Source organism: Scyliorhinus canicula, chromosome 1, assembly GCF_902713615.1.
Source record: "Scyliorhinus canicula chromosome 1, sScyCan1.1, whole genome shotgun sequence".
Lineage (NCBI taxonomy): Eukaryota > Metazoa > Chordata > Chondrichthyes > Carcharhiniformes > Scyliorhinidae > Scyliorhinus > Scyliorhinus canicula.
This window is the reverse complement of record NC_052146.1, coordinates 184,554,044-184,624,303: the sequence shown is the minus strand read 5'-3', so window position 1 is coordinate 184,624,303 and position 70,260 is coordinate 184,554,044. Positions and strand designations below refer to the sequence as shown.

General features: G+C 47.7%; 16 non-coding genes and 2 pseudogenes across 16 annotated transcripts; all 18 read right to left on the bottom strand.

The window, feature by feature from the left end:
* Nucleotides 1–17,630: 17,630 nt before the first annotated feature.
* Nucleotides 17,631–17,698, bottom strand: LOC119978573 (annotated as a pseudogene).
* Nucleotides 17,699–18,731: 1,033 nt separating this feature from the next.
* LOC119978513 lies at nt 18,732–18,846 on the bottom strand. Its single transcript, XR_005463473.1, has one exon. It is a non-coding gene; the product is annotated as a U5 spliceosomal RNA (small nuclear RNA).
* Nucleotides 18,847–20,090: 1,244 nt separating this feature from the next.
* On the bottom strand, nt 20,091–20,204 carry LOC119978545. Its single transcript, XR_005463482.1, has one exon. It is a non-coding gene; the product is annotated as a U5 spliceosomal RNA (small nuclear RNA).
* Nucleotides 20,205–21,665: 1,461 nt separating this feature from the next.
* LOC119978505 lies at nt 21,666–21,778 on the bottom strand. The gene has a single exon (XR_005463470.1). It is a non-coding gene; the product is annotated as a U5 spliceosomal RNA (small nuclear RNA).
* Nucleotides 21,779–23,741: 1,963 nt separating this feature from the next.
* LOC119978425 lies at nt 23,742–23,855 on the bottom strand. The gene has a single exon (XR_005463449.1). It is a non-coding gene; the product is annotated as a U5 spliceosomal RNA (small nuclear RNA).
* A 1,954-nt stretch (nt 23,856–25,809) lies between these two features.
* LOC119978490 lies at nt 25,810–25,923 on the bottom strand. The gene has a single exon (XR_005463466.1). It is a non-coding gene; the product is annotated as a U5 spliceosomal RNA (small nuclear RNA).
* Nucleotides 25,924–27,852: 1,929 nt separating this feature from the next.
* On the bottom strand, nt 27,853–27,965 carry LOC119978497. The gene has a single exon (XR_005463468.1). It is a non-coding gene; the product is annotated as a U5 spliceosomal RNA (small nuclear RNA).
* Nucleotides 27,966–29,879: 1,914 nt separating this feature from the next.
* On the bottom strand, nt 29,880–29,992 carry LOC119978524. The gene has a single exon (XR_005463476.1). It is a non-coding gene; the product is annotated as a U5 spliceosomal RNA (small nuclear RNA).
* A 1,916-nt stretch (nt 29,993–31,908) lies between these two features.
* On the bottom strand, nt 31,909–32,017 carry LOC119978563 (annotated as a pseudogene).
* Nucleotides 32,018–33,961: 1,944 nt separating this feature from the next.
* LOC119978469 lies at nt 33,962–34,075 on the bottom strand. The gene has a single exon (XR_005463461.1). It is a non-coding gene; the product is annotated as a U5 spliceosomal RNA (small nuclear RNA).
* Nucleotides 34,076–36,031: 1,956 nt separating this feature from the next.
* LOC119978480 lies at nt 36,032–36,145 on the bottom strand. The gene has a single exon (XR_005463463.1). It is a non-coding gene; the product is annotated as a U5 spliceosomal RNA (small nuclear RNA).
* A 3,822-nt stretch (nt 36,146–39,967) lies between these two features.
* Nucleotides 39,968–40,080, bottom strand: LOC119978535. Its single transcript, XR_005463480.1, has one exon. It is a non-coding gene; the product is annotated as a U5 spliceosomal RNA (small nuclear RNA).
* Nucleotides 40,081–42,037: 1,957 nt separating this feature from the next.
* LOC119978475 lies at nt 42,038–42,151 on the bottom strand. Its single transcript, XR_005463462.1, has one exon. It is a non-coding gene; the product is annotated as a U5 spliceosomal RNA (small nuclear RNA).
* A 1,889-nt stretch (nt 42,152–44,040) lies between these two features.
* Nucleotides 44,041–44,154, bottom strand: LOC119978555. Its single transcript, XR_005463486.1, has one exon. It is a non-coding gene; the product is annotated as a U5 spliceosomal RNA (small nuclear RNA).
* A 1,872-nt stretch (nt 44,155–46,026) lies between these two features.
* On the bottom strand, nt 46,027–46,140 carry LOC119978559. The gene has a single exon (XR_005463488.1). It is a non-coding gene; the product is annotated as a U5 spliceosomal RNA (small nuclear RNA).
* A 3,021-nt stretch (nt 46,141–49,161) lies between these two features.
* On the bottom strand, nt 49,162–49,275 carry LOC119978500. Its single transcript, XR_005463469.1, has one exon. It is a non-coding gene; the product is annotated as a U5 spliceosomal RNA (small nuclear RNA).
* Nucleotides 49,276–51,519: 2,244 nt separating this feature from the next.
* Nucleotides 51,520–51,632, bottom strand: LOC119978508. Its single transcript, XR_005463472.1, has one exon. It is a non-coding gene; the product is annotated as a U5 spliceosomal RNA (small nuclear RNA).
* A 1,594-nt stretch (nt 51,633–53,226) lies between these two features.
* On the bottom strand, nt 53,227–53,339 carry LOC119978566. Its single transcript, XR_005463491.1, has one exon. It is a non-coding gene; the product is annotated as a U5 spliceosomal RNA (small nuclear RNA).
* Between the last annotated feature and the right edge of the window lie 16,921 nt (nt 53,340–70,260).

Sequence of the window (70,260 nt, the reverse complement as noted above, 5' to 3'; positions counted from 1 at the left end):
TTCAAGGTTATTCAAAGAAGTTATGGATTGCTTAGGAATAAAACAATTTAAATCAACTGCGTACCATCCAGAATTGCAGGGAGCGTTAGAAAGGTGTCATCAGACATTAAAGACAATGTTGAGGGCTTATTGTCACGATTATCCCGAGGATTGAGGTAAAGGAATTCCATTCGTACTGTTTGCAATTAGAAATGCACCTAATAAGTCAACCAAATTTAGTCCTTTTGAACTAATTTTTGGTCATGAGGTAATTGATTAAGGAAAAATTGGTGAGTGAGAAATCGGAAATTACATTGTTTGATTACATGTCAAATTTTAGGGAACGATTAAATAGAGCAGGTGAATTGGCGAGACAACATTTAAAAGTTGCACAAAGTGTGATGAAACAGGTAGCGGACAAGAAATCCAAAGTTCGTAGTTTGGCCATTGGAGATACAGTTTTAGTGTTGTTACCAGTGGGAGGTGAGCCTTTAAAAGCAAGGTTTTGTGGATCTTATCAGATTGAAAGGAAATTAAGTGAGGTGAATTGTGTGGTAAAACACCAGATAGAAGGAAGACTCACCGAGTGTGTTATGTGAATATGCTGAAAAGGTACTTTGAAAGGGAAGGAGAGGAAAAGGAGGAGGTTTTAATGATTCTAACTCAAAGTGACGAACCAAATCCAGATGACTGTGAATTCGACATACCTCAAATTAAATTGGAAAATGAGGATGTTCTTAAAAATTGGGATAAATTGCTGAGTTACCTTCCAGAGGAAAAACGGACTGACCTGAAGGAGTTATTGATATCACATGGGCAAGTTTGTGGAGATAAATTGGGAAGTACTAAAATGGCTGTACATGATGTAGATGTGGGAAATGTTGTTCCAATCAAACAACATCCATACAGACCCTTTAAAATTGGCACAGGTTAACAAAGAAATTGAGAGTATGCTTGAAAATGACATAATTGAAGTGGGTTGCAGCCAGTGGAGCTTACCCATAGTGATGGTACCTAAACCAGATGGTACCCAATGGTTGTGTGTAAACTATAGAAAGGTTAATGCAGTTACAAGAACAGACTCTTATCCTGTCCGAAGTTTGGAGGATTGCATTGAGAAAGTGGGACAATCAGCTTTTATTTCCAAACTGGATTTACTTAAAGCTTACTGGCAGATAACATAAATGTAAGGGCGAAGGGGATTTCAGCTTTTGTGACTGCAGATGGTACATACCAATTCAAAGTTATGCCATTTGGCATGAAAAACGCCCCAGCCACATTTCAACGGTTAACTAACAAAGTTGTTTCAGGATTACCAATTGTGCGGTCTACATCGATGATCTGGTAATTTTCAGGCAGACATGGACAGAACATTTGAAACATCTGATGGAGTTATTCTATCGACTTATGAGTATGAGTGGATTTTACCATAAATTTATACCCAATTGTAGCAGTGTGGTCGCTCCACTGATGGACTTGCTGAAGAAGCGTAACAAATTCCAGTGGACAGCAGAGTGTCAACAGGCATTTGACGGCCTGAAGGCTGTGTTAACCACTGCTCCTGTGTTAGCCATCCCAAATTATACAAAACCATTCAAAGTGGCGGTTGATGCGAGTGATGTGGGTGTAGGTGCGGTGCTTCTACAAGATGACGACGAAGGGCTAGAGTGGCCTATTGATTATTTTTCAAAGAAATTGAATTCTCACCAGAAAAAGTATTCCACGATTGAGAAGTGTAGCCACCTGGGGTGGCCACGTCACAATTCCAAAATGGATACTCGCAAAGAGTGCAGGGAAAAATGGACAGCACTAGAAAAACAAGCAGGTGCAAGGTTTCCTGTGGATTGGAACTTGCAGAACCCAGACAGAACTGAAACTACAAGCCATTAGCATAGTAATGACTATCTCCGGGAACAAAAAGAAACATTGAAACAATCGGTACCAGGGCAGACTCCCCGCCGCCAGTGGAGGCTAAAACAAAGGCAGGCCAACGGTTACCTAGAGCCCACCCAACGATCAAGGAATGACCCCATTATTGGAGAGAATCGATACAAACGATTGGGACATGGTCCAATTAATTGGGACCAAGTCCACATTCTGCCCAGAAGGGTGCAAAACCCTGGGGGCTATAAAGCAAAGTCCCCAAGGTCAGTTCGCTCTTACTCTTACTTTCTCCATCTTCACCTTGGCCATTGGCTCTCAGCGACGTGAGTAAATAAATGTGCATTGATTATAAACTTACTAACTGGTGTATCGAGTCATTGATCAGTATTCGGTTTGAACCTTGCGGTGGTATCAGAAAGATACCTGGTGACTCTTCAGCAAAGGTAAATAAAACAGAGCAAATTAAGGGAAAGCATAACGAGCAACAGAAGGAGACTTTGAGTTTGGTGCTGGCTTTGTAACATTTTTACATTTATGTGACCAGCAATCCACCTGACACCTTTATATATACTGATCATAATCCATTGATGTTTTTGGAGCGATTCCGGAATAACAACGCAAGGCTGTTTCACTGGAGTTTATTGTTACACATAGTACATGTGGCGGGATGGGAAAACATGATAGCCAATGCTTTGTCACGAATGTGATGAACGGAAGCAGTTTCAGTTGGAGGAAGAAGAACGAAAAAACAAATGGACTTTATTATTATACCTGTTTGCGTTTGTTTTTTGAAATGAAAAAGTGTATTTACTGTGTACATTTCTTAAAGAATGGTGAAAAGGTGAAAAATGAAACCATCTGGAAGTTGATGGGTTTTTTTTCTTGGGGGAGGTGTCATGTGAGAATACTTAGATAAGTAGTCTGTATTTGAATTAATGGTTGCTAAGATGTTCACTGTATGTTTTAAGACGGTTAACTTGAATTCATAGAATAAACATTGTTTTGCTTTAAAAAATACCTTTTCCATTTCTGCTGTACCACACCTGTAGAGTGGGCCGTGAGCTTCCAATACCACAATCTATTCAAAGTTGTGGGTCAGGTGAACTCCATGATACACTTTGGGGTTCTCTAAACCCTGGCCCATAACACAGGGCTCGATCACCCTGATTGATCAAGTCCAATCGGGGCTGCCACATCTATTTACGGGTGGGCACTCAGTGGCCATGCCTGCAAGTGTTGGGGGCAGGTAGGCCGTTCTAAATAGAAGCCCTGATCGGTTCTTTGGTTTCACATAATCAGAGGGGACTGTGCTTCGAGAATGGGTCCCATATTTTGTTGCTGCGTGATCTTTGCTTTCCATTGGCCGAATTGGACTGTGAGGATGATGAGATATATTAAGGTGAACAGGATCAGGAGTACAGCCAGGTGTGATATCAGGCGAATGAATGAGTGTATTTGAGCCCCAGTTCCAAAATTCATCCCTCCAGGTGGTGGCCTTAATTTCTTTAATTTGTCTTTTGACTTCTTGAGTCTGTTGTATTATTTTAGTGAAAGTTCTGTGGGTGGTCACCAATTTCATCCGAATCTGGTGTCATTCCTCCGGGAGGGATTTTAGGTCTGTGTCATATTCATAATGTGGAGATGCCGGCGTTGGACTGGGGTGAGCACAGTAAGAAGTCTTACAACACCAGGTTAAAGTCCAGCAGGTTTGTTTCAAACACAAGCTTTCTGAGCGCAGCTCCTTCCTCAGGTGAATGGAGAGGTATGTTACTATATTCCTCATAGTACTCCCCCAGATTCTGCCGGAGCTCATCAGTGGCATTTACATCCACCCTTTCCCTCTTATGAATGTCTATCAGCTGGATGAGGCCGACCCTGGTCGATATGTCAGGTTTGATGCAGAATGTGTGTTTGTAATGTTGCAATGTGTTGTGCCATACTGATACTGTTTCAGGAAAGTGGTCAGGCAGTATTCCCCTGCTCCCCTGGGATGTCTGTGTCCAGGCTGCGAGCTTCTACAGTGAAATTTAAATGATTGTTAGTTCTGAAGCCACATAGTGCATGCTCATTCAAGTAAACTGGATATGGGCATGTGATTAATTTGTTAGTTTGCTGACATCTGCCCAGAGTAGTGTCTATGAGCCTCCCTTCCTTCGCCATTGCCTACAGTAGGGTGTACCGTGCCCTATCCAAATGTCTTCCTGAATGGTCCCTATATTGTCTACTTCAAAAACCCTCAGTGAAACCTGTCAATGATTATGGGGAGCCCTAATATCATCCCCAGAGCTTTCCCTGGAGTCCCTCTACAGTCGTCATTGAACCTCACTTTGGTCAACCGCCACATCTAGCAAGCAAATAATTTTGGGTGTTCGTTACCCGTGAATAAATGTTCCATCTGTTCGTCACTAATCCAAGACGGAGGCTGTCGCCTGTGTATCTGATCTAAATTTTCCCTTAGCTGCTCTATCATCCACTGTCCTTATGCAGTACAGAGAGTCCGGTTCTGTTGCTGGTCATTGTATTCCATTTCCCCCCGGATAATTTGATTGATGATCCTAGCATGTCCCTCTAATAAAGCAACCGTGTGGGTTCTGGTTGCATTCCCAGTCAGTTCCTCTTCAGCATCTTGTTGATTGTACTCATTAATGGAATTTAGTCTTTTAACCTGTCGGGTCAGGAGTCTAAGTTTATATTCCAGATTGGCCAAATCAAGGGAGTTGATAGTGGATACTCCTGCCCTGTATGCTGTGGCTGCGTCATTTATTAATCCTCTCTTGACTCTTTCCTGCCTCTCGTCCATTCCTACCTTTCATCCTAACAGCCTGCGGGTCAAATGGAGGTACAGTCTATTGAGTTGGGGATAGCACCACTCTGGCATTTGGGTCCCAGTTATATCCACCACCATAGGTACCAATTTGTGGTGAATGTTGCCGTACAGGATTTTCCCTGTGTGTTTTAGTACTAACCTGTTTTGTGGTCCGGGCTGGCTTCAGGACAAATGGAGTGGGGTGACTTTGGGGTTGGCTTTGGCCTTGTCCTGATCTCATATTGGGCAAAATTCCCTTCTATGAGTGTCCCAGGGCATCTTTACCCAAGTTCCAATTCTTTTTCAGGGCTGTTAGCGAGACATTCAATTTTGGAACACACATTATTTGAAAATCCCCGCCAATCCCCTGCTATGGTGACACTCAGATAGCATTCAGCTGAGCTACCATTTGGCTTTTTGTAAATAAGCCTCTGATTATTGTACCCAAACATGATACTTTTATTGGGGTGTATCTACAATACACCATCCTCACATTCCCCTGCGTCAGGTGGAGCAAATCAGAGGTATCCTGGGTATAAAAAGTTCATATTGTTTAGAGTGTTTTGAGTGTTTATCCCGATGATGAATATGATGAGGTAGATTCCAGGATGCATATTTGTTGTTGTCCAGTGTTGTCCTGAGGAGGTAAACGCATAATTCCTAATGTTATTGTTGTTTAATATTTGATTCATCCATGTTTGACTGTCTTTAAACTATGTGACCCCCTTTTTTGAAAATCAATTCAAAGGCTTGGAGTGGTTGGAAAGCAACCTTATTTAAACTGGCCTGTAAAATCAGGGCACCATGTTTAATTTTTACAGCAATCACATTTGGCCTGGGGTGTAAACACCATCTTGAGTTAGTGTAGTACAACTGAAGAAGAGAGGAAGAAAAAGTGAAAAAAAATGGTGGCATTGCTGAGATGTCTCTGCCATGAGGAGTGCTGGGTAAGTGCTCACATGGGGCGGTGGGACCTTCTAGCTGCTGTGGGTGGTGTTCTCTTACATATCTGGGGGCTGGTCTAGGTGGTGGGCCGGTGGTCCTGGTTGTCTCGGGGGCCGTGTATATGGTGGTGGGGGTCTCCTGCAATCTCAGGTGAAGTGTCCTGACTGCCCACAGTTGTAACATATCCCTCTATCTCTTCCAGGGAGGGGTGTACGGTGGCACTGGATCACGGGTATTGGTGTTCCCCATTGTGGAAGGGAAATTAATGAGTTGCCAACTTAGAAGCATGCTGGGAAATGCTTGACTATAAATCAATATTGCTTTTGAATGAAAATAAGTAGGTCAGGTAACATAAACAAAATACTGCTTAATATTTTGGCATCGGCCTTATTATAACACATTGTCCTCCGAAAGATAACAAAATGTGTACTCGAGTTGTTTTTAGCCAAGGCCAAGAACAGACGTCCTACGTATTTCAGCGTAAGTACTTTCCAAGGTCTATTTAATATAAACATGGCTGTTTATTTCAAGCTGTTATTGCAGACTATAAAAATATGCTGTCTTCATTCAAATCTCAGAGTTCAGTGCACTGGCTTTGCAGCTGGAAGACTCTCTGCAAATAATTTGTGTAAATAAATTTCCTTAAATCAAACGTCGAGGAATTTGGCTTTATTATAATTTCCACGGCACCCATTACTCTCATTTCTTTATACCGGACCCCTGTTATCCCTCACCAGAAGCATTGTGGCCTCCCTATCCGAAAGTGGTGGGTGTTCCTAAACTGCCTTCCCCCAGACTCCAGCTAATCATTGCAGGACCCATGCTTCATTGTGTACGGGCTTCGCGGGTTCGAAGTCTACACAAGCTCATTTGCTTTGCTCTGTGGCATGGGAGACTAAAGTCCAGCCCATTTGGAAGAATAAGCTTCATCCAATCTGGCGTATTCTAAATCTCCGGAAACCCCCCTGAAATGAAACCACAATAGACCGGCAAAGGCTGTCGGGTATTCCCCTTTTCTTTGTCTGCATCTATTTAAGCCGTCTACGGGATCCGTTTATTATATCCAACTGCAGTTAATATTGCCTCTGTTGCACGTTTTGCTATGGGCGCAAAACGCGTTTATTGGGGTGTATTAACTTGCCTGTGTTAAAGGCCGTGTGCTTAACACCACTAGGCTCTGTCTTATGTATTTTTCAGCTCAGGAGTCGCCAGTTGCCATATAGACAACTCACATATATTCCAAGGTCAAGTTCAAAGTAATAAAACGATACACCGATTAGTAAGTTCCAAACGATCAATATTATTATACACTTTAATAAATATGCATGCACACACTAAGGGACTAAGCTATGACTAAACTAAGCAAACAGAATACTTAACTACACAGGAACAGGCAAGGTCAGGGAGCGAGGCCTTCGTCCCGGTCTTGGGCTGCAACCTTCAGAAAGCGTGCTGGTCACTGGGGGTCTAGCGGGCTTGGTTCGCGTAGCGAGCGTCGTATTGGCACTTACGGTTCGGCGGCTGGTGCTCAACGGCTGGAGTCAGGATACGAGTCGGAGGTCTTGGTCAAAGCCGGAGCACGAAACAACAGACAGGACCATGTGTGGGGGTCTATATTTATAGGGGTCCCCAATGTCCTTCCCTCTTCTTGGGCGGGCTTTACCTTTGGTCATCTATTGGGTCAATTCCTCATCGATACTGTTTGAATTCCCCAATGCGAGGGGGTCTCCGTGATGGGGGGGGGCGTTTCTTATGCCCTTTTGTTTGGAGGTTTCTGGTGCCTCGATGTCTGGGCCTTGGTTCGAATGTGTCCATTCAGAGTCAAATGTTTCTATTGTGTGGGTGTTCAGGTCTGATTGCCTTATTAGTATGCAAAGCGTTTTGCCATTTGCACCTAACTAAGGTCTTCTCACCTGAGCCCAAACTGGTTTCTGCTACTTGCAGAATGCAAAATGCTCTCTTTGCAGACTGCTGTTTTGGCTAAACTGCCTTTTTCCCTGCAGTCTTAGCGCTTGGCTTACTTTGCAGCTCAGCGTCCATTTTAGGTGGCTACATTCCCTCCTTGTGATCCTCACAATCAAAATATTGTGAAGGATCACCTATGTACGTTGCCTTGAGTGCATCTGGGTTGCCTTCTTTGTGTTCCCTGACCTCGGCAAGCTCCTGAGCGTCTACTCTGTCCTTAATTATGGGAAGAATTTTTTTTTACCTTACATCTCTACTTGGCGCTATGTCAAAGGGGACATGCATTACCAAAAACGGGAACCTCTACCTATCACAATTATCCTTAACTTAACTTAAACATTTCCTTACAGACTAAACCTCATCCATTCATACCACATCACATAACATTTCCTGACTCGGCAGTCGAGTTCAGGACAATATAATACATGGGTACATTTCTTTATTCATTACACAGTGCTTTATTCATCATGGGGCAAAGGGGATTGATGAAAGCGAAAAATAGGAGATCGAACTCCATAGACGGAGGGGCAGGAACGGGAGGCTCTCCTCTTCCACTTCCTCAACCTGAGGGTCTGTACAAGTATGGCGAGGATCGCAATCACTAGCAGTGATTCAATCACGTATGACATGGAGTACCATGTCATAAATTTTGTGCACCAGGTCTGAACCTCACTGATCAGAGCTGAGCACGGGGGGGGGGGGGTTGCTGTAAGGGAAACATTTACGGTGGGGGTTGTGGGGGAAACGTGTCTTGCTTCCACACAAACAAATATAACATTTAAAAGCAATAGGTGAGCTTCCATCATCTTCAACTTGTTCTTCCTTCTTTCTTCCTCCTGTATGGACAATCCTTGCTTCGATCCCTGTCTCGTCCTTCGAAAGCTATGGGATCAAGCACAGTATCTGTCAATACAGCTTAATATCCGTACTTGTTAGTGTATCTGTCTTTCAATTCCAATTGACCCATTAAAAATGACTGGCCAAGTCACACCCTGTGACTCCCCTCATTTTTTTTTTCAAAAGCGAATTTAATGAACACAATACACCTAACAACTCTCCTCCTGCGAGCCGTCTCGCAGGCTTTGCTCATTTACCATCCGAATGTTCCTGGATGTAAATAGCATGTGGGATGGCAGCCTAAGGGCTACCTAACGAAAATGGAAACAAATTTGAAATGAAAGGTCGAATGGGTTGCGTATGGGCCGCTACGGGTACGAGTTGGATGGGATCCCCGGGTAGGGCGTGCTGTGCCATACCCGAGCTTGGCTGACCAAAGTGGGTTCTCAGACAGGGCGGGTCCTCAGTGCCGTTTGTCCACTGCCTGAGTAACCTGGAGTAAACGGGTAAGAATGTTTATCGTGACTTGCAGCCTCTATTCGCCGAATAGAGGGGCACCTAAAAACAATGGAGGAGCCAAGATGCTCCTTCATCTGAAAAAATGAGCTGGGCTTCAGATATTTTAGACGATACGGTGAGCTGCTCACCATAGAAGTTCTCAGACGTATCTGCAGATAAACTATTGTGTGTGTAAGGCGGTCACAAGCCGTACAACTTGAAAAGATCTCCAATCAAACCGGTGTGGGAACTGAAGTTCTCAAAGGTATCGGCGGACAAGCTAACGTGTGTGTGAGGTGGTCACAATCTTTTCAGCTGAAAAGATCTGCAATCAATCCCTTAACATATTAACAAACAAACATAAAATGACAAACAAACATAAAACGGTAGACAAACATACGTGCAGGTTCCATCAGAAAGGACATTGTTTCCCTCAAACGATTCCTATTTTACATCATCTGGACACCTCACTTTTCCTCTGTCTCTGTGAACAGGGTCACAAAGGGGTTGCCGTATCGGGATTCAGACACCGTGTCGTCCTGCTCTCCCGGATCCCACACCCTTGTGTGGATCAGGCATGATATCTTTGAATTGTGTGACTGGGGGTCACGTTCGTCATTGCGGACAAGTCGGTACGAATTGTCCCTGTGCCAGAGTGTTGGTTCCAAAAGTGAATGGGTATTGTCGGGGTCGGGGTCGGGTGGTGGGTCTGGGTTTTTAATGTAAGTGACTTCCATGGGGTCACTGTAGTCGGGGTCATAGTCGCTGCTATGTGGGCTGTAGTGTGGTGTGCTGTGGCTGTCCTCAGAGTCAGTGTCTGTATCGCTGTCTCTGCCGCGGCAGCTTGTGGGCGTTTCGGGGCGTGGTCTGTCGTGGTCAGTGGGCGGAGTCGTGGGCGAGTCCGATGAGGAACTGGTCTGTGAGGGGGATGGTGGAAACGTGTCTCTAGTGGGTGGGGTGAGGTGTTCTGCTGCGTCTAGCAGGACATGGTGTGCATGGTTGGCCTGTGTTCCATATGCCTTTAACTGGTTGATATGGAACCACGCGGTCTTACCATTAGGATATTTTATCCTATAAACTGAGGGGCTAATTTTATCCGAAATTGAGTATGGTCCGGAATATTTTGGTGCCAAAAAACTGCTGGGGTTGTATACAGATAGCATTACCTGTTGCCCAACCTGGAATTCTGTGGGGTGTACGGTCTTGTTAAAACAAGCTGTGCGTTGTTTACGGCGTTTCCCTAGCTGAACTGCGGCTGCAATCTGTGCAGACCTCACAGTCTCAACCAAGTCTTTAACTGCCTTTTCGTGTGTGAGGGCCGTCACTTCGGGGCTAGTCATGTCCAGTCCTAAAAGGAATTCTGTACCTTTCATAGGGCGTCCGGTCATGAGTGTGTGTGGTGTGTATCCTGTGGAAGTGGAAACTGTATTTCTGATGAACATTAATGCAAATGGGAGCACTGAATCCCATGTGGAGTTGTTCTCTTGAACCTTTTTCTAAGCGTTGATTTTAGGGTCCGATTCATGCGCTCTACAATCCCGCTGGACTGTGGGTGATACGCAATATGAAAATTTTGTTTTATTCCAAATATTGTCAGGACGTTCTTCATGACCCGTCCTGTAAAGTGAGATCCCTGGTCCGAATCAATGCTACGGGGTAAACCCCATCTCGTGAAGATGTGGTGGGTCAGGATCTTTGCAGCTGTCTTAGCTGTATTCGTTCTAGAGGGGAATGCCTCTACCCATTTGGTAAAGGTATCGATGACCACCAGAACGTATTTATAGCCATTCCTACAAGGGGGCAATGGTCCTATAAAGTCGATCTGGAGGTTTGTCCAGGGGCCATTAACTGGTCGTATGCCGAAGTTGTGCCTTTTTAGAATACCTCTCCGGGTTATTCTGGGCGCAAATAAGGCAATTCTCGATGTAGTGACCTACATCTGTCCTTAGGTTAGGCCACCAACAGAGCTGCCTGAGGTGCCTCGTGGTTGCGTCGGTCCCTTGGTGCCCGTGTCCATCATGGAACAAAGCAATCATTTCATTCCTGTCCTGCTGCGGGACCACATAAAGCTGATCCTTTATGATCACACCCTCATGTGTGGTCAGTGCGTGTCTGAATTTATCATACTGTGGCACAAAGTTGCCTTTGAAAATCTCCCTGAGATCCTCATCCTGCTTTTGTGCGTCTACTAAATCTTTAATACTGGTCTGTGAGATTTGGACTGCGCTCACAGGGGCGCTAGCTGGTGCGCTAGCTGGGGGTGTCCATAAGTGTCCTCGCCTGGAACCTGCCTTAGCCAGTGCGTCGGCTTTTACATTCCCAGGGGGGGATGACCTATGGTGGCTTCTTACTTTGATAATGCCGAAGGTCCTGTCCTTCGCTTTCTCCAAAATGTGCTTGAGTAAAGGGGCTGATGGAAGGGGTTTCCCATCTGCGGAGACAAAACCTCGTGTCCTCCACAGGGGCAGAAAATCGGTTAAACTATTGCAGACATATAAACTGTCTGAATATATGTCCGCTGGGCTGGGGAAAGAATCGGGGTGGTCCACTATATAAGCTATGGCCGCGAGCTCTGCTGCCTGCGCGCCTAAGTGTCCCGGTAATTTTAAAGCTATCTCTTCGAGAGCGCGACCCTGCGCGTCCTCTACATAGATGCCGCATCCTGTGATACGCTCACCTTCTAAAACTGTGGATGAACCGTCTACGTAAATCCTCAGTGGTCCACACGTGTCTGTGGGTTGGGGACTTTGTTTTGGGTTCCCTATCTTCCTGGGGGGTGTCTTCGCTATAAAGGGTCCTGTGTTATGTAGGGGGCTACAATTTCACATTCATGGGGCTGTCCTGGGTATTGGAGGTTGTCGGCTAAAAATGTGTGTGTGCGGGTCCGTTTTACTGTAATGTCCCGTCCTTGTAAAAGTAGTGTCCACCTAGCTGCCCTAATCTGGCTAACTGAACCGTCCTTCAGTCGACCGTCTAGGAGTAACTGTGTGGGGGTGTGCTCGGTCAAAATGGTGGTGGGGTTGAGTCCGGTAATGTAAGAGAAATATTGCACTGCCCAGAAGACAGCAAGGAGGTGCCTCTCGCAGGCTGAAAATCCTTGTTCAACTGGGTCTAACAGTCGGGAGGCATAAGCCACTGGTCTTAGCTGCTCGTGCCGTTCCTGAAGTAACACGGCCGAGAGGGTCAGATCTGTGCTCGCTACCTCTATTGCATAGGGGGAAAGTTGGTCTGGGACTTGTAGCGCGGGTGCTGCGCTAAGGGCTTTCTTTAACTCTTCCACAGCCTCTGTATGCTGCGGAAGCCATTCCCAGGGGGCTCCTTTCTTAAGGAGGTCTGAGAGTGGGGCGGCTTTTGTCGTGAATCCGTCGATGTGGTTCCGACAATAACCAACCAGTCCTAAAAACGACCGGAGGGCTGAAACATTCTGGGGAAGGGGCAATTTGACAATCGAATCAATTCTTTTGAATTCGATCTCGCGTTTGCCGTGTGTGATGACTGTTCCCAAATACATCACTTTACTTTCCAAAATCTGGGCCTTTCTTGGGTTAACTTTACATCCAATCTCGGTTAAAAGTTCCAGGAGTTCGCCAGAAGCGTAATGTGCTCTGCCTTTGTGTCTGTCTGCAGTAGTAGGTCGTCTACATACTGTACCAGACATTCGGGGCGGGAAAATTTTTCTAAGCCATTCGCCAACTGTCGGTGGAAAATGGAGGGGGAATTGTGGAATCCTTGTGGAAGGCATGTCCACGTATACTGTTGTGTTTTAAAAGTGAAGGCAAATTTGTACTGGCACGCCTTTGCCAATGGGATTGACCAGAAGCCATTGCTAATGTCCAAAACCGTGAAATATTTGGAGTTGAGTCCCTGTTTGAGCATGGTCTCGGGACTTGTTGCTACCGTGGGGGCTACTGCTGGGGTTACTTTATTGAGTTCCCGATAATCAATGGTCAGACGCCATGATCCGTCGGGCTTTCTCACTGGCCAAATAGGGGCATTATTGGTCGAGGCTACTGTTCTAAGCACACCTTGCTCCAATAAGCTACCTATCACTTTCTCTATTTCTACCTCTGCTTCTAGGGGAAATCTATATTTTTTTGTGGCTGGGGTCAGGTCCGGTAACGTGAATTTGTCCAGCCATTCTGCCACAGTCATGCCGGTGACTGGCAAATGCTGTCCTGTGTTTATTCAGTACTGCTTTAACTTGTCTGTCCGTGTTTAGTGTAGTCGGGTCAAATGAGTATTCTCCCACTGCACTAATCTGTTAGCGTACTCTCCTACTGTGAGAGTAGCGGGTGCTCTGTCCGATCTTGCCATTCGCCAGACACATTGGTTCACTGGGTGAACGACAGGCTATGGGCGTTCATAAAATCTATCCCTAGGATGTGTTCTGCTGTCCGGGGAAGATTTACTAAAACAATGGGGTGTTTGGTGGAAATGTTCCCTAGCTGGATTGCTACGGGTGCTGTAATGTGTCCCTGCTGCGAGTGTCCGGTGAACCCGCTAAGTGTGATGGTGGAGGTGGTCGGCCACGTGTCTGTGTGTGCCGTGGTGGTGGAGTAATGTGGTTCGGGAGCCTCCTGTGTCCCAAAGTAACTCTATGGGCTTCCTCTTAACTTTGCCGTGACTACCGGTCTTCCTGATGGATCCCATAGTGTGTCACAGACCCAAGTGGGGGAGCCCGAACACCGTCAGTCCGTTCCGTCCACATTGGTCTGTCCTGACTGTATCCCTATACTATGGATCGGTTTTGTTTTATTCCGATTCAGAGTGCCTGTCTGCTGGCCTCTCTGTGATCTCTGGGGTCCATTACATTCTTTTGCCCAATGCCCTAACTGTCCACAGTTGTAGCATTCCTGCGACTTCTGTGGAGGGCTGCTCTTTCCCTCATTCACCCATGCGGGTTTTTGGTGCTCTCTCACTGCCTGTATGTCTGCTGCAGCCTGAGCTTCTTCTGGGGATTGAACTCTACTCTTGCCCTGAACTGATTGCTCCCAAGCGCGGGACAATCTTTTCAGGACCCACTTCTCATTATGGGCTTCCTCTGAGGGGTCATAGCTGTTGCAAGCGCTCTGTCCTGCTTCTGTTGCATGTGAAATTATGGTGCGCGTCCATTTAACCATGTTTTCACGGTTCAAATGGGCTCTATTTAAATCGCCAAATACTGCATTAAAATGGATCCACAGCCTTCCGGCGAATGCTGTGGGGTGCTCGGATTTCTTCTGCCGGCACTTATTAAGTCCTTCTACGGGGTCACCTCGATTATACCCTATGGCATCTAAAATGGAGGTGTGCATTTCCTCTAGGGTTCCTCCGCCAACGTTCTGTGGGTCGGGGAGGGCTGCTACAACCGATTGGTCCAAACTCAGAACTGTGAGTTTGACCTGCTCTCTCGTCCAGGCCGTACATGGTAGCCTGCTGTTTTACCTTAGCGAAAAACTGGTGGGGGTCTGCGGTGGGGAGAAACGGAGTGATCTTCTCACAGCGTCCCTGAGTTGGGTTACAGTTAAGGGGGTGGTGTAAGTTATATCGGGTGCGCCTTCTGTGGTCGCTTTTCTCTGGGTGGTGACTGGATTCATTGGAATGGTAAGGAGCTGATCTGTGGGTTGGGGTGCTTGCCTTTTCTGCTGTGCTGCTGGCGCACATGTTCCCTGAACATAACGCTGCGCTGTCTCACTTAACTCTTTCCAGTCTGGGGCATTTCCTCATCTAACTGGGTTCCAAAGGTGCTTTGAAACCCATTTTGCACCGAAAGCAGCGATTGCAGCTCTGCAATCTGTTTCCTGCATTTCGCGTGGTCTACTGTACTTTGCCTTTGTTCTGTGGTTGCAGCATGGAGTGCTCTCAAAGCTGCTTTAAGGTCAGAGCATTGCCTCTGCAAAGCCTCTATCTGCTTGTCTGATTCTTCTCTTATCAGGACGGCACGTTGCACGTCCTGATAGGCCTTTTCGTACTGGGTCTGGGAACTGCTGAGATGGGCTAGACAAGACTGATGTGCCCTCTTGGCATCATCCACCTCTCTACCTTTCTCTGCCAACTTCCCTCTTAGATCCATATTTTCCTTCTCGATGTCCCTGACATCCACTTTACTCATTCTATTCCGTTCCTCTAATTCTGCCCGGAGCGTCTGAACGACCTCCTCTGTGCCTCGCAATTGTGCCAAACAGGACACAATCGCCATCGGTTTACGTGCTTTACTCATGTTCTTTTTGTGAATTTGAGAGAGGTTCTCCCACCAAGTATGTCCTATACTTCCGGGACCTGTCTCCTCATTCAGACAAAACTCTTTCCAAAGGCGCCATCCCTTTCCTTGCAGATATTTGCGGAGTTCCAGCTCCCACATGGGACACTGACCTACCCTGCTACTGCTGCTGGTCGCTGCGACCACAAACCGTTCTGGGTTCATGAGGCGTTCCATTGCCTGCATGGCCATTTTCTCTGACTCACTTTTAAATTTAGGAACAGGGGGTGTTGAGGTTATGTCTCACGAAACGGGTACGGCTTATGCTATGTTCCGTTCACAAAACTACCGAAAGTTTGTCGCAACAAAAATGCTTTCAGGTTTTCCTTACAACCCTGTTAGTACGCATGCACTAAACACACTTCCGAATTACGCTTATTGCTTTGAACACCTTGAATATTTGTGATTTCTTTCCGTTTTCTTTACCAGATTTCCAATTCAAATTTCAGGGTCCTCGACGAAGTGGGGGTACCACTTATAACCGTGTCCGTCAGGAAGTCGCCACTAAATGTTGCACGTTTGCTATGGGCGCAAAACGCGTTTATTGGGGTGTATTAACTTGCCTGTGTTAAAGGCCGTGTGCTTAACACCACTAGGCTCTGTCTTATGTATTTTTCAGCTCAGGAGTCGCCAGTTGCCATATAGACAACTCACATATATTCCAAGGTCAAGTTCAAAGTAATAAAACGATACACCGATTAGTAAGTTCCAAACGATCAATATTTATTACACTTATAATAAATACGCATGCACACACTAAGGGACTAAGCTATGACTAAACTAAGCAAACAGAATACTTAACTACACAGGAACAGGCAAGGTCAGGGAGCGAGGCCTTCGTCCCGGTCTTGGGCTGCAACCTTCAGAAAGCGTGCTGGTCACTGGGGGTCTAGCGGGCTTGGTTCGCGTAGCGAGCGTCGTATTGGCACTTACGGTTCGGCGGCTGGTGCTCAACGGCTGGAGTCAGGATACGAGTCGGAGGTCTTGGTCAAAGCCGGAGCACGAAACAACAGACAGGACCATGTGTGGGGGTCTATATTTATAGGGGTCCCCAATGTCCTTCCCTCTTCTTGGGCGGGCTTTACCTTTGGTCATCTATTGGGTCAATTCCTCATCGATACTGTTTGAATTCCCCAATGCGAGGGGGTCTCCGTGATGGGGGGGGCGTTTCTTATGCCCTTTTGTTTGGAGGTTTCTGGTGCCTCGATGTCTGGGCCTTGGTTCGAATGTGTCCATTCAGAGTCAAATGTTTCTATTGTGTGGGTGTTCAGGTCTGATTGCCTTATTAATATGCAAAGCGTTTTGCCATTTGCACCTAACTAAGGTCTTCTCACCTGAGCCCAAACTGGTTTCTGCTACTTGCAGAATGCAAAATGCTCTCTTTGCAGACTGCTGTTTTGGCTAAACTGCCTTTTTCCCTGCAGTCTTAGCGCTTGGCTTACTTTGCAGCTCAGCGTCCATTTTAGGTGGCTACACCTCCTTCATCTCATCTAGGCCTCCCTCCCCGACATTTTGAGGGGCTGGCAGGGCCGATCGGACAGACACATAACTATCAATTTAACTTCCTCCCTTTCATCCAATCCGTGCATTATCTTTTTGTTATCTAATGTCTTCAAAGAAGCTATGTGGGTCAGCAGGTTACAATTTTGTTTAATATAAGTTTAGAGTACCCGGGCAGCACGGTGGCGCAGTGGATATCACTGCTGCCTCGCGGTACCAAGGTCCGAGGTTCGATCCCTGCTCTGGGTCACTGCTTGTGTGGAGTTTGCACATTCTCCCCGTGTTTGCATGGATTTCGCCCCCACAGCCCAAAGATGGGCGGTGTAGGTGGATTAGCCAGGTTCAATTGCACTTTAATTGGAAAAAAAATAAATTGGGTACTCTAAATATATTTTTTAAAAGTTTAGAGTACCCAATTATTTTTTTCTAATTAAATTGCAATTTAGCATGGCCAATCCACTTAACCTGCACATCTTTCGGTTGTGGGGGTGAAACCCACATAAACACAGGGAGAATGTACAAACTCCACATGGACAGTGACCCAGGGCCGGGATTCAAACCCGGGTCCTCAGCGCCGCAGTCCCAGTGCTAACAACTGCGCCACATGCCACCCCTAGTTACAATTTTATTAGAAACGTCGCCCATTTGGGCACGAGAGCCAGGCCTGGGGTATTCCTTACCCTTTGTTCGGTTGTGACTGGGTGCATTGGTACTGGGGGTGGATCTGGGGGTGCAGTGGATATGACTTGCTCTGGAAAGGATGGTGGCATGGCACGGTGGGTGCGGCTTTGCTTGGGAAAGATGGTGGCGAGACCCAACCCTCGGTTCACATGACATACTTTTTTGCATTCTCTTTTAGCTCTGACCAATCTGTTCTCTCTTCCTCCTCTTCCTCTCCTGTTTCTGAAAACCGAATTGAACTGAGAGTAAGGATTTTAATCAGGTAATTTCTCGCTGGCACTTAAGAGTGATCAGCAGTTGCTTGCTCCTCCCAACGGAAATCTTTAGTAAAAGGCGAAAGATTTATACCATCTGAAGACAAACCAGAGTGCATGTACATTCACATTCACACCAACCTTACTCACTACCCTGGGCGCACGGAGCTCTGTAAGACTGCACTAGTTTAACACACAGATGATTAACACCAGTAGCGAAGAGTGAACAATTTGATTGATATAAATTTTAATAATTAACTACAAACCGTTAATGTTTCCAGAAAGAGGGATGCCTCTTGTACCTCCCAAAAGAATTCAAGTTATGTAGCTGAGTGGGCGGGGCATATCCACTTCCACGGAAGGGAAACTGTGGACTTGTGCCACTCTACCGCTCGGAGGTTATCATTGCTTTTCGCATTCTCTTTGTGCTCTCCAAAGTCAAAAAGCCAAAGTCTTGTGCAGTCAGCAACCCAAACATCTGGATGTGCAGATGCCGGCTTTGGACTGGGGTGAGGACAGTAAGAAGTCTTACAACACCAGGTTAAAGTCCAACATGTTTGTTTTGAACACTAGCTTTCGGAGCACTGCTCCTTCCTCAGGTGAATTCATTTCTCATTCACCTGAGCAAGTAGCAGGGATGAGATGGTTGCACATCACCTTGTGATCATCAACTCTGGGAAAGACACGCTTTGGTTCGCCAGAAGGTTGTTGGTTTTCCAGTGCAAGGAATTGTCCTCGACTGAGAGTTTCAGACTGACATATTCCAAGGTCGTGGACAACGTGCCGAGGGAGACACTGAACCGTGGGGCAGTGACCGCTAAGGTGCAATGGGGAAAGGCCACTGTGCCAGCCAATATACACTGAGGGGATGGGGGCCGTGTAAAACCATTATAGGTAAAGGTTTTGAAGCGCTGCAGAGTGCAACATGCCCATTTAGATACTAGGAAGTATTTTACCTTCATGTACAAATGTAAATAATTACCGGCAGTATTTAGATACAGAGCATTGCAGCAGACAGCGCCCCCGAAAAGACCGGCAGACAGATATTCCACAATGGATCCAAATTAACTTACACAAACTGAAAGCAAAATGGAAAACATGGACCAAAAAAAGAGCTGAAAATTCTATTTTTGAAATTAAAACAAGCCCCGAAACAAGTAGGGCATCAAAAAATTAATTAAAACTCTGAGCGTTCCTCGTCACAGAAACCTTTAGTAAAAGGCAAAAGATTTATACGATCTGAAGAAAAACCAGAGTATACTGGCATTTACACCAACCTTACTCACTACCCAGGGCGCACGGAGCTCTTTAACATCGCACTAGCTTAACACACGGACAATTAACACCAGTATTGGAGAGCGAAAATTTTCATTGATATAAATTTTAATAATTAACGAAAAAGTTAATTATTCCAGAAAGAGGCTGCCCCCGAAGCAGCGGTGGGTGGAAGGGGTAGGGAGGGGGATGAGATAGATGCACATCGCCTTGTGGAATGTGCCTTTGGAAAGAATGTCTGGAGAGGAATGTGTTGGTATTTGTCGAGGTTCTACCCGAGCAGCCTGTTGACGCAGGACTGTCTGCTCCAGAACCTGTTCCTAGGGAAGCACACCGAGGCGCACATGAGCTGGGAGATCATCAACTCGGGGAAAGACACGATTTGGTTCGTCAGAAGGTTGTTGGTTTTCCAGTGCAAGGAACTGTCCTGGACAGAGAGTTTCAGACGGACACATTCCAAGGTTGTTGACTACATGTCGAGGGAGACACTGAACCGTGGGGCAGTGACCGCCAAGGTGCAATGGGGAAAGGCCACTGTGCCAGCCAATGTACACTGAGGGGATGGGAGCCGTGCAAAACTATTACACGTAAAAGCTTTCAAGCGCTGCAGAGTACAACATGCCCATTTAGATACATGAAAGTATTTTACCTTCATATGTATATTTAAATACTTACGGCAACATTTAGATACAGAGCATTACAGCAGACGGAGTGAGATACCGCGGGTGCCGAGAATATCAGCAAAAAAGGATTTCGCAATGCAAGCAAATTGATTTACGCAAACTAAAATGGTAAAATAAAAGGCTGCATATTTCAGACTGCAACTCGCCCATTTAAATTCATGAGATTATTTCACCTTCATATAGAAACGTAAATAATTACCGCCAACGTTTAGATAGAGAGCATTACTGCAGACGGGGTGAGAGTCAGCGCGCCCCGAGGAGACCGGCAGACAGATATTCCGCAATGCATCCAAATTAACTTACACAAACTAAAAAGCAAAATCAAAAGGCTGCAAATTCTATTTTTGAAATCAAAACAAGCCCCACAACAAGTTAGGTGAATTGGCCATGATAAATTGCCCTTAGTGTCCAAAATTGCCCTTCGTGTTGGGTGGGGTTACTGGGTTATGGGGATAGGGTTGGAGGTGTTGACCTTGGGTGGTGTGCTCTATCCAAGAGCAGGTGCAGACTCGATGGGCTGAATGACCTCCTTCTGCACTGTAAATTCTATTTTAAAAAGTACGGCATCAAAAAATTAATTAAAACTCTGAGTGTTCCTTTCCATGGAAATCTTTAGTAAAAGGCAAAAAATTCATACGATTCAAAAAAAATCAGAGTGTACTAACAGTCACACCAACCTTACTCACTACCCAGGGAGCACGGAGCTCTTTAAGACCGCACTAGCTTAACACAGGGAGAATTAACACCAGTATTGGATTGATTGATATAAATTTTAATAATTAACTACAAACCGTTAATGTTTCCAGAAAGAGGAATGACTCTTGTGCCTCCACAGCATGGTAGCACAGTGGTTAGCACTGTCGCTTCACAGCTCCAGGATCCCAGATTTGAATGCCGGCTTGGGTCACTGCTGTATGGAGTCTGCACATTCTCCTTGTGTCTGCGTGGCTTTCCTCAGAGTGCTCTGGTTTACTGCCACAGTCCAAAGATGTGCAGGTTCTGTGGATTTGTCATGCTAAAGTGCCCTTAATGTTCAAAAAGGGTAGGTGGGGTTACTGGGTTACGGAGGTAGGATGGAGGGGTGGGCTTAGTGCTCTTTAAAGGGCTGGTGCAGGCTCGATGGGCCGAATGGCCTCCTTGTGCACTATAAATTCTATGATATGATTCTATGATATGATTCCGGTCTTCAAGGTATGTAAATGAGTGGGTGGTCCTATCCACAACCACGGAAGGGGAGCCACAGACTTATCGGCACTGCACCCCTCCGGGGGTTAGCATTGCTTCTCCCAATCTCTTTGTGCTCTCCAAATGATGTTAACGCAACCTCCTATGGAACTTTAGGTAAGGGAAGAGACCAATGTCTCTTCTAGTGAGCAACCCCATCATCTCGACTACGTGCCCACGGAGACACTGAACTGTGGGGCAGTCACCGCCAAGGAGTTCTGGAGGGCCTTTGCAAGGACTATGTCCAAGGTGGTGAACACCCGGGTAATGCCGAGCTGGGGGTAGCATTATTTGGGGTATGGACGAGCCAGGAGTGTAGGAGGCAAAAGAAGCTGGTATTCTGGCCTGTGAGTCCCTGGTAGCCCGATGAGGATTTTGCTGCTGTGGAAGGATTCGAAAGCCCCTAGCCTGGAAGCTTGGATTAATGACATGGCTGGGTTCATCAAGTTGGAGAGGATAAAGTTTGCCTTGCGAGGGTCGGTGCAGAGGTTCAACAGGTGGTGGCAACCATTCTTAGACTTTCTCACTGAGCGTTAGGACGAGGTCAGCAGCGGCAGCAACGGGGGGGGGGGGGGGGGGTCGTTTTGGGGTGGCGTTGGGATTAGGGTGGGGTGCTTCCCGATCGGTGTTCGTATTGTTATATGGGGGGTGGTGTATTTTAGGGAACTCCCTATGTATGATTCTTGCCCGTTGTGTTCTTTTTCTGTTGGGGGAGTTGGTTGAAAATTGACTGAAAACTTGAATAAATATTTTTTTTTAAAAACGAGACAGCGAGCGCCGAGGAGACCTGCAGACAGATATTCAGCAATGGATCCAAATAAACTTACACAAACTAAAAAGCGAAATGGATATGATAGACGGGAAAAACTCAAAATTCTATTTTTGAAATTAATACGAGCCCCACAGCACGTAGGGCATCAAAAAATAATTAAAACTCTGAGTGTTCCTCTCCACGGAAATCTTTAGTAAAAGGCGAAAGATTTATACGATCTGAAGAGAACCAGAGTGAACTGATAGTAGCATCAACCTTACTCACTACCCAGGGCGCACGGAGCTCTTTAACATCGCACTAGCTTAACACACGGACAATTAACACCAGGATCGGAGAGTGAAAAGTTTCATTGACATAAATTTTAATAATTAACTACAAACTGTTAATGTTCCCCGAAAGAGGAATGACTCTTGTACCTCCGCACAGAATTAAAGTTATGTAGATCAATCGGCGGGGGCCCATCTGACCACTTCCGCGGAAGGGGAGCACCAGATTGTGGCCACTCTGCTGCTCAGGAGGTTATCATTGCTTCTCTCAAACTCTTTGTGCTCTCCAAATGATTTTAAGGCAACCTCCCATGGGAAAATGAGGTAAGAGAAGAGGCCAGTGTCTCCTGTAGTGAGCAACCCCATCATCTGGACTATGTGCAGAGGGAGACACTGTACCGTGGAGCAATCACCACCAAGCTGCAATGGGGAAAGGCCACTGTACCCGCCAATGTACACTGAGGGGCTGGGAGTCGTGTAAAACCACTATCCGTAAAAGTTTTCAAGCGCTGTAGAGTGCAACATGCCAATTTAGATACTAGAAAGTTATATAAATGTAAATAATTAAATTTAAATAATTTAAATCATATACAAATGTAAATAATAACCGGCAGTATATAGATGCAGAGAATAACAGCAGAGAGAGCGCCGCGCGCAGCCTCGATTTGGTCCCCGATTCGAGAGAACCATCGGTTTGTTCTGGGAAGGATGGATGGGGGGTTTCTGAGCTGGCATCGGGCAGGGATTAAATGAATGGGGGACCTGTTCATTGATGGGGAGTTTGCGAGCTGGGGTGCTGGAGGAGATTTGGGCTACCCCTGGGGAATGCTTTCAGGTATATGCAGGTGAGGGCTTTTGTGAAACGACAGGTGAGGGAATTCCGGCTGCTTCCAGCACACAGGATTCTGGACAGGGTGATCTTGCTGGTATGGGTTGGAGAAGGCAAGGTCTCAGCGATTTACCAGGAGCGCAAGAGGAGGAGGAGGCATAGGTGGAGGGACTGAAGGGCAAGTAGGAGGAGGAGCTCGGGGAGGAGCTCGATGAGGGTTTGTGGGCTGATGCCCTGAGCAGGGTCAATTCTTCCACCATTGCGCCAGGCTGAGCCTGATACAGTTTAAAGTTGTTCACAGAGTGCATATGACAGGGAAAAGGATGAGTAGGTTTTTTGGAATGGAAGACAGGTGTATGAGGTGCTCTGGGAGTCCAGCAAATCACACCCATCTGTTCTGGACGTGCCCGGCGCTGGAGGGGTTCTGGAGGGCCTTTGCAAGGACTATGTCCAAGGTGGTGAACACCCGGTTAATGCCGAGCTGGGGGTACCATTATTTGGGGTATGGACGAGCCAGGAGTGTAGGAGGCAAAAGAAGCTGGTATTCTGGCCTGTGAGTCCCTGGTAGCCCGATGAGGATTTTGCTGCTGTGGAAGGATTCGAAGCCCCCTAGCCTGGAAGCTTGGATTAATGACATGGCTGGGTTCATCAAGTTGGAGAGGATAAAGTTTGCCTTGCGAGGGTCGGTGCAGAGGTTCAACAGGTGGTGGCAACCATTCTTAGACTTTCTCACTGAGCGTTAGGACGAGGTCAGCAGCGGCAGCAACGGGGGGGCGGGGGGGGGGGGGTCGTTTTGGGGTGGCGTTGGGATTAGGGTGGGGTGCTTCCCGATCGGTGTTCGTATTGTTATATGGGGGGTGGTGTATTTTAGGGAACTCCCTATGTATGATTCTTGCCCGTTGTGTTCTTTTTCTGTTGGGGGAGTTTGTTGAAAATTGACTAAACACTTGAATAAATATTTTTTTTAAAAAACGAGACAGCGAGCGCCGAGGAGACCTGCAGACAGATATTCAGCAATGGATCCAAATAAACTTACACAAACTAAAAAGCGAAATGGATATGATAGACGGGAAAAACTGAAAATTCTATTTTTGAAATTAATACAAGCCCCACAGCACGTAGGGCATCAAAAAATAATTAAAACTCTGAGTGTTCCTCTCCACGGAAATCTTTAGTAAAAGGCGAAAGATTTATACGATCTGAAGAGAAACCAGAGTGAACTGATAGTAGCACCAACCTTACTCACTACCCAGGGCGCACGGAGCTCTTTAACATCGCACTAGCTTAACACACGGACAATTAACACCAGGATCGGAGAGTGAAAAGTTTCATTGACATAAATTTTAATAATTAACTACAAACTGTTAATGTTCCCCGAAAGAGGAATGACTCTTGTACCTCCGCACAGAATTAAAGTTATGTAGATCAATCGGCGGGGCCCATCTGACCACTTCCGCGGAAGGGGAGCACCAGATTGTGGCCACTCTGCTGCTCAGGAGGTTATCATTGCTTCTCTCAAACTCTTTGTGCTCTCCAAATGATTTTAAGGCAACCTCCCATGGGAAAATGAGGTAAGAGGAGAGGCCAATGTCTCCTGTAGTGAGCAACCCCATCATCTGGACTATGTGCAGAGGGAGACACTGTACCGTGGAGCAATCACCACCAAGCTGCAATGGGGAAAGGCCACTGTACCAGCCAATGTACACTGAGGGGCTGGGAGTCGTGTAAAACCACTATCCGTAAAAGTTTTCAAGCGCTGTAGAGTGCAACATGCAAATTTAGATACTAGAAAGTTATACAAATGTAAATAATTAAATTTAAATAATTTAAATCATATACAAATGTAAATAATAACCGGCAGTATATAGATGCAGAGAATAACAGCAGAGAGAGCGCCGCGCGCCGCCTCGATTTGGTCCCCGATTCGAGAGAACCATCGGTTTGTTCTGGGAAGGATGGATGGGGGGTTTCTGAGCTGGCATCGGGCAGGGATTAAATGAATGGGGGACCTGTTCATTGATGGGGAGTTTGCGAGCTGGGGTGCTGGAGGAGATTTGGGCTACCCCTGGGGAATGCTTTCAGGTATATGCAGGTGAGGGCTTTTGTGAAACGACAGGTGAGGGAATTCCGGCTGCTTCCAGCACACAGGATTCAGGACAGGGTGATCTTGCGGGTATGGGTTGGAGAAGGCAAGGTCTCAGCGATTTACCAGGAGCGCAAGAGGAGGAGGAGGCATAGGTGGAGGGACTGAAGGGCAAGTAGGAGGAGGAGCTCGGGGAGGAGATCGATGAGGGTTTGTGGGCTGATGCCCTGAGCAGGGTCAATTCTTCCACCATTGCGCCAGGCTGAGCCTGATACAGTTTAAAGTTGTTCACAGAGTGCATATGACAGGGAAAAGGATGAGTAGGTTTTTTGGAATGGAAGACAGGTGTATGAGGTGCTCTGGGAGTCCAGCAAATCACACCCATCTGTTCTGGACGTGCCCGGCGCTGGAGGGGTTCTGGAGGGCCTTTGCAAGGACTATGTCCAAGGTGGTGAACACCCGGGTAATGCCGAGCTGGGGGTACCATTATTTGGGGTATGGACGAGCCAGGAGTGTAGGAGGCAAAAGAAGCTGGTATTCTGGCCTGTGAGTCCCTGGTAGCCCGATGAGGATTTTGCTGCTGTGGAAGGATTCGAAGCCCCCTAGCCTGGAAGCTTGGATTAATGACATGGCTGGGTTCATCAAGTTGGAGAGGATAAAGTTTGCCTTGCGAGGGTCGGTGCAGAGGTTCAACAGGTGGTGGCAACCATTCTTAGACTTTCTCACTGAGCGTTAGGACGAGGTCAGCAGCGGCAGCAACGGGGGGGGGGGGGTCATTTTGGGGTGGCGTTGGGGTTAGGGTGGGGTGCTTCCCGATCGGTGTTCGTATTGTTATATGGGGGGTGGTGTATTTTGGGGAATTCCCTATGTATGATTCTTGCCCGTTGTGTTCTTTTTCTGTTGGGGGAGTTTGTTGAAAATTGACTGAAAACTTGAATAAATATTTTTTTTAAAAAACGAGACAGCGAGCGCCGAGGAGACCTGCAGACAGATATTCAGCAATGAATCCAAATAAACTTACACAAACTAAAAAGCGAAATGGATATGATAGACGGGAAAAACTGAAAATTCTATTTTTGAAATTAATACAAGCCCCACAGCACGTAGGGCACCAAAAAATAATTAAAACTCTGAGTGTTGCTCTCCACGGAAATCTTTAGTAAAAGGCGAAAGATTTATACGATCTGAAGAGAAACCAGAGTGAACTGATAGCAGCACCAACCTTACTCACTACCCAGGGCGCACGGAGCTCTTTAACATCGCACTAGCTTAACACACGGACAATTAACACCAGGATCGGAGAGTGAAAAGTTTCATTGACATAAATTGTAATAATTAACTACAAACTGTTAATGTTCCCAGAAAGAGGAATGACTCTTGTACCTCCGCACAGAATTAAAGTTATGTAGATCAATCGGCGGGGCCCATCTGACCACTTCCGCGGAAGGGGAGCACCAGATTGTGGCCACTCTGCTGCTCAGGAGGTTATCATTGCTTCTCTCAAACTCTTTGTGCCCTCCAAATGATTTTAAGGCAACCTCCCATGGGAAAATGAGGTAAGAGAAGAGGCAATGTCTCCTGTAGTGAGCAACTCCATCATCTGGACTATGTGCGGAGGGAGACACTGTACCGTGGAGCAATCACCACCAAGCTGCAATGGGGAAAGGCCACTGTACCCGCCAATGTACACTGAGGGGCTGGGAGTCGTGTAAAACCACTATCCGTAAAAGTTTTCAAGCGCTGTAGAGTGCAACATGCCAATTTAGATACTAGAAAGTTATACAAATGTAAATGGAAAGTTATACAAAACCGGCAGTATATAGATGCAGAGCATTACAGCAGAGAGAGCGACCGCACGCAGCCTCGATTTGGTCCCCGATTCGAGAGAACCATCGGTTTGTTCCGGGAAGGATGGATGGGGGGTTTCTGAGCTCTCATCGGGCAGGGATTCAAAGAATGGGGGACCTGTTCATTGATGGGGAGTTTGCGAGCTGGGGTGCTGGAGGAGATTTGGGCTACCCCTGGGGAATGCTTTCAGGTATATGCAGGTGAGGGCGTTTGTGAAACGACAGGTGAGGGAATTCCGGCTGCTTCCAGCACACAGGATTCAGGACAGGGTGATCTTGCGGGTATGGGTTGGAGAAGGCAAGGTCTCAGCGATTTACCAGGAGTGCAAGAGGAGGAGGAGGCCTAGGTGGAGGGGCTGAAGGGCAAGTAGGAGGAGGAGCTCGGGGAGGAGATCGATGAGGGGTTGTGGGCTGATGCCCTGAGCAGGGTCAATTCTTCCACCATTGCGCCAGGCTGAGCCTGATACAGTTTAAAGTTGTTCACAGAGTGCATATGACAGGGAAAAGGATGAGTAGGTTTTTTGGAATGGAGGACAGGTGTATGAGGTGCTCTGGGAGTCCAGCAAATCACACCCATCTGTTCTGGATGTGCCCGGCGCTGGAGGGGTTCTGGAGGGCCTTTGCAAGGACTATGTCCAAGGTGGTGAACACCCGGGTAATGCCGAGCTGGGGGTAGCATTATTTGGGGTATGGACGAGCCAGGAGTGTAGGAGGCAAAAGAGGCTGGTATTCTGGCCTTTGAGTCCCTGGTAGCCCGATGAGGATTTTGCTACTGTGGAAGGATTCAAAGCCCCCGAGCCTGGAAGCTTGGATTAATGGCATGGCTGGGTTCATCAAGTTGGAGAGGATAAAGTTTGCCTTGCGAGGGTCGGTGCAGAGGTTCAACAGGTGGTGGCAACCATTCTTAGACTTTCTCACTGAGCGTTTGGACGAGGTCAGCAGCAGCAGCAACGGGGGGGGGGGGGGGGGTCCTTTTTGGGGTGGCGTTGGGGTTAGGGTGAGGTGCTTCCCGATCGGTGTTCGTATTGTTATATGGGTGCTGGTGTATTTTGGGGAATTCCCTATGTATGATTCTTGCCCGTTGTGTTCTTTTTCTGTTGGGTGGGTTGTTGAATATTGACTGAAAACTTGAATAAATATTTTTTTTTAAAAAGGAGACAGCGAGCGCCGAGGAGACCTGCAGACAGATATTCAGCAATGGATCCAAATAAACTTGCACAAACTAAAAAGCGAAATCGATAAGATAGACGGGAAAAACTGAACATTCTATTTTTGAAATTAATACAAGCCCCACAGCATGTAGAGCATCAAAAATAATTAAAACTCTGAGCGTTCCTCTCCACGGAAATCTTTAGTAAAAGGCGAAAGATTTATACGATCTGAAGAGAAACCAGAGTGTACTGATAATGAAGCCAACCTTATTCACTACCCAGGGCGCAAGGAGCTCTTTAACATCGCACTAGCCTAACACGTGGACAACTAACAGCAGGATCAGAGAGTGAAAAGTTTCATTGATATAAATTTTAATAATTAACTACAAACTGTTAATGTTCCCAGAAAGAGGAATGACTCTTGTACCTCCGCACAGAATTAAAGTTATGTAGATCAATTGGCGGGGCCCATCTGACCACTCCCGCGGAAAGGGAGCACCAGATTGTGGCCACTCTGTTGCTCAGGAGGTTATCATTGCTTCTCTCAAACTCTTTGTACTCTCCAAATGATTTTAAGGCAACCTCCCATGGGAAAATGAGGTAAGGGAAGAGGCCAATGTCTCCTGTAGTGAGCAACCCCATCATCTGGACTACGTGCGGAGTGAGACACTGTACCGTGGAGCAATCACCGAGAAGGTGCAATGAATAAAGGCCACTGTGCCAGCCAATGTACACTGAGGGGCTGGGAGCCATGTAAAACCACTATCCGTAAAAGTTTTCAAGCGCTGCAGAGTGCAACATGCCCATTTAGATACTAGAAAGTTATACAAATGTAAATGGAAAGTTATACAAAACCGGCAGTATATAGATGCAGAGCATTACAGCAGAGAGAGCGACCGCACGCAGCCTCGATTTGGTCCCCGATTCGAGAGAACCATCGGTTTGTTCCCGGAAGGATGGATGGGGGGTTTCTGAGCTCTCATCGGGCAGGGATTCAAAGAATGGGGGACCTGTTCATTGATGGGGAGTTTGCGAGCTGGGGTGCTGGAGGAGATTTGGGCTACCCCTGGGGAATGCTTTCAGGTATATGCAGGTGAGGGCGTTTGTGAAACGACAGGTGAGGGAATTCCGGCTGTTCCAGCACACAGGATTCAGGACAGGGTGATCTTGCGGGTATGGGTTGGAGAAGGCAAGGTCTCGGCGATTTACCAGGAGTGCAAGAGGAGGAGGGGCTGAAGGGCAAGTGGGAGGAGGAGCATGGGGGGAGATCTATCAGGGGTTGTGGGCAGATGCCCTGAGCAGGGTCATTTCTTCCACCATTGCGCCAGGCTCAGCCTGATCCAGTTAAAAGTTGTTCACAGAGCGCATATGACAGGGGGAGGATGCTTAGGTTTTTTGGAGTGGAGGACAGGTGTGTGAGGTGCTCTGGGAGTGCAGCAAATCACGCCCATATGTTCTGGGCATGCCCGGCGCTGGAGGGGTTCTGGAGGGGCTTTGCAAAGACTATGTCCAAGGTGGTGAACACCCGGGTTATGCCGAGCTGGGGGTAGCATTATTTGGGGTAAGGATGAGCCAGGAGTGTAGGAGGCAGAAGATGCCGGTATTCTGGCCTTTGAGTCCCTGGTAGCCCAACGAGGATTTTGCTACTGTGGAAGGATTCGAAGCCCCCTAGCCTGGAAGCCTGGATTAATGACATGGCTGGGTTCATCAAGTTGGAGAGGATAAAGTTTGCCTTGCGAGGGTCGGTGCAGAGGTTCAACAGGTGGTGGCAACCATTCTTAGACTTTCTCACCGAGCGTTTGGACGAGGTCAGCAGCAGCAGCAACTGGGGTGGGGGGGGGGGGGTCCTTTTTGGGGTGGCGTTGGGGTTAGGGTGAGGTGCTTCCCGATCGGTGTTCGTATTGTTATATGGGTGCTGGTGTATTTTGGGGAATTCCCTATGTATGATTCTTGCCCGTTGTGTTCTTTTTCTGTTGGGGGGGTTGTTGAAAATTGACTGAAAACTTGAATAAATATTTTTTTTTAAAAACGAGACAGCGAGCGCCGAGGAGACCTGCAGACAGATATTCAGCAATGGATCCAAATAAACTTACGCAAACTAAAAAGCGAAATCTATAAGATAGACGGGAAAAACTGAAAAATCTATTTTTGAAATTAATACAAGCCCCACAGCACGTAGAGCATCAAAAATAATTAAAACTCTGAGTGTTCCTCTGCACGGAAACCTTTAGTAAAAGGCGAAAGATTTATACGACCTGAAGAGAAACCAGAGTGTACTGATAGTGAAACCAACCTTATTCACTACCCAGGGCGCAAGGAGCTCTTTAACATCGCACTAGCTTAACACGTGGACAACTAACAGCAGGATCAGAGAGTGAAAAGTTTCATTGATATAAATTTTAATAATTAACTACAAACTGTTAATAATCCCAGAAAGAGGAATGACTCTTGTACCTCCGCACAGAATTAAAGTTATGTAGATCAATCGGCGGGGCCCATCTGACCACTTCCGCGGAAGGGGAGCACCAGATTGTGGCCACTCTCTTGCTCAGCATGTTATCATTGCTTCTCTCAAACTCTTTGTGCTCTCCAAATGATTTTAAGGCAACCTCCCATGGGAAAATGAGGTAAGGGAAGAGGCCAATGTCTCCTGTAGTGAGCAACCCCATCATCTGGACTACGTGCGGTGTGAGACACTGTACCGTGGAGCAATCACCGAGAAGGTGCAATGAATAAAGGCCACTGTGCCAGCCAATGTACACTGAGGGGCTGGGAGCCGTGTAAAACCACTATCCGTAAAAGTTTTCAAGCGCTGCAGAGTGCAACATGCCCATTTAGATACTAGAAAGTTATACAAATGTAAATGGAAAGTTATACAAAACCGGCAGTAAAGAGATGCAGAGCATTACAGCAGAGAGAGCGACCGCATGCAGCCTCGATTTGGTCCCCGATTCGAGAGAACCATCGGTTTGTTCCGGGAAGGATGGATGGGGGGTTTCTGAGCTCTCATCGGGCAGGGATTCAAAGAATGGGCGACCTGTTCATTGATGGGGAGTTTGCGAGCTGGGGTGCTGGAGGAGTTTTGGGCTACCCCTGGGGAATGCTTTCAGGTATATGCAGGTGAGGGCGTTTGTGAAACGACAGGTGAGGGAATTCCGGCTGTTCCAGCACACAGGATTCAGGACAGGGTGATCTTGCGGGTATGGGTTGGAGAAGGCAAGGTCTCGGCGATTTACCAGGAGTGCAAGAGGAGGAGGGGCTGAAGGGCAAGTGGGAGGAGGAGCATGGGGGGAGATCTATCAGGGGTTGTGGGCAGATGCCCTGAGCAGGGTCATTTCTTCCACCATTGCGCCAGGCTCAGCCTGATCCAGTTAAAAGTTGTTCACAGAGCGCATATGACAGGGGGAGGATGCTTAGGTTTTTTGGGGTTGAGGACAGGTGTGTGAGGTGCTCTGGGAGTGCAGCAAATCACGCCCATATGTTCTGGGCATGCCCGGCGCTGGAGGGGTTCTGGAGGGGCTTTGCAAAGACTATGTCCAAGGTGGTGAACACCCGGGTTATGCCGAGCTGGGGGTAGCATTATTTGGGGTAAGGATGAGCCAGGAGTGTCGGAGGCAGAAGATGCCGGTATTCTGGCCTTTGAGTCCCTGGTAGCCCAACGAGGATTTTGCTACAGTGGAAGGATTAGAAGCCCCCTAGCCTGGAAGCCTGGATTAATGACATGGCTGGGTTCATCATGTTGCAGAGGATAAAGTTTGCCTTTCGAGGGTCGGTACAGAGGTTCAACAGGTGGTGGCAACCATTCTTAGACTTTCTCACTGAGCGTTAGGAGGAGGTCAGCAGCAAAAGAAACGGGGGCGGGGGGGTTGGGTCCTTTTGGGGTGGCGTTGGGGTTAGGGTGGGGTGCTTCCCGATCGGTGTTCGTATTGTTATATGGGTGCTATTGTATTTTGAGGAATTCCCTATGTATGATTCTTGCCCATTGTGTTCTTTTTCTGTTGGGTGGGTGGGTTGTTGAAAATTGACTGAAAACTTGAATAAATATTTTTTTTTTTAAAAGAGACAGCGAGCGCCGAGGAGACCGGCAGACAGATATTTAGCAATGGATCAAAATAAACTTAGACAAACTAAAAAGCAAAATCCAAAACATAGACGGGAAAAACTGAAACTTCTATTTTTGAAATTATTACAAGCCCCACAACACGTAGGACATCAAAAAATAATTTGAACTCTGAGTGTTCCTCTAAAATCTTTAGCAAAAGGCGAAAGATTTATACGATCTGAAGAAAAACCAGAGTGAACTGATAGTAGCACCAACCTCACTCACTACCCAGGGCGCACGGAGCTCTTTAACATCGCACTAGCTTAACACTTGGACAATTAACACCAGGATCGGAGAGTGAAAAGTTTCATTGATATAAATTTTAATAATTAACTACAAACTGTTAATGTTCCCAGAAAGAGAAATGACTCTTGTACCTCCGCACAGATTAAAGTTATGTAGATCAATCGGCGAGGCCCATCTGACCACTTCCGCGGAAGGGGAGCACCAGATTGTGGCCACTCTGCTGCTCGGGAGGTTATCATTGCTTCTCTCAAACACTTTGTGCTCGCCAAATGATTTTAAGGCAACCTCCCATGGAAAATGAGGTAAGGGAAGAGGCCAATGTCTCCTGTAGTGAGCAACCCCATCATCTGGACTATGTGCGGTGGGAGACACTGTATCGTGGAGCAGTCACCGCGAAGGTGCAATGGGGAAAGGCCACTGTACCAGCCAATGTACACTGACGGGCTGGGAGTCGTGTAAAACCACTATCCGTAAAAGTCTTCAAGCGCTGCAGAGCGCAACATGCCCATTTAGATACTAGAAAGTTATACAAATGTAAATAATTAAATGTAAATTATTTAAATCATATACAAATGTAAATAATAACCGGCAGTATATAGATGCAGAGCATTACAGCCGAGAGAGCGACCGCGCGCAGCCTCGATTTGGTCCCCGATTCGAGAGAACCATCGGTTTGTTCCGGGAAGGATGGATGGGGGGTTTCTGAGCTGGCATCGGGCAGCGATTAAAAGAATGGGGGACCTGTTCATTGATGGGGCGTTTGCAAGCCCAGGGGTGCTGGAGGAGAAATTTGGGCTACCCCTGGGGAATGCTTTCAGGTATATGCAGGTGAGGGCTTTTGTGAAACGACAGGTGAGGGAATTCCGGCTGCTTCCAGCGCACAGGATTCAGGACAGGGTGATCTTGCGGGTATGGGTTGGAGAAGGCAAGGTCTTGGCGATTTACCAGGAGCGTAAGAGGAGTAGGAGGCCTCGGTGGAGGGACTGAAGGGCAAGTAGGAGGAGGAGCTCGGGGAGTAGATCGATGAGTGGTTGTGGGCTGATGCCCTGAGCAGGGTCAATTCTTCCACCATTGGGCCAGGCTGAGCCTGATACAGTTTAAAGTTGTACACAGAGTGCATGTGACAGGGGTGTGGATGAGTAGGTGTTTTGTAGTGGAGGACAGGTGTATGAGGGGCTCTGGGAGTCCAGCAAATCACGCCCATATGTTCTGGACGTGCCCGGCGCTGGAGGGGTTCTGGAGGGCCTTTGCAAGGACTATGTCCAAGGTGGTGAACACCCGGGTAATGCCGAGCTGGGGGTAGCATTATTTGGGGTATGGACGAGCCAGGAGTGTAGGAGGCAGAAGAGGCCGGAATTCTGGCCTTTGAGTCCCTGGTAGCCCGATGAGGATTTTGCTACTGTGGAAGGATTCGAAGCCTAGTAGCCTGGAAGCTTGGATTAATGACATGGCTGGGTTCATCAAGTTGGAGAGGATAAAATTTGCCTTCCGAGCGTCGGTACAGAGGTTCAACAGTCTTAGACTTTCTCACTGAGCGTTAGGCGGAGGTCAGCAGCAGCAGCAACGGGGGGGGGGCGGGGGGGTGGGTCCTTTTGGTGTGGCGTTGGGGTGCTTCCCAATCGATGTTCGTATTGTTATATGGGGGCTATAGTATTTTGGGGAATTCCCTATGTATGATTCTTGCCCATTGTGTTCTTTTTATGTTGGGTGGGTGGGTTGTTGAAAATTGACTGAAAACTTGAATAAATATTCTTTTTTAAAAAAGAGACAGCGAGCGCCGAGGAGACCTGCAGACAGATATTCAGCAATTGATCCAAATAAACTTACACAAACTAAAAAGCGAAATCGAAAACATCGATGGGAAAAACTGAAAATTCTATTTTTGAAATTAATACAAGCCCCACAACACGTAGGACATCAAAAAATAATTGAAACTCTGAGTGTTCCTCTCCACGGAAATCTTTAGTAAAAGGCGAAAGATTTATACGATCTGAAGAGAAACCAGAGTGAACTGATAGTGACGCCAACCTTACTCACTACCCAGGGCGCACGGAGCTCTTTAACATCGCACTAGCTTAACACGTGGACAATTAACACCAGGATCGGAGAGTCAAACGTTTCATTGATATAAATTTTAATAATTAACTACAAACTGTTAATGTTCCCAGAAAGAGGAATGACTCTTGTACCTCCGCACAGAATTAAAGTTATGTAGATCAATCGGCGGGGCCCATCTGACCACTTCCGCGGAAGGGGAGCACCAGATTGTGGCCACTCTGCTGCTCGGGAGGTTATGATTGCTTCTCTCAAACACATTGTGCTCCCCAAATGATTTTAAGGCAACCTCCCATGGAAAATGAGGTAAGGGAAGAGGCCAATGTCTCCTGTAGTGAGTAACCCCATCATCTGGACTATGTGCGGAGGGAGACACTGTACCGTGGAGCAATCACCGCCAAGCTGCAATGGAGAAAGGCCACTGTACCCGCCAATGTACACTGAGGGGCTGGGAGTCGTGTAAAACCGCTATCCGTAAAAGTTTTCAAGCGCTGCAGAGTGCAACATGCCCATTTAGATACTGGAAAGTTATACAAATGTAAATAATTAAATGTAAATAATTTAAATCATATACAAATATAAATAATAACCGGCAGTATATAGATGCAGAGCATTACAACAGAGAGAGCGACCGCGCGCAGCCTCGATTTGGTCCCCGATTCGAGAGAACCATCGGTTTGTTCCGGGAAGGATGGATGGGGGGTTTCTGAGCTGGCATCGGGCAGCGATTAAAAGAATGGGGGACCTGTTCATTGATGGGGCGTTTGCAAGCCCAGGGGTGCTGGAGGAGAAATTTGGGCTACCCCTGGGGAATGGTTTCAGGTATATGCAGGTGAGGACGTTTGTGAAACGACAGGTGAGTGAATTCCGCTGCTTCCAGCACACAGGATTCAGGACAGGGTGATCTTGCGGGTATGGGTTTGAGAAGGCAAGGTCTTGGCGATTTACCAGGAGCGCAAGAGGAGGAGGAGGCCTCGGTGGAGGGACTGAAGGGCAAGTGGGAGGAGGAGCACTGGGTGGAGATCTATCAGGGGTTGGGGGCGGAAGCCCTGAGCAGGGTTATTTCTTCCACCATTGCGCAAGGCTCAGCCTGATCCAGTTAAAAGTTGTTCACAGAGCGCATATGACAGGGGGAGGATGCTTAGGGTTTTTGGAGTGGAGGACAGGTGTGTGAGGTGCTCTGGGAGTGCAGCAAATCACGCCCATATGTTCTGTACGTGCCCGGCGCTGGAGGGGTTCTGGAGGGGCTTTGCAAAGTCAATGTCCAAGGTGGTGAACACCCGGGTATGGGGGTGGGGGTAGCATTATTTGGTGGTATGGACGAGCCAGGAGTGTACGAGGCAGAAGAGGCCGGTATTCTGGCCTTTGAGTCCCTGGTAGCCCAACGAGGATTTTGCTACTGTGGAAGGATTCGAAGCCCCCTAGCCTGGAAGCTTGGATTAATGACATGGCTGGGTTCATCAAGTTGGAGAGGATAAAGTTTGCCTTGTGAGGGTCGGTACAGAGGTTAAACAGGTGGTGGCAACCATTCTTAGACTTTCTCACTGAGCGTTCGGAGGAGGTCAGCAGCAGCAGCAACGTGGGGGGGGGGTCCTTTTGGGGTGGCGTTGGGGTTAGGGTGGGGTGCTTCCCAATCGATGTTCGCATTGTTATATGGGGGCTATTGTATTTTGGGGAATTCCCTATGTATGATTTTTGCCCATTTTGTTCTTTTTCTGATGGGTGGTTGGGTTGTTGAAAATTGACTGAAAACTTGAATAAATATTTTTTTTTAAAAAAGAGACAGCGAGCGCCGAGGAGACCGGCAGACAGATATTAAGCAATGGATCCAAATAAACTTACACAAACTAAAAAGCGAAATCGAAAACATAGATGGGAAAAACTGAAAATTCTATTTTTGAAATTAATACAAGCCCCACAACAGGTAGGACACCAAAAAATAATTAAAACTCTGAGTGTTCCTCTCCACGGAAATCTTTAGTAAAAGGCGAAAGATTTATACGATCTGAAGAAAAACCAGAGTGAACTGATAGTGACGCCAACCTCACTCAGTACCCAGGGCGCACGGAGCTCTTTAACATCGCACTAGCTTAACACGTGGACAATTAACACCAGGATCGGAGAGTGAAAAGTTTCATTGATATAAATTTTAATAATTAACTACAAACTGTTAATGTTCCCAGAAAGAGGAATGACTCTTGTACCTCCGCACAGAATTAAAGTTATGTAGATCAATCGGCGGGGCCCATCTGACCACTTCCGCGGAAGGGGAGTACCAGATTGTGGCCACTCTGCTGCTCAGGAGGTTATCATTGCTTCTCTCAAGCTCTTTGTACTCTCCAAATGATTTTAAGGCAACCTCCCATGGAAAATGAGGTAAGGGAAGAGGCCAATAGAACATAGAACATAGAACAGTACAGCACAGAACAGGCCCTTCGGCCCTCAATGTTGTGCCGAGCCATGATCACCCTACTCAAACCCACATATCCACCCCATACCCGTAACCCAACAACCCCCCCCCCCTTAACCTTACATTTATTAGGACACTACGGGCAATTTAGCATGGCCAATCCACCTAACCCGCACATCTTTGGACTGTGGGAGGAAACCGGAGCACCCGGAGGAAACCCACGCACACAGGGGGAGGACGTGCAGTCTCCACACGGACAGCGACCCAGCCAGGAATCGAACCTGGGACCCTGGAGCTGTGAAGCATTTATGCTAACCACCATGCTACCCTGCTGCCCCACTCTGCTTCTCTGAGGGAGCTAGGAGGAAGTTTCCACTGTGCTCTGGAATGGATGGGAGTCTTGTTTTTTTTTTTGCATAGCTCTTGCATGGAGTCTGCCACACGGGGATGGGATGGCTTACTTGTGACTAGCCCACATGTGGCCGGCTAGTAAGTTAAAAATTTGATGATACAAAGCAAAATGACGCATGTGCTAAATAAACCAAATTGTTAAATAAGCCAAATTGCTCAAGGGAAAAGGAAACTTGGGGAAAACCCATGGGGGTCTTCCCAATTCAATCACCATCTGATTCAGATTGGGAAAAGAAGTAAAACAATCTTCCTCTTTCTCCTCCTCCTGGGATTTTGTCAATTTTGAACCAAATTTAAAAATCAATATCTGGTCCATGACTCAAGCTCATGCTGCAAAATATTTGTGAACAGCTGTTGAATAGCTTCTGAAGGCTAATGCAAACTGTGTTTCAGTCCACAGGCCATATACCCCCAAGCTCACTGATGATTAGGCTAGCACCAGGATTCCTTTTATACAGGCACCATTAAAATCACTTATTTGATAGACAGCATTTTCTTTTATAAACTCAGCAAGTCCTCTTTGGAATGCACTGCCTGGGAGGCTGGTGGCGGAAGAAGATTGAATAGTAGTTTTTCCAATTGGGGGAAAAAAAATTGTAGGTTACAAAGAGAGCAGTGAAGTGCGGTTAATTGGATTATTTTTCTAAGGACAGTGCAGACATGATGAGTTAAATGTCTCCTTCTGTATACCCCTTCAGTGAAATCAAAAAAAATATCCCTGAAGCAAACATGTTAAACAGCGATGCATTAATAACCTGCGCATTAATAACCTTGGAGCAACAATTCCTGGTATTCACAAATGGATGACAGAAATAGCTTTAACAAGTCGCGCATCTTTGTAACCAATTTTCTGAATTGACAGTTCCAGTTTCCACTCCCCCAACGCAAAAAAATTGTAAAATTATAGATGAAAGATCCAAACAGCATCCAAGATCCTTAGAAAACATTAAGAGGCAGGCTGTTGGTACCCAATTTCCTTCATGTGAACAGATCTGAAATTAGGTGACGCACATCGTAATGTAGCTTGTAGAATGTTAAAAGAAGACATTTTCCCAACTTTGAGATGATTTGATTCCCAAAGAAAAACTGGATGCAGGGAGCAAAACTCAGTAGGAATTTGATTCAAATTCTGGAATGGTGGGTGACTAATAACAAGGGAATGTGGGATGAGTTTCTTTCTTTTGGCATCAACAATATATAACCCTCATGAGAATTCAGTCCTTTCTGTTCATCGGCAGGAAGGTAGGTAACGTATTACCCAAGTGCTAGACTGCACAGGATTCAAACTGGCAGAACAGATGAACCTCAGTAAACCCCCCGAGTACATTACTACATTACCAGGTGGATCACACAAATTGATCCAACTGTAACTTATATAGAAACCACCTTTTGTATGCCATGGAAATCAAGTCAAAATGAAACCAACCAATGTCTCCTGTAGTGAGCAACCCCATCATCTGGATTACGTGCGGAGTGAGACACTGTACAGTGGAGCAATCACCGAGAAGGTGCAATGAGTAAAAGGCCACTGTGCCAGCCAATGTACACTGAGGGGCTGGGAGCCGTGTAAAACCACTATCCGTAAAAGTTTTCAAGCGCTGCAGAGTGCAACATGCCCATTTATATACTAGAAAGTTATACAAATGTAAATAATTAAATGTAAATAATTTAAATCATATACAAATGTAAATAATAACCGGCAGTATATAGATGCAGAGCATTACAGCAGAGAGAGCGACTGCACGCAGCCTCGATTTGGACCCCGATTCGAGAGAACCATCGGTTTGTTCCGGGAAGGATGGATGGGGGGTTTCTGAGCTGGCATCGGGCAGCGATTAAAAGAATGGGGGACCTGTTCATTGATGGGGCGTTTGCAAGCCCAGGGGTGCTGGAGGAGAAATTTGGGCTACCCCTGGGGAATGGTTTCAGGTACATGCAGGTGAGGGCGTTTGTGAAACGACAGGTGAGTGAATTCCGCTGCTTCCAGCACACAGGATTCAGGACAGGGTGATCTTGCGGGTATGGGTTTGAGAAGGCAAGGTCTTGGCGATTTACCAGGAGCGCAAAAGGAGGAGGAGGCCTCGGTGGAGGGACTGAAGGGCAAGTGGGAGGAGGAGCACTGGGTGGAGATCTATCAGGGGTTGGGGGCGGATGCCCTGAGCAGGGTTATTTCTTCCACCATTGCGCCAGGCTCAGCCTGATCCAGTTAAAAGTTGTTCACAGAGCGCATATGACAGGGGGAGGATGCTTAGGGTTTTTGGAGTGGAGAACAGGTGTGTGAGGTGCTCTGGGAGTGCAGCAAATCACGCCCATATGTTCTGTACGTGCCCGGCGCTGGAGGGGTTCTGGAGGGGCTTTGCAAAGACAATGTCCAAGGTGGTGAACACCCGGGTTATGGGGGTGGGGGTAGCATTATTTGGGGTATGGACTAGCCAGGAGTGTAGGAGGCAGAAGAGGCCGGTATTCTGGCCTTTGTGTCCCAGGTAGCCCAACGAGGATTTTGCTACTGTGGAAGGATTCGAAGCCCCCTAGCCTGGAAGCTTGGATTAATGACATGGCTGGGTTCATCAAGTTGGAGAGGATAAAGTTTGCCTTGCGAGGGTCGGTACAGAGGTTCAACAGGTGGTGGCAACCATTCTTAGACTTTCTCACTGAGCGTTAGGAGGAGGTCAGCAGCAGCAACGGGGGGGGGGGGGGCGGGGTGGGTCCTTCTGGGGTGGCGTTGGGGTTAGGGTGGGGTGCTTCCCGATCGGTGTTCGTGTTGTTATATGGGGGCTATTGTATTTTGGGGAATTCCCTATGTATGATTCTTGCCCATTGTGTTCTTTTTCTGTTGGGTGGGTGGGTTGTTGAAAATTGACTGAAAACTTAAATAAATATTATTTTTTTAAAAAGAGACAGCGAGCGCCGAGGAGACCGGCAGACAGATATTAAGCAATGGATCCAAATAAACTTACACAAACTAAAAAGCGAAATCGAAAACATAGATGGGAAAAACTCAAAATTCTAGTTTTGAAATTAATACAAGCCACACAACATGTAGGACATCAAAAAATAATTAAAACTCTGAGTGTTCCTCTCCACGGAAATCTTTAGTAAAAGACGAAAAATTTATACGATCTGAAAAAAACCAGAGTGAACTGATAATGACGCCAACCTCACTCACTACCGCAAGGAGCTCTTTAACATCGCACTAGCTTAACACGTGGACAATTAACACCAGGATCGGAGAGTGAAAAGTTTCATAGATATAAATTTTAATAATTAACTACAAACTGTTAATGTTCCCAGAAAGAGGAATGACTCTTGTACCTCCGCACAGAATTAAAGTTATGTAGATCAATCGGCGGGGCCCATCTGACCACTTCCGCGGAAGGGGAGCACCAGATTGTGGCCACTCTGCTGCTCAGGAGGTTATCATTGCTTCTCTCAAACTCTTTGTGCTCTCCAAATGATTTTAAGGCAACCTCCCATGGAAAATGAGGTAAGGGAAGAGGCCAATGTCTCCTGTAGTGAGTAACCCCATCATCTGGACTACGTGCGGAGGGAGACACTGTATCGTGGAGCATTCACCGCCAAGGTGCAATGGGGAAAGGCCACTGTACCAGCCAATGTACACTGAGGGGCTGGGTGCCGTGTAAAACCACTATCCGTAAAAGTTTTCAAGCGCTGTAGAGTGCAACATGCCCATTTAGATACTAGAAAGTTATATAAATGTAAATAATTAAATGTAAATAATTTAAATCATATACAAATGTAAATAATAACCGGCAGTATATAGATGCAGAGAATTACAGCAGAGAGAGCGACCGCGCGCAGCCTCGATTTGGTCCCCGATTCGAGAGAACCATTGGTTTGTTCCGGGAAGGATGGATGGGGGGTTTCTGAGCTGGCATCGGGCAGCGATTAAAAGAATGGGGGACCTGTAGATTGATGGGGGCGTTTGCAAGCCCAGGGGTGCTGGAGGTGAAATTTGGGCTACCCCTGGGGAATGGTTTCAGGTATATGCAGGTGAGGGCGTTTGTGAAACGACAGGTGAGTGAATTCCGCTGCTTCCAGCACACATGATTCAGGACAGGGTGATCTTGCGGGTATGGGTTTGAGAAGGCAAGGTCTTGGCGATTTACCAGGAGCGCAAGAGGAGGAGGAGGCCTCGGTGGAGGGACTGAAGGGCAAGTGGGAGGAAGAGCACTGGGTGGAGATCTATCAGGGGTTGGGGGCGGAAGCCCTGAGCAGGGTTATTTCTTCCACCATTGCGCCAGGCTCAGCCTGATCCAGTTAAAAGTTGTTCACAGAGCGCATATGACAGGGGGAGGATGCTTAGGGTTTTTGGAGTGGAGGACAGTTGTGTGAGGTGCTCTGGGAGTGCAGCAAATCACGCCCATATGTTCTGTACGTGCCCGGTGCTGGAGGGGTTCTGGAGGGGCTTTGCAAAGACAATGTCCAAGGTGGTGAACACCCGGGTTATGGGGGTGGGGGTAGCATTATTTGGGGTATGGACGAGCCAGGAGTGTAGGAGGCAGAAGAGGCCGGTATTCTGGCCTTTGAGTCCCTGGTAGCCCAACGAGGATTTTGCTACTGTGGAAGGATTCGAAGCCCCCTAGCCTGGAAGCTTGGATTAATGACATGGCTGGGTTCATCAAGTTGGAGAGGATAAAGTTTGCCTTGCGAGGGTCGGTACAGAGGTTCAACAGGTGGTGGCAACCATTCTTAGACTTTCTCACTGAGCGTTCGGAGGAGGTCAGTAGCAGCAGCAATGGGGGGGGGGGGGGGGGGGGGGTCCTTTTGGGGTGGCGTTGGGGTTAGGGTGGGGTGCATCCTGATCGATGTTCGCATTGTTATATGGGGGCTATTGTATTTTGGGGAATTCCCTATATATAATTCTTGCCCATTGTGTTCTTGTTCTGTTGGGTGGGTTGTTGAAAATTGACTGAAAACTTGAATAAATATTTTTTTTTTAAAAAGAGACAGCGAGCGCAGAGGAGACCGGCAGACAGATATTAAGCAATGGATCCAAATAAACTTAGACAAACTAAAAAGCGAAATCGAAAACATTGATGGGAAAAACTGAAAATTCTATTTTTGAAATTAATACAAGCCCCACAACACGTAGGACATCAAAAAATAATTAAAACTCTGAGTGTTCCTCTCCACGGAAATCTTTAGTAAAAGGCGAAAGATTTATACGATCTGAAGAGAAACCAAAGTGAACTGATAGTGACGCCAACCTCACTCACTACCCAGGGCGCACGGAGCTCTTTAACATCGCAGTAGCTTAACACACGGACAATTAACACCAGGATCGGAGAGTGAAAAGTTTCATTGATATAAATTTTAATAATTAACTACAAACTGTTAATGTTCCCAGAAAGAGGAATGACTCTTGTACCTCAGCGCAGATTAAAGTTATGTAGATCAATCGGCGAGGCCCATCTGACCACTTCCGCGGAAGGGGAGCACCAGATTGTGGCCACTCAGCTGCTCGGGAGGTTATCATTGCTTCTCTCAAACTCTTTGTGCTCTCCAAATGATTTTAAGGCAACCTCCCATGGAAAATGAGGTAAGGGAAGAGGCCAATGTCTCTTGTAGTGAGCAACCCCATCATCTGGACTATGTGCGGAGGGAGACACACTGTACCGTGGAGCAGTCACCGCGAAGGTGCAATGGGGAATCGCCACTGTACCCGCCAATGTACACTGAGGGGCTGGGAGTCGTGTAAAACCACTATCCGTAAAAGTTTTCAAGCACTGTAGAGTGCAACATGCCCATTTAGATACTAGAAAGTTATACAAATGTAAATAATTAAATGTAAATAATTTAAATAATATTCAAATGTAAATAATAACCGGCAGTATATAGATGCAGAGCATTACAGCAGAGAGAGCGACTGCACGCAGCCTCGATTTGGTCCCCGATTCGAGAGAACCATCGGTTTGTTCCGGGAAGGATGGATGGGGGGTTTCTGAGCTGGCATCGGGCAGGGTTTAAAAGAATGGGGGACCTGTTCATTGATGGGGAGTTTGCGAGCCTAGGGGTGCTGGAGGAGATTTGGGCTACCCCTGGGGAATGCTTTCAGGTATATGCAGGTGAGGGCTTTTGTGAAACGACAGGTGAGGGAATTCCGGCTGCTTCCAGCACACAGGATTCAGGACAGCGTGATCTTGCGGGTATGGGTTGGAGAAGGCAAGGTCTTGGCGATTTACCAGGAGCGCAAGAGGAGCATGGGGGGAGATCTATCAGGGGTTGTGGGTGGATGCCCTGAGCAGGGTCATTTCTTCCACCATTGCGCCAGGCTCAGCCTGATCCAGTTAAAAGTTGTTCACGGAGCGCATATGACAGGGGGAGGATGCTTAGGTTTTTTGGAGTGGAGGACAGGTGTGTGAGGTGCTCTGGGAGTCCAGCAAATCACGTCCATATGTTCTGGGCATGTCCGGCGCTGGAGGGGTTCTGGAGGGGCTTTGCAAAGACTATGTGCAAGGTGGTGAACACCCGGGTAATGCCGAGCTGGGGGTAGCATTATTTGGGGTATGGATGAGCCAGGAGTGTAGGAGGCAGAAGAGGCCGGTATTCTGGCCTTTGAGTCCCTGGTAGCCCAACGAGGATTTTGCTACTGTGGAAGGATTCGAAGCCCCCGAGCCTGGAAGCTTGGATTAATGACATGGCTGAGTTCATCAAGTTGGAGAGGATAAAGTTTGCCTTGCGAGGGTCGGTGCAGAGGTTCAACAGGTGGTGGCAACCATTCCTTAGACTTTCTCACTGAGCGTTAGGAGAAGGTCAGCAGCAGCAGTAACGGGGGGGGGGTCCTTTTGGCGTGGCGTTGGGGTGCTTCCCGATCGATGTTCGTATTGTTATATGGGAGCTATTGTATTTTGGGGAATTCCCTATGTATGATTCTTGCCCGTTGTGTTCTTTTTATGTGGTCTCTGTTGAAAATTGACTGAAAACTTGACTTAATTTTTTTTTTAAAGAGACAGCGAGCGCCGTGGAGACCGGCAGACAGATATTCAGCACTGGATCCAAATAAACTTACACAAACTAAAATGCGAAATCGAAAACATAGACGGGAAAAACAGAAAATTCTATTTTTGAAATTAATACAAGCCCCACAACACGTAAGGCATCAAAAAGTAATTAAAACTCTGAGTGTTCCTCGCCACAGAAATCTTCAGTAAAAGGCGAAAGATTTATACGATCTGAAGAGTGAACTGATAGTAGCACCAACCTTACTCACTACCCAGGGCGCACGGAGCTCTTTAACATCGCAGTAGCTTAACAAATGGACAATTAACACCAGGATCGGAGAGTGAAAAGTTTCATTGATATAAATTTTAATAATTAACTACAAACTGTTAATGTTCGCAGAAAGAGGAATGAGTCTTGTACCTCCGCACAGAATTAAAGTTATGTAGATCAATCGGCGGGGCCCATCTGACCACTTCCGCGGAAGGGGAGCACCAGATTGTGGCCACTCTGCTGCTCGGGAGGTTATCATTGCTTCTCTCAAACTCTTTGTACTCTCCAAATGATTTTAAGGCAACCCCCCATGGAAAATGAGGTGAGGGAAGAGGCCAATGTCTCCTGTAGTGAGCAACCCCATCATCTGGACTATGTGCGGAGGGAGACACTGTACCGTGGAGCATTTACCGCCAAGGTGCAATGGGGAAAGGCCACTGTACCCGCCAATGTACACTGAGGGGCTGGGAGCCGTGTAAAACCACTATCCGTAAAAGTTTTCAAGCGCTGCAGAGTGCAACGTGCCAATTTAGATACTAGAAAGTTATACAAATGTAAATAATTAAATGTAAATAATTTAAATCATATACAAATGTAAATAATAACCGGCAGTATATAGATGCAGAGAATAACAGCAGAGAGAGCGCCGCGCGCAGCCTCGATTTGGTCCCCGATTCGAGAGAACCATCGGTTTGTTCCGGGAAGGATGGATGGGGGGTTTCTGAGCTGGCATCGGGCAGGGTTTAAAAGAATGGGGGACCTGTTCATTGATGGGGAGTTTGCGAGCTGGGCTGCTGGAGGAGATTTGGGCTACCCCTGGGGAATGCTTTCAGGTATATGCAGGTGAGGGCTTTGGTGAAACGACGGGTGAGGGAATTCCGGCTGCTTCCAGCACACAGGATTCAGGACAGCGTGATCTTGCGGGTATGGGTTGGAGAAGGCAAGGTCTTGGCGATTTACCAGGAGCGCAAGAGGAGCATGGGGGGAGATCTATCAGGGGTTGTGGGTGGATGCCCTGAGCAGGGTCATTTCTTCCACCATTGCGCCAGGCTCAGCCTGATCCAGTTAAAAGTTGTTCACGGAGCGCATATGACAGGGGGAGGATGCTTAGGTTTTTTGGAGTGGAGGACAGGTGTGTGAGGTGCTCTGGGAGTCCAGCAAATCACGTCCATATGTTCTGGGCATGTCCGGCGCTGGAGGGGTTCTGGAGGGGCTTTGCAAAGACTATGTGCAAGGTGGTGAACACCCGGGTAATGCCGAGCTGGGGGTAGCATTATTTGGGGTATGGATGAGCCAGGAGTGTAGGAGGCAGAAGAGGCCGGTATTCTGGCCTTTGAGTCCCTGGTAGCCCAACGAGGATTTTGCTACTGTGGAAGGATTCGAAGCCCCCGAGCCTGGAAGCTTGGATTAATGACATGGCTGAGTTCATCAAGTTGGAGAGGATAAAGTTTGCCTTGCTAGGGTCGGTGCAGAGGTTCAACAGGTGGTGGCAACCATTCCTTAGACTTTCTCACTGAGCGTTAGGAGAAGGTCAGCAGCAGCAGTAACCGGGGGTCCTTTTGGCGTGGCGTTGGGGTGCTTCCCGATCGATGTTCGTATTGTTATATGGGAGCTATTGTATTTTGGGGAATTCCCTATGTATGATTCTTGCCCGTTGTGTTCTTTTTCTGTGGTCTCTGTTGAAAATTGACTGAAAACTTGACTTAATTTTTTTTTTAAAGAGACAGCGAGCGCCGTGGAGACCGGCAGACAGATATTCAGCACTGGATCCAAATAAACTTACACAAACTGAAAAGCGAAATCGAAAACATAGACGGGAAAAACAGAAAATTCTATTTTTGAAATTAATACAAGCCCCACAACACGTAAGGCATCAAAAAGTAATTAAAACTCTGAGTGTTCCTCGCCACAGAAATCTTCAGTAAAAGACGAAAGATTTATACGATCTGAAGAGTGAACTGATAGTAGCACCAACCTTACTCACTACCCAGGGCGCACGGAGCTCTTTAACATCGCAGTAGCTTAACAAATGGACAATTAACACCAGGATCGGAGAGTGAAAAGTTTCATTGATATAAATTTTAATAATTAACTACAAACTGTTAATGTTCGCAGAAAGAGGAATGAGTCTTGTACCTCCGCACAGAATTAAAGTTATGTAGATCAATCGGCGGGGCCCATCTGACCACTTCCGCGGAAGGGGAGCACCAGATTGTGGCCACTCTGCTGCTCGGGAGGTTATCATTGCTTCTCTCAAACTCTTTGTACTCTCCAAATGATTTTAAGGCAACCCCCCATGGAAAATGAGGTAAGGGAAGAGGCCAATGTCTCCTGTAGTGAGCAACCCCATCATCTGGACTATGTGCAGAAGGATACACTGTACCGTGGAGCATTTACCGCCAAGGTGCAATGGGTAAAGGCCACTGTGCCAGCCAATGTACACTGAGGGGCTGGGAGCCGTGTAAAACCACTATCCGTAAAAGTTTTCAAGCGCTGCAGAGTGCAACATGCCAATTTAGATACTAGAAAGTTATACAAATGTACATAATTAAATGTAAATAATTTAAATCATATACAAATGAAAATACTAACCGGCAGTATATAGATGCAGAGAATAACAGCAGAGAGAGCGCCGCGCGCAGCCTCAATTTGGTCCCCGATTCGAGAGAACCATCGGTTTGTTCCGGGAAGGATGGATGGGGGGTTTCTGAGCTGGCATCGGGCAGGGATTAAAAGAATGGGGGACCTGTTCATTGATGGGGTGTTTGCGAGCCTAGGGGTGCTGGAGGAGAAATTTGGGCTACCCCTGGGGAATGCTTTCAGGTATATGCAGGTGAGGGCGTTTGTGAAATGACAGGTGAGTGAATGCCGCTGCTTCCAGCACACAGGATTCAGGACAGCGTGATCTTGCAGGTATGGGTTGGAGAAGGCAAGGTCTTGGCGATTTACCAGGAGCGCAAGAGGAGGAGGGGCTGAAGGGCAAGTGGGAGGAGGAGCACGGGGGGAGATCTATCAGGGGTTGTGGGCGGATGCCCTGAGCAGGGTCATTTCTTCCACCATTGTGCCAGGCTCAGCCCAATCCAGTTAAAAGTTGTTCACAGAGCGCATATGACAGGGGGAGGATGCTTAGGTTTTTTGGAGTGGAGGACAGGTGTGTGAGGTGCTCTGGGAATCCAGCAAATCACGGCCATATATTCTGGACGTGCCCGGCGCTGGAGGGGTTCTGGAGGGCTTTTGCAAGGACTATGTCCAAGGTGGTGAACACCCGGGTTAAGCCGAGCTGGGGGTAGCATTATTTGGGGTATTGGACGCGCCAGGAGTGTAGGAGGCAAAGAGGCCGGTATTCTGGCCTTTGAGTCCCTAGTAGTCCGACTGAGGATTTTGCCACGATGGAAGGATGCGAAGCCCGCTAGTGTGGAAGCTTGGATTAATGACATGGCTGGGTTCATCAAGTTGGAGAGGATAAAGTTTGCCTTGCGAGGGTCGGTGCAGAGGTTCAACAGGTGGTGGCAATCATTCTTAGACTTTCTCACCGAGCGTTAGTAGGAGGTCAGCAGCAGCAGCAACGGCGGGGCGGGGGTCCTTTTGGGGTGGCGTTGAGGTTATGGTGGGGTGTTTCCCTTTCGGTGTTCATATTGTTATATGGGGGGCTATTGAATTTTGGGGAATTCCCTATGTATAAATCTTGCACGTTGTGTTCTTTTCTGTTGGGGGGGTTGTTGAAAATTGACTGAAAACTTGAATAAATATATTGTTTTTAAAAAGAGACAGCGAGCGCCGAGGAGACCGGCAGACAGATATTCAGCAATGGATCCAAATTAACTTACACAAACTAAAAAGCAAAATCGAAAACATGGACCGGAAAAGCTGAAAATTCTATTTTTAAAATTAAAACAAGCCCCACAACACGTAGGGCATCAAAAAATAATTAAAACTCTGAGTGCTCCTCTCCACGGAAATCTTTAGTTGGGGAATGCCAAAGTCTCGTGTAGTCAGCAACCCCATCATCTGGAAGAAGAGAGCAAGTTACTGCAGAGGTTGGGAATCTGAAATAAAAAATAAAGTGGGAGAAATGCTGATCAGATTCGGCAGCATCACTGGGGTGAAGGACCAACGCTGGTGGTAAGATGGACAGACCCATCAGATAATTCATGCTTGCCTGAAGTCTCATTGACACCACATGCTCCCCAAACCAGCGGCAGGGGGGTAGGGAGGGGGATCAGATAGATGTGCATCGCCTTGTGAAATGTGCCTTTGGAAAGAATCTCTGGAGAGGAAAGTGTTGGTATTTGTCGGGGTTCTACCCGAGCAGCCTGTCGCGCAGGACTGTCTGCTCCAGAAGCTGTCCCTAAGGAAGCACAGGGAGGCCCACATGAACTGCTGCTGGGAGATCATCAACTCGGGGAAAGACACGCTTTGGTTCACCAGAAGGTTGTTGGTTTTCCAGTGCAAGAAATTGTCCTCGACCGAGAGTTTCAGACTGACACATTCCAAGGTCGTGGACTACGTGCCAAGGGAGACACTGAACGGTGGGGCAGTGACCACCAAGGTGCAATAGGGAAAGGCCACTGTGCTAGCCAATGTACACTGAGGGGCAGGCTGCCGTGTAAAACCATTATACGCAAAAGTTTTGAAGCCCTGCACAGTGCAACATGCCCATTTAGATACTAGGAAGTATTTTATCTTCATATACAAAAGTAAATAATTACGGGCAGTATTTAGATACAGAGCATTGCAGCAGACAGCGCACCCCAAGGAGACCGGGAGACAGATATTCCGCAATGGATCCAAATTAACTTACACAAATTTTGTTTAATTCCCTTTTCTTCCATGTACTGAATGATCTGTTGAGCTGCTTGCAGAAAAATACTTTTCACTGTACCTCGGTACACGTGACAATAAACAAATCCAATCCAATCCAAAGTGAAAAGCAAAATCTTAAGGGTGGACCGGAAAAGCTGAAAATTCTGTTTTTGAAATTAAAACAAGCCCCACATCAAGTAGGACATCAAAAAATAATTAAAACTCCGATTGTTCCTCTCCACGGAAATCTTTAGTAAAAGGAGAAAGATTTATACGATCTGAAGAGAAACCAGAGTGTACTGACATTAACACCAACCTTGCTCACTACCCAGGGCACACGGAGCTCTTGAAGACCGCACTAGCTTAACACAAGGAGAATTAACACCAGTATTGGATTGATTGATATAAATTTTAATATTTAACGACAAACCGTTAATGTTTCCAGAAAGAGGAATGACTCTTGTGCCTCCGCTGCATGGTAGCACAGTGGCTAGCACTGTCGTTACACTGCTCCAGGATCCCAGTTTTGAATCCCGGCTTGGGTCATTGTGTGTGCCGAGTCTGCACATTCTACTTGTGTCTGCGTGGCTTTCCTCGGAGTGCTGCGGTTTCCTGCCACAGTCCATAGATGTGCAGGTTGGGTGGATTTGCCATGCTAAATTGCCCTTAATGTTCAAAAAGGTTAGGTGGGGTTACTGGGTTACGGAGATAGGGTGGAGGGGTGGGCTTAGTGCTCTTTAAAGGGCTGGTGATATGATTCTATGATATGTTTCAGAATTCAAGGTATGTAAATGAGTGGGTGAGTCCTATCCACAACCGCGGAAGGGGATCCACCGACATATCGGCACTCCACCCCTCCGGAGGTTATCATTGCTTCTCTCAATCTCTTTGTGCTCTCCAAAAGATTTTAAGGCAACCTCCAATGAAAAATGAGGTAAGGGAAGAGGCCAAAGTCTTGTGCTGTCAACAACCCCATCATCTCGACTATGTGCCGAGGGAGACACTGAACCGCCAAGGTGCAATGGGGAAAGACCACTGTGCCAGCCAATGTACACTGAGGGGCTGGGAGCCGTGCAAAACCACTATCCGTAAAAGTGTTGAAGTGCTGCAGAGTGCAACATGCCCATTTAGATGCTAGAAAGTTATACAAATGTGAATAATTAAATGTAAACAATGTAAATCATATAGAAATGTAAATAATAATCAGCAGTATATAGATACAGAGCATTACAGCAGAGAGAGAGACAGCGCGCAGCCTCGATTTGGTCCCTGATTCGAGAGAATCATTGGTTTGTTCCGGGAAGGATGGATGGGGGATTTCTGAGCTGGCATCGAGCAGGGATTAAAAGAATGGGGGACCTGTTCATTGATGGGGAGTTTGCGAGCTGGGGTGCTGGAGGAGATTTGGGCTACCCCTGGGGAATGCTTTCAGGTATAAGCAGGTGAGGGCGTTTGTGAAATGACAGGTGAGGGAATTCCGCTGCTTCCAGCACGCAGGATTCAGGACAGGGTGATCTTGGGTTTATGGGTTGGAAAAGGCAAGGTGTCGGTGATTTACCAGGAGCTGCAAGAGGAGGAGGAGGCCTCGGAGGATGGGCTGAACGGCAAGTGGGAGGAGGAGCTCGGGGAGGAGATCAATGAGGGGTTGTGGGCTGATGCCCTCATCAGGGTCAATTCTTCCTCTTCTTGTGCCAGGCTCAGCCTGATACAGTTTAAAGTTGTTCACAGAGCACATATGACAGGGGCAAGGATGAGTAGGTTTTTTGGGGCGGAGAACAGGTGTGTGAGGTGCTCTGGGAATCCAGCAAATCACGCCCATATGTTCTGGACGTGCCCAGCGCTGGAGGGGCCTTGTGAGCACTATGTCCAATGTGGTGAACACCCGGGTTAAGACGAGCTGGGGTAGCATTATTTGGGGTATCGGACGAGCCGGGAGTGCAGGAGGTGAAAGAGGCCAGTACTCTGGCCTTTGAGTCCCTAGTAGTCCGACTGAGGATTTTGCTACTGTGGAAGGATTCGAAGCCCCCTAGCCTGGAAGCTTGGATTAATGACATGGCTGGGTTCATCAAGTTGGAGAGGATAAAGTTTGCCTTGCGGGGGTCGGTGCAGAGGTTCAACAGGTGGTGGCAACCATTCTTAGACTTTCTCACCGAGCATTAGGAGGAGGTCAGCAGCAGCAGCAGGGGAGGGGGGGGGGGTCCTTTTGGGGTGGCGTTGAGGTTACGGTGGGGTGTTTCCCGATCGGTGTTCGTATGGGGGGCGATTGTATTTTGGGGAAACCCATATGTATAATTCTTGGGTGTTGTGTTCTTGTTTCCTTTTTCTGTAGTGGGTGGGGGGGGGGGGGGGGTTGTTGTTGAAAAGTGACTGAAAGCTTGAATAAACATATTTTTAAAAAGAATAGAGACAGCGCGTGCACACCGAGGAGACCGTCAGTCAGATATTGAGCCATGGATCCGAATTAACTTATACAACGCAAAAAAAGCAAAACCTTTAAAGTGTGCCAGAAAAACTGAAAATTCGATTTTTTAAATTAAAAGAAACCCCACAGCAAGTCCGGCATCAAAAATTAATTAAAACTCTGAGCGTTCCTCTCCACGGAAATCTTTAGTAAAAGGCGAAAGATTTATACGATCTGAAGAGAAACCAGAGTGTATTAACAATCACACCAACCTTACTCACTACCCAGGGCGCACGGAGCTCTTTAACATCGCACTAGCTTAACACACGGACAATTAACACCAGGATCGGAGAGTGAAAAGTTGCATTGATATAAATTTTAATAATTAACTACAAACTGTTAATGTTTCCAGAAAGCAGAATGCCTCTTGTACCTCCGCACAGAATTAAAGTTATGTAGATCAATCGGCGGGGCCCATCTGACCACTTCCGCGGAAGGGGAGCACCAGATTGTGGCCACTCTGCTGCTCGGGAGGTTATCATTGCTTCTCTCAAACACATTGTCCTCTCCAAATGATTTTAACGCAACCTCCCATGGGAAAATGAGGTAAGGGAAGCGCCAATGTCTCCTGTAGTGAGCAACCCCATCACCTGGAAGAAGAGGAGAGCAAGGTACTGCAGATGTTGGGAATCTGAAATAAAAAATACAGTGGGAGAAATGCTGATCGGATTCGGCAGCATCACTGGGATGAAATACCTATGTTCGCTGGTGGTAAGATGGACAGTCCCTATCTGATCCTTCAAGCCTGCCTAAAATCTCATTGATGTGGAGATGCCGGCGTTGGACTGGGGTGAGCACAGTAAGAAGTCTTACAACACCAGGTTAAAGTCCAACAGGTTTGTTTCAAACACGAGCTTTCGGAGCACGGCTCCTTCTTCAGGTGATTCACCTGAAGAAGGAGCCGTGCTCCGAAAGCTCGTGTTTGAAACAAACCTGTTGGACTTTAACCTGGTGTTGTAAGACTTCTTACTAAAATCTCATTGTCACAGAAGCAGCGGCAAGGAGGTGGATCAGATAGATGCACATCGCCTTGTGGAATGTGCCTTTGGAAAGAATGTCTGGAGAGGAATGTGTTGGTATTTGTCGAGGTTCTACCCCAGCAGCCTGTCCACTCAGGACTGTCTGCTCCAGAAGCTGTTCCGAGGGAAGCACAAATGAACTGCTGCTGGGAGATCATCAACTCGGGGAAAGACATCCTTTGGTTCGGCAGAAGGTTGCTGGTTTTCCAGTGCAAGGTCGTGGACTACCTGCCGAGGGAGACACTGAACTGTGGGGCAGTCACCGCCAAGTTGCAATGGGGAAAGGACACAGTGCCAGCCAATGTACACTGAGGGGCGAGGAGCTGTGTAAAAGTGTTGGCATGCTGCAGAGTGCAACATGCCCATTTAGATATTAGGAAATATTTTACCTTCATATACCTTCATATACAAATGTAAATAATTACCGGCAGTATTTTGGGGAAATCCCTATGTATAATATGATCGGTGTTCGTATTGTTATCTGGGGGGCTATTGTAATTTAGGGAAATCCCTATGTATAATTCTTGCCCGTTGTGTTTTTGTGTTCTTTTTTCTGTAGAGGGAGGGGGGCGGGTTTGTTGAAAATTGACTGAAAACTTGAATAAATATTTTTTTTTTAAAAGAGAGACAGCGCGCGCGCGCCGAGGAGACCGGCAGCCAGACAGACAGATATTCCCCAATGGTTCCAAATTAGCTTACACAAAGTAAAAAAGCAAAACCTTCAGAGTGCACCGGAAAAACTGAAAATTCTAGTTTTCCAATTAAAACAAGCCCCACAGTAAGTAGGGCATAAAAAAATAATTAAAACTCCGATTGTTCCTCTCCACGGATATCTTTAGGAAAAGGCGAAAGATTTTTTTTTCAAAAAATATACTTTATTCATAAAATCTCTAATAAACATTACAGAACATTTCGAATTGTCTTGACTGTACATTTCCATCAAAGTTACACATTCACGTGTTTTTCTTCCATTCAATTGGGATGACATTACACACATATCCTTCTTTATGTTCCAGTTCTTTCTTAAATATTTACATTGTCTTGTTTCTTTTATACATTGGAATATTGAAGACCTGGACCAAGGGGTTTTACACTGTTACCCACCCCTCAGTGTACATTTGCTGGTAAGACCCTACACAGTGGCCTTTCCCCATTGCGCCTTGGCGGCAGTTGCCCCAAGCTTGAGTGCATCCCTCAGCACGTAGTCCTGGACCTTGGAATGTGCCAGTCTGCAACACTCGGTCGAGGACAGTTCTTTGCACTGGAAGATCAGCAAGTTTCAGGCAGACCAAAGAGCGTCTTTCACCGAGTTGATGACCTTCCAGCAGCAGTTGATGTTTGTCTCGGTGTGTGTCCCTGGAAACAGTCCGTAGAGCAGAGAGACCTGTGTCACAGAGCTGCTTGGGATGAACCTTGACAAATACCACTGCATCTCTCTCCAGACCTTCTTTGCAAAGGCACATTCCACAAGGAGGTGGGTGACCGTCTCATTTCCCCCACAGCCACTCCGAGTGCAGAGTGCAATGGCGCTGAGCCTTCGGGTGTACATGAAAACTCTGACGGGGAGGGCCCTTCTCACCACCAGCCAAGCTAGGTCTTGGTGCTTGTTTGTAAGTTCTGGTGATGAGGCGTTCTGCCAGATGACTCTGACAGTCGGCTGAGGGAACCATCCAACATCCTCCACAGTTTCCTTTTCCCTGAGGGCCTCGAGGACACTACGTGCTTCATTGCCTTGTGGTCAAAGGTGTTTTTCTTCAAAACATTTTCCACGAGGGACAGGTAGTACAGCACGGTCCAATTACTTGGAGCGTTCTGCGGCAATGAGGCCAGGCCCATCCTTCGTAACGCCAGGGACAGGTAGAACCTCAGTATGTAGTGCCACCTGGTGTTTGCATGCCGGGGGTCCAAGCACAGCTTGATGCAGCTGCACACAAAGGTGGCCATCAGGATGAGGGCGACGTTGGGCACGTTCCTCCCTCCTTTATCCAGAGATTTGTACATGGTGTCCCTTCAGACATGGTCTATCTTTGATCTCCAGATGAATTTGAAGATTGCCCGGGTGACTGCTGCGGCATAGGGTTGGGTAATGGGCCAGACCTACGCTACGTGCAGTAACAGCAAGAGTGCCTCACACCTGATGACCAGGGTTTTGCCCGCAATGGAGAGGAAGCATTGCTCCCACCAGCCCAGAATCTATCTTATCTTGGCAATGCACTCCTCCCGGTTTTTGGTGCACGCCCCAGCCGCTCCGAACCATATCCCCAGCAACTTCAGGTAATCTGACCTGACAGTGAAGGGGCAAAGGATCGGTCGCCTCAGTTCCCAAAGAACATGACCTCGCTCTTGCGACGATTTACCTTGGCTCCCGAGGCCAGTTCAAAACGGTCGCACGCATTCAAGACGTGGGATCCGAAAACGGTGATGTCGTCCATGTACAGGGAGGCCTTGACTTGCGCGCCTCCACTGCCTGGGATCGTTACTCCTTTTATACCCGGATCTTTCCTGATGGACTCAGAAAAGGGTCCTATGCAGCACACAAACAGGACTGCCTGACTCCAGATTTGATCTGGAACTTTTCTGATTCCCACCCATTGATTGAGACTGCACTATAGATGTTTGTGTCGAGCAGTTGGATCCAGTTGCGAATTCCCTCCCCAAACCCCATTTTGGAAAGCACATCCATCATGTAGGTGTGCGATATTCTGTCAAAAGCCTTCTCCTGGTCAAGGCTAATGAGGCAGGTGTCCACCCTCCTGTCCTGCACATAAGTGATCATATCCCTGAGTAGCGCAAGGCTATCAGAGATCTTCCTGCTGGGTACAGCACAGGTCTGGTCAGGGTGGATCACCGACTCCAGAGCAGACTTGACCTGGTTGGCGATGACCTTGTCTAGAATTTTATAATCCACATTCAACAGTGAAATGGGTCGCCAATTTCGAATTTCTTCCCTTTCCCCCTTCTTCTTGTAGATGAGGGTGAAGATGCCTTTCCTCATGGATTCTGACATGCTGCCATCCAGAAGCATACTCTCGTACACTTCCAGCAGGTCTGGGCCCATCCAGTCCCACAGAGCCAAACTCAACTCAGCCGCCAAGCCATCGCTTCCGGGAGTTTTACTCGTCTTAAAGGACTTGACGGGCTTTGTCAGCTCTTCCAGAGCTAGTGGTTTGTCCAGGATTTCCTGCTCGCTGTCGCCCAAGACCTCCATGATAGACGGCAGGAAGGTCGGGAAACAGTGCTATCTGTTGGCTTCAGATCATCAGTCCGGCATAAAAGGATCTACTGATCCTCAGGATATCAGATTGCGATGACTTTACAGAGCCATCTTCTTCCTTCAGGCTGCTGATCACAGAGGTCTCTCTGTGAACCTTTTGGAAGAAGAAGCGTGAGCACTTTTCATCCTGCTCCACGGAGCGGACTCTGGAGTGGAAGATAACCTTGGAGGCCTCCGAGGTGTAGAGCGAGGCTTGCTGGCTCTTCACCTCTTGGAGATCCTTCTTGACATCACCCCCCATCGACTGCAGCTGGAGCAAATTCTGCATACATTTCTGGAGCGTGGACATGGCCACTCGTCTCTATCTCACCTTTTGAATGCCTTTGAGGATGAAAAACCTTTTAATGTTCCCCTTGATTGCTTCCCACCAGAGATATGGAGACTCAAAGAGGGGTTTCACGGTTCTCCAACCTATGTAATCCCTTTCAAGTTCCTCGAGGTTCTCTGGAGTCAACAGTTTTACATTCAGCTTCCATGTCCCCCTGCCCACCCCCTGGTTTTCCTGCAGGTGGCAGTCGGCCAGTAGGAGGCAGTGGTCAGAGAAGAACACCAGCTTAACATCGGTGGACCTGACCGTGAATGCACGGGACACAAAGACGAAGTCTATCCTGGAGCGGACGGACCCATCTGGCCATGACCATGTGTATCTACGCTGCGCTCCATCTGCAGGGTTGCTGAAGGCGTCGAGCAGCTTGGCGTCTTTTACCGTTTCCATCAGGAGTCTGGACGTAGCGTCTAGTTTGCTGTTGGCTCTGCCGGATCGTCCAGCTGCATCAATGATGCAGTTGAAGTCACCGCCCAGAATGACCAGCTTGGAGGTGGCCAACAGCAGTGGGAGTTGCTGAAGGACTGCCAGCCGCTCACTCTTTATGGCCGGGGCGTACACATTAATAAGTCTGAGAGGGGCATTTTTGTATTTGACGTCTGCTACGAGGAGGCATCCGCCCACCACCTTTTTAATGTCGGAGATGGTGAAGTTGCCTCCCCGTAGTAGAATTCCCAGGCCGGAGGAGCGACAGTCATTTCCTCCTGACCAGATGGATGGCCTGTGGGTCCACCAGCTCGACCAGCGCCTGTAGTTGCTGAGGTGCAGAATTCCGCACTCCTGCAGGAACAGTAGGTCGGCTTTCACGTTTGCTAAGTAGCCGAGTGTGGCTACACGCCGCAAAGTATCTTTAATGCTTCGCACATTAATAGAGGCAATTTTAAACCCCATTTTAAAAAAGTAGATTTACCAGTCTCAGAGACCAGAGTCTATGCAGTTGGGTGTTCCAGCTGTTGAATGTTCCCCAGCATGCCGGTTGTGCTTGCAAACTGTTGCACAGTTGCAGGGCTGAGAAAGCTGTCCTGGTCCGCACTGGGCCTGTGAACTTGTCGGATATGCATTGGGGGGGTTAGTGTCGCCCTGGCGTCCGTTGTGGCAGTCAGTGGGTGTTGGGGCTGCAGGCCGGTTTTTGCCTGGGTTGTTGCTGCTTCTTAGTTTCTGGGGCTGGTCTGTGACCTTGTTTTCAATATCCGGTGGCCGGTGGTCACATTGCTGTTCCCATCGACCAGAGGTTGGTGATCTCTGCGTGTTTTATTTTCTTTCCTGTCTGTGGTCTGGGGCGTCTGTGCATCCCATTCCACATTGGTACTTTGCCTCTTTAATTGAGGCTGATTCTTAGCTTGTTCTTCCTCATCGGAGGAGGTGTCGGCACTAAGGCCGCTAGCTGGAAGTTGCCGCTTTTTGCCATTCACCATCAGGGGTTTCTTCGGTTTATTTTTCTGTTTCCTCTTTCGCTTGTCTCTGTTTGGCGTTTCCCAGCGCCCTTCATTCTTCGTTCCATCCTCTTCCATTGAGTCTTCCTCGTCAGATGAAGTAGGGGTTGAGTTGTCAGGCTATGCTGGGGCCTCCACTTTCTGTTGAGGGCCCTTCTGTTGATTTTCAGCATCCTGTGCTGTGGTGTCTTTGTTGAGGGAGGGTGCATGAACCACCTCTGTGGTTGCCTTTTTGACTCTGCCGCTGATGATTTGTGCGTACGGTGCCCCGCGTTTTGGGCAGGTCCTGTAAAGATGGCCGGCCTCCCCACACAGGTTGCAGCATTCGTCTTCCTTGCAGTCCTTTGTCATGTATCCCTCCTGCCTGCAGTTTTTGCAGAAGGTGACATTGCAGTCGGCGGCAACATGCCCCATTTTGTCACAGGTGCGACACACTTGTGGCTGCCCCACGTAGCAGAGATAGCCGCGATTTCCTCCAATAGCGAAACTGGAGGGGGGATGCAGGATGATTCCGTCGGCATCTGTTCTCAGGGTCACCTTGACCTGGTGCTCAATTGTCCAATGCTAAACGTGTCCTTCAGTTGCACGCTGTCAGTTGATGTTTGTCTCGATGTGTGTCCCTGGAAACACTGGAGACAATTCTTTGCACTGGAAGATCAGCAAGTTACAGGCAGACCAAAGAGCATCTTTCACCGAGTTGATGACCTTCCAGCAGCAGTTGATGTTGTCTCGGTGTGTGTCCCTGGAAACAGTCCGTAGAGCACAGAGTCCTGTGTCACAGAGCTGCTCGGGATGAACCTTGACAAATACAACTGCATCTCTCTCCAGACCTTCTTTGCAAAGGCACATTCCACAAGGAGGTAGGGGACCGTCTCATTTCCCCACAGCCACTCCGAGGGCAGCATGCAACGGTGCTGAGCCTTCAGGTGTACATGAAGAATCTGACGGGGAGGGCCCTTCTCACCACCAGCCAAGAAAGGTCTTGGTGCTTGTTTGAAAGTTCTGGTGATGATGCGTTCTGCCAGATGACTCTGACAGTCGGCTCAGGGAACCATCCAACGTCCTCCACAGTCTCCTTTTCCCTGAGGGCCTCGAGGACATTACCTGCTGACCACTGCTTCATTGCCTTGTGGTGTAGCCACCTGGGCTGGCCACTTCCTGAGTTTAAAATGGAGATTCGCTAAGAATGCAGGGAGAAATGGCCAAACGTAGGAAAACAAGCAGGTGCAAAATCTCCTGTATATTAGAACTTGCAGAAACCCAGGCAGCACTGAAACTGACGACCATCTACATATCGATGAGCGATCCCCGGGGACAATTGAAACAGTTAAGATAATCGAGGACAAGCCAGACTCCTCGGCGCCAGCGGGAGCCAAGACAAAGGAAGGCCAACGGACACTTAGGAACCGCCCAGCGATGAGGGAAGTGCTCCAGTATTGGAGAAATCGATCCAAGTGATCAGAACTCAGTCCAATCACTTGGAACCAGGTACGGGGTCCGCCCAAAAGGGCGCGAAGCCCCTGGGGACTATAAAGTAGAGTCCCCAAATTCAATTCGTTCTTCTTGGCAGCTCTCAAAGAACTCTTGACCGTGACTCTCAACTCGGAGAGACTTGCCTAGCAGCTGCACCAACCAAGTAAGTGTCCAGTCAATGCACGCTATGAGATAGGCGCCCCTAACCCTTAGTCCATACCAGCTGGAAGCCTGCAGACTCAGAAGCGAACGAAAAGCCATTTGTTCCCCTGACCTGGTGGGTCAGTTTCCAAAGCTAAGTATTGGCCTATTAGTGTTAGTGATAGTCTAGTGAATAGTATTTTATGCATGAGTAGTGATTGACTGTGTATATAATAAATGTGTTTTGATTTGAACCTTACTAACTGGTGTATTGAGTTATTGATCAGCACTTGAACTTGAACCTCGTGGTGGTATCATAAAGATACCTGGCGACTTTCGAGCAAAGGTTATAAAACAGAGCAATTAAGTGCAAAGCACACTTAGCAACATTTAGCAACATTTAGTGGCGACCTCTGACGGGATTCAACTTAGAAGTGGCCCCCACTCCAAGAGAACCCGGACATTTGAAATTAGAATCCAATTGGGAACAGAAATAACCACAAGTGTTCAAGCAGTTCTGATCAATCCTCATATTTTGGAAGTGTGTTTTTGCATGCGTAACTAACAGGGTTATAAGGCAAACCTGATAGATTTTGTTGCGAAAAACTGTCGGGAGTTTGTATTCCGGAAAATAGCAAAAGCCATACCCGTGTTTACAGCACCGCCTTAGTACCCCTCATTCCAAATTTTAAAAGATAGGAAAAATGGCCATGAAGGCAATGGAACGCCTCATGAACCCTCAAGAATTTGTGGTCGCAGCGACCAGCAGCAGAGTAGGACAGTGTCCCATTTGGGAAGAAGAGATAAGGAAGTACCTCAAAGGGAAGGGATGGCCCGTTTGGAGTGACTTTTGTTCAAATGAGGAAACAGGTCCCGGGAGTATAGGACATACTTGGTGGGAGAACCTGAGCGAAATACATAAGAAGAGCTTAGGGAAAGCTCACAAGCCGATGGCAATCGTGTCCTGTCTGGCACAAATGCGAGGCACAGAGGAGGTCGTTCGGACGCTGCGCAAAGAGATAGAAGAGAGACATCGAATGAGTAAAGTCGATGTTAGTGAGATCAAGAAAGAGAATGTAGAATTGAGAAGGAAGTTAGCAGCAAAGGGCGGAGAGGTGGATGATGCCAAGAGGGCACACCAGTCTTGTCTAGCGCATCTGAGCAGCTTCCAAACCCAATACGATAAGGCCTATCAGGACACACAACGTGCAGTCCTGGTAAGAGAAGAGACAGAGGAACAGGTAGAGGCATTGCAAAAGCAGTGCAGCGATCTAAAAGCAGCGTTAAGAGCACTCCATGCTGCCACCACGGAGCAGAGGCAAAGCTCAGTGGATCATGCAAAATGCCGGAAGCAGATTTCAGATTTGCTTTCAGTTCAAAATGGGTTTCAAAGCACCTTTGGATCCCAGTTAGATTAAGAAGACGGCCCCGATTGGCAGGAGTTAAATGAGACAGCGCATAGATATGTGCAGGGCACATGTGCGCAAGGAAAGCCCCAAAAGAGAAAAGCACCCCAACCCCCCACAGAGCAGATAGAGCAGGCACCCATGAATCCAGTCACCACCCACCGCACAGCCACATCAGACGGAGAAGCGCAATTCCTGTACACGACCCCCTTAACCGTGGCCCAATTACGGGACACGTGCAACAAGATCACACCGTTCCCCCTCATCTCAGATCCCCACCAATTCTTTGCTATAGTTAAACAGCAGGCGACCATGTACGGCCTGGATGAGCAAGAGCAAGTGAAGCTCACAGTTTTGAGTTTAGACCCTTCTGTTGTAGCAGCCCTTCCAGCCCCCCAGAACGTAGGAGGAGGCACCCTTGCAGAGATGCACACGGCGATCCTAGATGCGATCGGTTATAACAGAGGTGACCCCGTAGAAGGCCTGAATAAGTGCAGGCAGAAGAAAACTGAACACCCCACAGCGTTTGCTGGACGCCTGTGGATCCATTTTACAGCAGTATTCGGAAACTTAAACCACGCCCATTTGACCCCCGATTACACGGCCAAATGGACCCGCACCCTTATCTCCCATGCCACAGAGGCAGGACAAAGAGCTTGTACTAATTATGACCCCTCAGAAGAAGCGCACAACGAAAAGTGTGTTTTTAAAAGGTTGTCCCGCGCTTGGGAGCAATCCGTTCACAATAAACCCGCGTTCAGAAAGCCTGAGGAAGCACAGGCAGAGGCAGATATCCAAGCAGTTAGAGCACACCAGAACCCCGCATGGGTGAACGAAGGCAGGAACAGCCCCCCACAGAAACCACTAGGTCACTTTGCACAAGAGTGCAATGCCCCACAAAAGCCACAGAGAGCCCAGCAGACAGGCACTCTAAATAGAAACAGGACGAAGCCCATTCATAGTGTAAGCACCCGTTCAGACCAGACAGACATGAACGGAACAGACTGACGGTGTTCGGGCTCCCCCACTTGGGTCTGCGAAACCCTTTGGGATAGGTCCGGCCGACCGGTCGTTGCAGCGAAAATACGGGGACAGCCCATTGAATTTCTCTGGGATACAGGAGGGCCCCGCACCACAATTAATTCCTCCAACATGTTCCAAAAAGACACGTGAGCCACAATCACCCTCAGCGGCTTCACAAGCCACTCACAGCAGGGACACATCACAGCCCCGGTATCTATTCAAATTGGCACCATTACAACAAAACACCCCATAGTTTTAGTCGATCTGCCCCACACAGCAGAACACATTTTGGGCATTGATTTTATGAACTCGCACAACCTGTCATTTGACCCAGTAAATCAATGTGTCTGGAAAATGGCAAAGTCAGCAAGAGCCCCCGCAACGCTCACAGTAGGTGAGTATGCTAATAAGATTAGCGCAGTTGGCGATTTTTGGTTTGACCCGACCACAATTAGCACAGACAAACATATTAGGGTAGTTCTGCAGAAAAACAGGACAGCATTTGCAAGTCATAAACATGACTGTGGCAGGATGGCTGGTTCGTTTCAGATTACAGGACCTGACCCTAGACCCGATAAGCAATATCGATTTCCCCAAGAGGCAGAGGGAGAAATCTCAAAAGTAATTGATAGTTTATTAGAGCAGGGCGTACTTAGATCAGTAGCCTCTACTAATAATGCCCCGATTTGGCCAGTGAGAAAGCCCGATGGATCATGGCGACTGCCCATCGATTACCAGGAACTCAACAAAATCACCCCAGCAGCAGCCCCCACGGTAGCCACAAGTCCCGAGACCATGCTCAAACAGGGACTCAACTCGCGATATTTTAAGGTTTTGGACATCAGTAATGGATTCTGGTCCATTCCATTGGCAAAGGCTTGCCAGTACAAATTTGCCTTCACTTTTAAAGATCAGCAATATACGTGGACATGCCTCCCACAAGGATTCCACAACTCCCCCTTCATTTTCCACCGACAGCTGGCAAATGGTTTATCAAAATGTTCTCGCCCCGAATGTCTGGTCCAGTATGTGGACGACCTATTACTGCAGACAGACACCAAGGCAGAGCACATCACGCTTCTGTCAGAGCTCCTAGAACTCCTACAGCAAATTGGATGCAAAGTAAACCCCAAGAAGGCCCAAATTTTTGAAAACAAAGTGATATATTTGGGTACGATTATCACGCACGGTAAATGCGAGATCGAGCACAAAAGGATTGACTCGATTGTCAAATTGCCCTTTACCCAAAATGTATCAGCCCTCCGGTCGTTTTTAGGACTGGTTGGCTACTGCCGAAACCTGACAGACGGTTTCGCCACCAAAGCAGCGCCCCTCTCAGACCTCCTAAAGAAAGGAGCCCCATGGGAATGGCTTCCGCAGCATACGGATGCTGTAGATGTTTTGAAAAGATCCCTCATCGCAGGCCCCGCACTACAGGTTCCAGACGTGCTATCACCCTACGCTATAGAGGTAGCTACCACAGATCGCACCCTTTCAGCCGTGCTCCTCCAGGAACAGCACGATCAGTTAAGACCTGTGGCTTACGCCTCCAGAGTTTTAGATCCTGTGGAGCAGAGATTTTCAGCCTGTTTAAGGCACCTGCTCGCAGTTTTCTGGGCAGTGCAATATTTTTCTTACATAACCGGACGAAACCCTATCACAATCCACACGGAATACACCCCCACACAACTTTTACTAGACAGACGACTAAAGGACGGCACAGTTAGCCAGATCAGAACAGCCAAATGGACCCTTCTTTTACAGGGACGGGACATCACTGTTAAAAGGACTAAGACCCACACTTTTTTAGCCGACAACCTACAGTACCCAGGCACCCCCCATGAATGTGAAATCATCTCAACACACCACAACACAGGTCCCTTTATCGCAAAAACACCCCCCAGAAAGATAGGTAGTTCACCCCAGAGCCCCCAGCACACAGACACGTGCGCACCCCTAAGGATATATGTGGATGGTTCATCCACTATATTAGATGGAAAGCGCATTACAGGATGCGGTATTTATGTAGAGGACGCGCAGGGACGCACCCGAGAAGAAATCTCATTAAAACTACCAGGACACTTAGACGCGCAGGTGGCAGAACTGGCAGCCATTGCATATATCGTAGATCACCCAGATTCCTTTCCCAGCCCGGCAGACATATACTCGGACAGCCTCTATGTCTGCAACAGCCTTACAAAATTCCTACCCCTGTGGAAAACAAGAGGATTTGTTTCCGCGGACGGTAAACCCCTTCCATCAGCCCCATTACTCCGCCACATTTTAGACAAAGCACAGGACAGGATATTTGGTATTATTAAAGTATGAAGTCACCATCGTTCCTCCCCACCTGGAAATGTGAAAGCCGACGCACTGGCTAAGGTAGGTTCCAGGCATGGTCATTTTTGGAACCCCCCCGAAAGTGCCCCAGTAAATGCAGTTCAGGTCTCGCAGACAAATATCGAAGATTTAGTGCAGGCCCAGAAGCAAGATAGTAATCTCAGGGAGATTTTAAAAGGAAAATTCCCAGCACCGTACGATAGGTTTAAAAATGCACTGACCACACATGACGGTGTGATCCTAAAAGACACCCTTTATGTGGTTCCTGAACAGGACAGTAATCAGCTTATTTGTTTGTTACATGATAGTCATGGACATCAGGGAATTGATCCCACTTGACTTGACCAGCCCCGAAGTGACGGCCCTCACACACGAGAATGCAGTGAAACAGTAGAGAATGTAAAAACGGCTCAGCTAGCAGCCGCAGTACGATTAGGCACAAGGAAGCAACAGAGCAAGGCCTGTTTCAACAAGACAGTGCATGCAACTGAGTTTGAGGTAGGACAGCAGGTCATGCTCTCTATTTACAACCCCAGCACATTCCTGTCACCCAAGTATTCGGGTCCATATTTGATTGCGGACAAAGTAAGCCCCTCAGTTTATAAGATTAAGTACCCCAACGGGAAGACTGCGTGGTTTCATATAAACCAGCTCATGGCATATAGCTCACAGTCTAACCATGCACACCACATCATGCTCGATGCAGCAGAACACCACGGCCCCGCCCACCTCCAACGTATCCCTAGCCTCCCCCAGCACGACCGACCCATCCACGGACTCGACCTAGACTCCGCCCCCCAACTCCAGACTCCGCCCCGGAACACTCACAGGCAGCAGCAGCAGAGACAGCGAATGTGACACAAACTTCTGCCACAGCACACCTCCCTACTATCCAACAGGCCCCACACCCGACGAATCTGAACACAACTCGAGTGATCCCTTCCTGATCACATTCCTTAACAGCCCTCACCAAAGACCACCACCCTACGATGACGACCCAGACTCCGTTCCCACAGAACTCAACACAACTTTTTGGCACTGTGACACTTCGTACAGGCTCGTCCGGAATGACGAGATGGACCCTAAGTCACACCACGCAGCTTTAGCAACCCTTATCCATACAAGAGTATGGCCTGGGAGAAGATGATGACTTTGAGTCTGACTCACAAAACGAGAACCACTTTGCGACCCTGTTCGCAACAGATAACTGAGGTGCCCAGATGATGTTTTAAAAAGGAACCGCTTGAGAGAGAAACGGTGTCCTTTCTGATGGAACCTGCACGATATTCGTTGCATTTTTGTTTGTTTTGTGTTATGTGTTCTTTGTTTCAGTTTCAACAGCTCCTACGGCCACACGCCACATTTGTCCACAGAAACCACTGAGAACTCGCCCGATCCCTGTTCATAACTGCTCTTCTGGTTTGATGGTAGAGCCTTTACAGCAAACCCCCATGATGACTACATTCTTGCCCGTACTTGTCGGTTACTCAGGCAGTGGAGAAATAGCAGTGGTACCCGCCCTGTCTGAGGACCCCCCTCTGGTCAGCCAAGCTCGAGTAGAGCACAGCCCGCTCTACCCGCGGTTTCCATCCAAAACTTACCCGTCGCGGCCCATACGCACCTCATTTTGGCTCTTTTGGTTCGAAACGTTTTGTTTTATTGTAAGGTGACCCTTCAGTTGCCACCCCTCCTGCTATTTACATCCTCAAACATTTGGATGGTAAATCGCACAGGCTGCGAGACGGCTCGCACTGTTTCAGCATATTTAAGTATGTCTGGACCTGAAATTCGTTTAACAAAAAAAAATGAGGAAGTCACTGATGGTGACCAATTATAAAGGGAAATTGGCACTAAAGGACAGACATGCTACCGTCCAAGATGTTAAACAAGGTAGTAACAGAAACTATGCTTGATCCACAGAATTCCAGAAGCTCCAGGAAGAGGACAGAGGAAGAGAAGGAAGAAAAGAGAAGAAAGAAGAGAACAATGAAGACATCCTACGTGTTTTTCATTATTATAATTTGTATTCGGTTGCGCGCGAACGCGAACCCCCTCACCCCCACTCCACCGGCCGTTAATGATTCACTTCCCCATAGCACCCAGAGCCCAGTGACAAGTAACAACACACCATCATGGTGTGATAGGTTTATAACGTGGTACTCCTTTTCATATGTAATTGAATCCCTTCTAGCATTGGCAATACACTGCAGCATTGTGCAGACTATCCGCATGAGGAAATGGTGAAGGAGAGCCTACCACTCTCGCATCCCGGTATACTGGATAAGATCCCCTATCTTTGGTTTTCACCAGGCCCCCGAACCCCTTGAGATGTAATAAAGAACTTTTGTTTGTTTGTGCGTCATTTGTAAATAAAGAAATGTGTTTTGTTTGCAACTGAAAGATTGTACAACTCTGTGCTTGACTGCCAAGCCAGAGCAAAATGTGAATGCTGCTATTATTTTGTACTGTTAGGAAGTTAGTATGTTTGGATGATTTAAGTGAGAGTAGTTTATTGAGGATAGTTAGAGGTTCCAGTTCTTGGTTTGTAATACATGTCCCTTTTATGACATAGCGCCACTAAGAATTGTCAGTTAAAATTTCTTGCATAGTTATGGTCAGTGCAGAGGCCATGGAAGAGTACCCGCTGGGTCAGGGAGGGAAGACACAATAGTTATGTGATCCTTCACGCTTCGCGTTAGGGATCATAAGGAGGGAGTGTAGCCACCTGGGTTGGCCACTTCCCGACTTTAAAATGGAGATTCGCTAAGAATGCAGCAAGAAATAGCCAAATGCAGGAAAACAAGCAGGTGCAAAATCTCCTGTATATTAGAACTTGCAGAAACCCAGACAGCACTGAAACTGACGACCATCTACATATTGATGAGCGATCCCTGGGAACAATTGAAACAGTTAAGATAATCGAGGCCAAGCCAGACTCCTTGGCGCCAGCGGGAGCCAAGACAAAGGAAAGCCAACGGACACTTAGGAACCGCCCAGTGATTAGGGAAGCGCTCCAGTATTGGAGAAATCGATCCAAGTGATCAGAACTCAGTCCAATCACTTAGAACCAGGTACAGGGTCCGCCCAAAAGGGCGCAAAGCCCCTGGGGACTATAAAGTAGAGTCCCCCAAGTTCAATTCGTTCTTCTTGGCAGCTCTCAAAGAACTCTTGACCGTGACTCCCAACTTGGAGAGACTTGCCTAGCAGCTGCACCAACCAAGTAAGTGTCCAGTCAATGCACGCTATGAGATAGGTGCCCCTAACCCTTAGTCCATACCAGCTGGAAGCCTACAGACCCAGAAAGCAAACAAAAGGCCATTTGTTCCCCTGACCTGGTAGGTCAGTTTCCAAAGCTAAGTATTGGCTTATTACAGTAGTGTTAGTGATAATCTAGTGAATAGTATTTTATGCATGAGTAATGATTGACTGTGTATATAATAAATGTGTTTTGATTTGAACCTTACTAACTGGTGTATTGAGTTATTGATCATCACTTGAACTTGAACCTCATGGTGGTATCATAAAGATACCTGACCACTCTAGAGCAAAGGTTATAAAACAGAGCAATTAAGTGTAAAGCACACTTAGCAACATTTAGCAACAGTGGTCAAAGGTGTTTTTCTGAAAACAAATTTCCATGAGGGACAGGTGGTACGGCACGGTCCAACTACTTGGAGCGTTCCGTGGCAATGAGGCCAGGTCCATTCTTCGTAACACCGGGGACAGGTAGAACCTCAGCATGTAGTGACACTTGGTGTTTGCATACCGGGGGTCCACGCACAGCTTGATGCAGCTGCACACAAAGGCGGCCAGCAGGATGAGGGAGTCTTTGGGTACGTTCCTCCCTCCTTTATCCAGAGGTTTGTACATGGTGTCCCTTCGGACACGGTCCATCTTGGATCTCCAGATGAATTTGAAGATGGACCGGGTGACTGCTGCAGCGTAGGGTCGGGTAATGGTCCAGACCTGCGCGACATGCAGTAACGCCGAGAGTGCCTCGCACCTGATGACCAGGATTTTGCCCGCATTGGAGAGGGAGCGTTGCTCCCACCAGCCCAGTTTCTGTCTCACCTTGGCAATGCACTCCTCCCAGTTATTGGTGCACGCCCCAGCCACTCCGAACCATATCCCCAGCATCTTCAGTTAATCTGACCTGACAGTGAAATGGGGAAAGGACCGGTCGGCCCAGTTACCAAAGAACATGGCCTCACTCTTGCCGCGGTTTACCTTGGCTCCCGAGGCCTGTTCAAACTGGTTGCAGGCGTTCAAGAACCTGCGTACCAACATGGGATCTCAGCAGAAGACGGTGACGTCGTCCATGTTCAGGGAGGCCTTCACTTGCGCGCCTCCACTGCCTGGGATCGTCACTCCTTTTATACCCGGATCCTTCCTGATGGACTCGGCAAAGGGTTCTATGCAGCACACAAACAGGACTGAGCAGAGTGGGCAGCCCTGCCTGACTCCAGATTTGATCTGGAACTTTTCTGATTCCCACCCATTGATTGAGACTGCACTATAGATGTTTGTGTCGAGCAGTTGGATCCAGTTGCGAATTCCATCCCCAAACCCCATTTTGGAAAGCACATCCATCATGTAGGTGTGCGATATTCTGTCAAAAGCCTTCTCCTGGTCAAGGCTGATGCGGCAGGTGTCCACCTTCCTGTCCTGCACGTAGGCGATCGTATCTCTGAGTAGCACGAGGCTATCAGAGATCTTCCTGCCGGGTACAGCACAGGTCTAGTCAGGGTGGATCACCGACTCCAGAGCAGGCCTGAACCGATTGGCGATGACCTTGGCTAGAATTCTGTAATCCTCATTCAACAGTGAAATGGGTCGCCAATTTCGAATTTCTTCCCTTTCCCCCTTCTTCTTGTAGATGAGGGTGATGATGCCTTTCCTCATGGATTCTGACATGCTGCCATCCAGAAGCATACTCTCGTACACTTCCAGCAGGTCTGGGCCCATCCAGTCCCACAGAGCCAAATACAACTCAGCCGGTAAGCCGTCGCTTCCGGGGGTTTTACTCGTCTCAAAGGACTTGACGGCCTTTGTCAGCTCGTCCAGAGTTAGTGGTTTGTCCAGGATTTCCTGCTCGCTGTCGCCCAAGACCTCCGTAATAGACGACAGGAAGGTCTGGGAAGCAGTGCTTTCTGTTGGCTTCAGATGATACAGTCCGGCATAAAAGGATCCACTGATCCTCAGGATGTCGGACTGCGATGACTTTACGGAGCCATCTTCTTCCTTCAGGCTGCTGATCACAGAGGTCTCTCTGTGTACCTTTTGGAAGAAGAAGCGTGAGCACTTTTTATCCTGCTCCACGGAGCGGACTCTGGAGTGGAAGATAACCTTGGAGGCCTCCGAGGTGTAGAACGAGGCTTGCTGGCTCTTCACCTCTTGGAGATCCTTCTTGACATAAACCGCCATCGACTGCAGCTGGAGCAAATTCTGCATGCTTTTCTGGAGCCTGGACATGACCCCTCGTCTCTCTCTCACCTTTTGAATGCCTTTGAGGATGAAAAACCTTTTGATGTTCCCCTTGATTGCTTCCCACCAGAGATGTGGAGACTCAAAGAGGGGTTTCACGGTTCTCCAACCTATGTAATCCCTTTTCAGTTCCTCGAGGTTCTCTGGAGTCAACAGTTTTACATTCAGCTTCCATGTCCCCCTGCCCGCCCCCTGGTTTTCCTGCAGGTGGCAGTCGGCCAGTAGGAGGCAGTGGTCAGAGAAGAACACCGGCTTAACGTTGGTGGGCCTGACCATGAAAGCACGGGACACAAAGAAGATGTCTATCCTGGAGCGGACAGACCCGTCTGGCTGTGACCATGTGTATCTACGCTGCGCTCCATCTGCAGGGTTGCTGAAGACGTCGAGCAGCTTGGCGTCTTTTACCATTTCCATCAGGAGTCTGAACATAGCGTCTAGTTTGCTGTTGGCTTTGCCGGATCGTCCAGCCGCATCGATGATGCAGTTGAAGTTACCGCCCAGAATGACCAGCTTGGAGGTGGCCAACAGCAGTGGGAGTTGCTGAAGGACTGCCAGCCGCTCACTCTTTACAGCCGGGGCGTACACATTAATAAGTCTGAGAGGGGTGTTTTTGTATTTGACGTCAGCTACGAGGAGGCGGCCACCCACCAACTCCTTAACGTCGGAGATGGTGAAGTTGTTTCCTCCTGACCAGATGGATGGCCCATGGGACCACCAGCTCGTCCAGCGCCTGTAGTTGCTGAGGTGCGGAATTCCGCACTCCTGCAGGAACAGTAGGTTGGCTTTCATGTTTGCTAAGTAGCCGAGTGTGGCTACACACCGCAAAGTATCTTTAATGCTTCACACATTAATAGAGGCAATTTTAAACCCCATTTTAAAAATGTAGATTTACCTGTCTCAGAGC